Source organism: Pteropus medius, unplaced genomic scaffold (genome assembly GCF_902729225.1).
Source record: "Pteropus medius unplaced genomic scaffold, Ma_sr-lr_union100, whole genome shotgun sequence".
Taxonomy (NCBI): Eukaryota; Metazoa; Chordata; class Mammalia; order Chiroptera; family Pteropodidae; genus Pteropus; species Pteropus medius.
Genome location: NW_024352784.1, coordinates 264,759 through 336,847, shown reverse-complemented (window position 1 = coordinate 336,847; position 72,089 = coordinate 264,759). Strand labels below are relative to the sequence as shown.

At 41.9% G+C, this 72,089-nt stretch overlaps 2 protein-coding genes and 1 pseudogene across 2 annotated transcripts in view; 1 reads left to right on the top strand and 2 right to left on the bottom strand.

Annotated features, from left to right (window-relative positions):
• Window positions 1-6,118, top strand: part of CCKBR (cholecystokinin B receptor) — a 7,733-nt gene extending 1,615 nt beyond the window's left edge. Inside the window, exons 2-5 of the mRNA XM_039847869.1 lie at window positions 3,658-3,909; window positions 4,076-4,325; window positions 4,642-4,814; window positions 5,005-6,118. Of these exons, the coding sequence (XP_039703803.1) occupies window positions 3,658-3,909; window positions 4,076-4,325; window positions 4,642-4,814; window positions 5,005-5,543 (1,214 nt within the window). The 3' untranslated portion in view covers window positions 5,544-6,118. The remainder of the gene's footprint in view (window positions 1-3,657; window positions 3,910-4,075; window positions 4,326-4,641; window positions 4,815-5,004) is intronic.
• A 20,927-nt stretch (window positions 6,119-27,045) lies between these two features.
• On the bottom strand, window positions 27,046-30,930 carry LOC120590455 (TBC1 domain family member 12-like; annotated as a pseudogene).
• Window positions 30,931-42,320: 11,390 nt separating this feature from the next.
• CAVIN3 (caveolae associated protein 3) lies at window positions 42,321-46,550 on the bottom strand. The gene is made up of 2 exons (XM_039847868.1): window positions 46,029-46,550; window positions 42,321-45,502 (listed from the first exon to the last, which is right to left on the bottom strand). Exons 1-2 carry the CDS (start codon window positions 46,410-46,412, stop codon window positions 45,098-45,100), a joined length of 789 nt encoding a protein of 262 aa, XP_039703802.1. The 5' UTR covers window positions 46,413-46,550; the 3' UTR covers window positions 42,321-45,097.
• Window positions 46,551-72,089: the final 25,539 nt, after the last annotated feature.

The window sequence follows — 72,089 nt, the reverse complement described above, 5'->3', positions numbered from 1 at the left end:
AGAGACTGTGCTAGTCACCAAAACTAACTCAGTTCCTATTTTTTGGAGCTCACAGTTTAGTGGAAGAGACAGAAAAATAAGCAGGGAATTGCAGCACGGGGTGCCTTGAGAGGGCTGTGGGAACGCAGAGGAGGAACATCTATAGCCTAGCCTAACCTTTGTAAATCTAAGTTGGCCTCCTAAGGGGGTGAAGTATGAACTGAATAAAAATTTAAAAGATGAAGGAAAGCCAGCCAAGTGAATGAGCAGAAAAGGCAAAAAGCATTCCAAGCAAAAAGGAACAATATGTGTAAAAGCCCAACGTTTAAATCCATAGCACTTTTGTTCAGTGTGTCATAGTTTCTGGGTGCCTGAAATATATACTATAAGAGAGGAATAATGAACACTCAGAATGAAGACCAGCCTAAAGAGTTTATGAAGAGCCTTAGAGACCTGTTGATTTTATCTTGAGGGCAATGGGAACTACTGAAAGTTTCAATAGAACTGCCAGGATTCATTCTATGGTGTAGAGAATGGATTGGAGGACAAGACATGGAAGGAAGAGGGGTGGGATGGCGTTGGGTGAACACTTTAAAAGGCTATTATATTACACTGGTCCCAGTGAAAGATGATGCTAGCTTAGACTAAGGTACTGGCAGTGGGAATGGAGAGAAGTGGATGGATTTGAGAGGCACTTCTGGAAGTTGAATCAACAGAATTTAGCAATTTGTGAGAAATGGAGAGGGAAGAAGAGGTCAAGGGATGACATCCACGTATCTGGTTTGGATAATTGGATGGATATTGGTGTGATATAATGAAAAGGATAACAAAATAACAGAAACAGATTAGAAAGAGTTTATATATTCAATCTGGAACCCACTGAGTTTAAATGCTAGTGAGATACCAGGTGGGTTTGCCCAGTAAATTGCTGAACCCATGGGTCTGGAACCTAGGAGAGAGGTATGAGCTAGAAATAGACTTGAAAGGGCTTTGCCTAGAGGAGGTAATGAAAGTTATGAGAATAGATAAAATCATACAAAGATTGTCTAGGATGAAAAAGAAAAGAGGTCCTGGGACAGGACCCTGAAGACCAATATTTAAAAGCCAGAAAGAAGGTCCATAGGGTTGAAGGTGCAGAAGGTAGCAGAAATAGTCAATAGAGCAAAGGACCCTGAGAAAGGGGAATGTGAAGTTATTCAGAGCACAGGTGCAAGAATTGGCCTCTCATCCGGAATTTGTTACCCACATACAGTGGGATGTTATGCAGGCTGTCAGAAGTTATCCACAAAATCTCTGTTAGCCACACTCGCTCAGATATTACCCCCACAGATGCATGTTACCCAGGCTCATTCCAGTGTTACCAGTAGAAATTTGGATATTACCCACACTATTCTGATGTAATCCATAGACTTGAGTGTTACCCATGTTCACTCAGATGCTACCCACAGAAAACCAGATGTCACCCACACTCATATTAATATTGCCCACGTCATTTGGATGTCACTCATCCATCAAACACACTCACTTTCATTTTATTATCTGCACACAATCAGATATTAGACTGAGTGCACTTGAGTAATCTCCAGATACTACTCTCACACATACAGATATTACCCACAAAGACTCGAATATTACCTATGTTGACTCAGGTGCTCAGTTATTTCATTCAATCAGATTAACACCTCACTGAACCATCTTAATATGTTAACATCACACTTCCATACTCAAATATCATCCACACGCACTTGGATATTCTGTCCATCATAGAGGCAGAGAGGAGAACTCGTGCTCAAGTTTAGAGTCACAGAGGTAAAGGATGGATGAAGAAGGACAAAGCAGGTGCATCTGTGTGCAGTGTGATAGAGATTCATTCCAGATTCATCAACAAGCTTGTGTTAACACCTCCTATGTGCAGGACTTTATGCCAAGTGCTAGAGATATGCTGGAAAAGAAGACGATATTGCCCCTGTCCTCAAGAAGCTCATAGTCTAGTGGAGGAGACAGAGAATTAAATTAAACATATCATAATACAGTGAGAAATGCCATGATAGAGATCAGAGAGAGGAAGAAGGAGGCACTGAGATTAAGATTTAATTGAGACAAGGAAGCAGCATGACAGAGCAAGGAAGCAATAAGAGACAAAGCATTTTAGCGATCTGGAGCCTTGGCTTCTACTCTGATTCTGTCCTTTACTTGCTATATGCTCTGAGTAAGTAATGCCACTGCTGGTTTCAGTTTGGGTATCTCTTGTAAATAGCATTTACTTGATGTCTACAACAGCTTCTGAATCAGTTGGTTATTATGAAAAACAGTTTAATTCGAGGCCTATGGCAAATGTCAGCCAATGTATAGGGGCTGCAGAAGAGAAAGTTGCAGCTCTGTGCTCTCCTCGCAACCTTGAAGGATCTGCCCCTGCCCTCTCTTCCTTCAAGCCCTTGTCTCCATCATGCAGAAGCCATGGGTTTGGGTGATTGGGCCAGTTTAATTCAATTCAGTTTTGTTTGGGTCTGCTTGGCCTGTGATATACAGGCCCAAAGATAAATCTGTCTCCCAGTATGAATGAGGTCAGCCCTCTGTCTGGCCCAGCAACCCCAGAGTCCCTCCTGTGAGTTCCTACAGCACTTTGTGTATTCTTCAACCACACTCCTCATCACACTGTGCGGCAATTATCTGTTTATATACCTGAGTTTCTTTCCTTCTCTTCATGTTCATCTCTGTTCTCTGGCATAAAGAGAGTCCTCTGTAAATCTTTGTTGAGTAAGAATGAATGTTTAAAGATCATTAAAATACAAGGCAGACAGTAAAAAAGGGTTCTAACAGATGAATAAAGAATATGCATGGGTCAGAAGAAGGGGAGATTAACTCCAAATGAGATGTCCAGAAAGGCGTTATAGAAAAGAAGGCACGTAATCTGAGTCTGAAGGACAATAGTAAATAAGAATTCACCAGATACAGAAAAGAAGTTTGTGTTTGGAAGTGGGAGTTGGTGAAGAGCATTCCAGGCTGAGAAACCAACATGAGCAAGGGAGACAGTCATGAGTGCACATAATGCCTTCAAGAAACTGAGTCGTCTAGTGGCTCAAGTGGTGGCATTGCAGAGAGGAGGTAGAAGGAGGAAAAGGGCAGCTCTCAGAATATCTGGATGACATGCTAAAGGGTTGAAGACAGTAAAGGATAGGTGAAGGTGAAGTTTTTTTAGACTGTAAGGTCATGATCTGACCTGTCAAATACAACAGAGAGGTTAAATAGAATAGACTAAGAAGTGACTTTTGGATTTACCAGTTAAAGCTTAGTGATCTTGGGAAGAAGTGCCCTAACAATGATAGGGGGACAGATGGGACACTGGATTGTAATGTGCTGAGGAGTGAATGGAAAGATGCAAATAATTCTCTCAAGAAGTTTGACTATAAAGAGAAGGAAAGAATTGGAGTAAAGCTTGAAAAGAGACAGGCTTTCTTAAGAAAGGGTAGTTAGGCCAATTTAACTAAGCCTCAAAGGGTTAGAAGGATAAAGGATTCAAGTTCACCGAGTGTGTGTGGGGGGGGTGGGGTGGGGAGCTGGTGTTCTTGGGAAGCAGGGGATGTGGCTGGATAGCGGGTGTTGCGGATAAGTGGGATAGGAGGGTCTGGCTGAGTGGGGGCCAGGCCTCTATTGTCACCTCTCCCTTTTTCTATCCAGAATTGGAGATAGCCATTAGGGTCACCCTTTATGCAGTGATCTTTCTGATGAGCGTTGGAGGAAATGCGCTCATCATCGTGGTCCTTGGACTGAGCCGCCGCCTGAGAACTGTCACCAACGCCTTCCTGCTCTCACTGGCAGTCAGCGACCTCCTGCTGGCTGTGGCTTGCATGCCCTTCACCCTCCTGCCTAATCTCATGGGTACATTCATCTTTGGCACAGTCGTCTGCAAGGCGGTTGCCTACCTCATGGGTACGTGAGACAACCACTCAGCCTCCCTTGCCCCTTCCCTCTTTTAAAGTCCTTGCCTGATGTCTGGATGTTTCCCGGTGGGGATGGGGATGGGGGGGCGGGGACTCACGCTGGCCAATGTGTAGTGCAGGTTTCCTAGGTGACCCCTTCCTCTTCCCTTGCTTAGGAGTGTCTGTGAGTGTGTCCACGCTAAGCCTAGTGGCCATCGCCCTGGAGCGGTACAGCGCCATCTGCCGACCACTGCAGGCTCGCGTGTGGCAGACGCGCTCCCACGCGGCTCGTGTGATAGTTGCTACATGGATGCTCTCCGGACTGCTCATGGTGCCTTACCCCGTGTACACCGTCGTGCAGCCAGCGGGGCCCCGTGTGCTACAGTGCGTGCATCGCTGGCCCAGTGCGCGGGTTCGCCAAACCTGGTGAGGGTACCCCTTACCTATACCTGGAAATTCCCTTCTCCATCTCCTTCGGATGCTTAGAACCATTCCCCCAGAATCTTCCTCCAGTTGCTCCAAGAATAACCACTCCAATTCCCTTTCCGCACCCAGCACCCTGGGATTCCCATTTGCCCCCACCCCACCCCCGCAGTTTTCTAGCCCTTCCCAGCAGCACCCCCAAATCCTACTTCTACCTCTAGGGCCTGATCACCAGCCCTAGAAACATCAATCCCTGGCTCTTCATCAGTGATTATAGCTGGACAGAGACCCGAGTGATTGGTCTGTGCTCTGCCTCCAGGTCGGTACTGCTGCTCCTGCTCTTGTTCTTCATCCCGGGTGTGGTTATGGCGGTGGCCTACGGGTTTATCTCCCGCGAGCTCTACTTAGGACTTCGCTTTGACGGTGACAGTGACAGCGAGAGCCAGAGCCGAGTTCGAAGCCAAGGAAGGCTGCCGGGTGGGGCGGGACCAGGTGGGTAAAATCTAGAAGGGGCAGGGCTTTGGAAAGGGGCAGGGGCAGGGGCAGGGGCCGGGGCCGGGGCCGGGGTGGGTGTGGCGGAAACGTGTAAGAAGAGAGGCTGGAAATGGGAGGTCGGTGGGGATTGGGCGGGAGATTAAGAAGACTCAGCCTTCTGCTCTGAGCGCCCACCGTCTATGCTCAGGTCCTGCCCATCCAAACGGGCGTTGCCGGCCGGAGACCGGACTGGCTGGCGAGGATGGCGATGGCTGTTACGTGCAGCTTCCGCGCTCCCGGACTGCACTAGAGCTGTCTGCGCTGACCGCGCCCACTCCCGGGCCAGGGTCCGGCCCCCGGCCCTCCCAGGCCAAGCTGTTGGCGAAGAAGCGTGTGGTTCGGATGTTGCTGGTGATCGTTGTGCTTTTTTTCCTGTGTTGGTTGCCAGTGTACAGCGCCAACACATGGCGTGCCTTCGATGGCCCTGGTGCCCACCGCGCACTTTCCGGCGCGCCCATCTCTTTCATCCACTTGCTGAGCTATGCCTCGGCCTGTGTCAACCCCCTGGTCTACTGCTTCATGCACCGTCGCTTTCGCCAGGCTTGTTTTGACACATGTGCCCGCTTCTGCCCCCGGCCTCCACGAGCGCGCCCCAGGCCTCTCCCGGATGAGGATCCTCCCACTCCCTCCATTGCTTCACTGTCCAGGCTGAGCTACACCACCATCAGCACACTGGGGCCTGGCTGAGGGGTGGGGATGCAGTGGAGGCTGACGCAGGACAGACCCCTTCCTAGAAGCAAGGACCCATCCAGATGCACAAGAGACACAGACCAAAACTGACACAAGATTCTGACATCCAACAGCACTGACTAAACCCAATGCACAGGAAAAGGTGGCTTACCTGACAAACCGGACCACTGACAAACCACACAGGAAAGAAGACACACTCTTGATATGACACATAGAAACATGGCACTGACCTTGGACATACCCAGACGAAGTGTCCCTAGTAAAGAACTATCCCTCCACAGTGGGAACTACGATGGGGTGACCTACCTCTCACACACATATAGTAATGACACTGATTCTTTTAGGGCTCTGGACCCTGGCATGAGGCTGACTCCTGAGATGCCAGGATGCCCCCAGTTTGACCTCGCAGTGCCCTTCCCCAATCAGCACTGGAAACACCAACCTAATCTCGCTCATCCCTGATCAACAGGCTGTTTTACACTGAAAAGTCCCTTCATTCCTTTCCAATTATATATGTTCCTGCCCCCTCCTTCCTCACTCGACCTCTTAAAGAAACAATAAATAACTTGGCTTCCTCCTAAACTTCCTTTCTGGACTTTTTTGGGGCAAGTGAAAAGGCATGGGGTTTTGTGGTCTTCCCTGTCAGGTCACACACTATATGACCCCCTACCAAAAAGCCCATAGTTTGAGGCTAGATGAGGCTATGTGTATTCTCTCTGGGTTTTCATCCTGGACCCACCTGCACACCCGTGTTGTTGGTAGTAGCTGGGAATGTGGATGAGGGTGGGAAGTGGGATACCGATGACACGTCATGAATCCAGAGCACATTCTCCTAAAGTGGTGCTGTTGTTAATACCATCTAATAGATGCTTATAAAATTTTAATGAAAAGATAAAAAGAAGAAGCACTATATAATGAGACTCAGTTTATTCAACATGTGTTTGAAACACCAGGGTCAGACCACGACAGGTATACAGAAGTTAATTAAAGAGTAGGGCCTTTTTAATGCACTCTTCTCTGGCCAAGTTTCTGCCCCCGCAGAAGAACCCTATTGTCCAGCAATGACAAAGTGGAGATGGGGAAACCTGGACATGAATAGGAGTCCCAGAGTCCCAGTGCCCAGCCTTCCTTTTGACTATATGACTAATCCAGCCCCAGAGAGAGGCAGAGACAGCAACATCACCCTTCTAGATACAAAATGATAAACAGGGAAAAACAGATGACCTCACCAAGGGGACATATGTGGATAATCAGTGGTATGGTATGTTGTAACAGATGGGCAAACTGAGACCCAGAACAGAAAAAAAAAAAAAAACTGCTCAAAGTCATACAATAAATTAGAACAAGACAGAAATAAACTTATCGAAACAGACACTGAGCTGGAGATGAGAAAGACGCCATACTCGTCCAAGGACAAACCCAAGTTTTTTAGGCCTGGAGCTTATAAAATTGGGAACACTTTTTAAGAAAAAGAATACAAAATTACAGATGCAAAATTGCTAAGACACTGACCAGGGCCTTGGAAGAGGCCCGTGCAAGTGAGGAGCCCTGAAATGTAAGCCTCATTAGCTTCACAGTTGACAATGCCTCTAAAGTCCACCCACTAACGACACTGGACAAAGGCTGGATGGAGTGAAGAACAGTGAGAGAAGAGAGTAGGTCTTCTGTTTATCAGCACTGAAGCAGCTCCTATTCATCCTTCCTACAGGGCTCTGGGCTGCAAGAGGCAGGAGGAAGGAGAAAAGGAGGGAGAAGGCGTTCCAAGCTGTCAACCACAACAGTGCTGGTTAAAAATAGAATCCCAGCTGGTCTGAGGAGCTGAAGGCAAGATATTGGGCCTTTCTCTCTCATACCAATTTTTCCAGGAGATGGAAGTAGGGTTGCCTATAGGCTTCACAGCCCTTCCTGCCCCCCATCCCCACTATCTCACCATTCCCCAAGCCCCTCATCGAGGCTGTCCCACTGTCAGCCCCTCCATCTGGGGCCTGGGCTCGTAATGACCACCAAACAGCAGTGGGGAGCACAGTGGGGGAGGGATCCATCCTATCTCAGCCTGGAGAGTGAGTTTATGTACTATGGCTGAGGGCTACTCTAGAACCTAGCATGTAGGCATAGCCTGAATAACCCCATTTCACACATTGTGCAGCCTTTTACTCATTTCTCCCTATCTAGTCACTGGAGGGGGAATCTCAGCAGTCTCCCCTCTATTTTCTATCTCTTGAAATGTGACAAAATATTTCAGGTCCAAATTTAATATAGTTACTTCCATGAAGTCCTGCTCAGGCATCCTAGCGAAGCTCATGTGCTTGTACAGTACTTAACTGTTTTCTCTCTTCTATCGTGTCTCTGCCTAATTTCCCATATTGGGCTGGGAACAGCATGATGTAGTGTGAAGATTTACTGAGCCCAGGCCTAGATGGTGGGGTGATGGAGGGGGTGGTGGTAAAATCTAATGCTTCTTGGTGCTATGTGACAGGTGTTTTATATATACCAATTCATTTCACTCTTAGAACTCTTCTACAGAACATTTCTCTTCATTTGACAGGAGGAGAAAGTGAAGCTGAAAATTTTAGTTCCTGCTGCTAGAATGGAAGCAGAAACTAAGCTCAGGTATCTGCCTCCAAAGCATTTTCTCTTTCCATTATGCAATGTTACCTTCTTTCAAGCCTTGAAGACCTGGGTGCCAGTGGTCTCGCCTTTTAAAAGTTTCACGATTTTGTGCAAGTTTTCTCAGTGAGTCTCAGTCTCAGCTGTAAAACAGGAATAATTACAGTAACTTCTGTGATATTGTGATTTTTTATATAAGAAATATATATTCAGTTGTCACTCCTGTCTCATTCTTGGCACAGAGCTCGTAAACCCTTGGAATTTCCTAAGTGTGGAAGGCATACATGTGTCTTTCAGTCCATTAATAAGGTGTCTCTTGGAAAGTCCCTAGGTCACCTAAGGCTGGGAGCTAGTTGCCAAAGGAACCAGCCTTGTGATTAGAGTGTTGGAACTTTCAATCCCACTCCCCAACCTCCAAGGGGAATGAGGTTTGAAGAGCTTCCTTGTTGGGGAACACATGGAGATTTAGGGGAAAGTAGTGCGCCTGAAGAGGGCATGGAAGTTCCACACCCTTTCCCCATACTTAAGAAATACATCGATCCTTCCTGTTCCTCAGTTATATTCTTCTATAATAAACCAGTAATCTAGTAACTAAAATATTGCCCTGAATTCTGTGACCCGCTATTGCAAATTAATCAAACCCTGTATAGGGGTTGTGGGAAACTCCAATCTATAGCTGGTCAATTGAAAGCATGGGTGACAACTTGGATTTGTGATTTGTATCTAAGGAAAAGGGCAGTCTTGCAGGACTGCCATTAAACTGTGGGATCTGACACTGTCTCTAGGTAGACAGTGTCAGATTGAGTTGAATAATTTTAGAACACCCAGCTGGCATCAGCAAATTGCTTGGTAGTGTACACAAAAACAAAAAAAAAACAAACAAAAAAAAAACATTATAATTGGTTTCAGAATGGTAACCGCACACTGCCATTTTGAGAATTAAGTAAAGCAAAGTTCAAAAGTGCTTATCATTGTACCAGGCACAGAGCATAAGCGATGTTGGTTAGAGTTGAGATTGCCTCAAGACTAACATAAAGGAGCAGCACCAGGAAACAAAGCCCTCTGCAGACAGAAGACCAAGGGGGGCAGAACTCTGGGTCCAAGGGGAGCCTTGGGGCCTGTGAGGATATGGTGTTAGAAAGTAGTGGCATCAGAATTTGAACCTAGGTCTGTTACCAAACCAAAGTTCTGGTGCCTGATGCTTCAGAGAGGTCAAAACGCAAAACAGAGTCTGGAGTAAGGAAAGGTTTATTGATTGAAAAGGCACCAACCAAGAAGATGGGAGACCTAATGGTGCTTCAAATCCATCTTGCTCACTGGATTAGATTGAGGGTTTTAAAAGGGTTTTCAAGGGGTTATGCAGAAGTGATGGTGGGGCAAATTTTAATTGGAGGACCTTAGAACTTAGCCATTTATAGTAAAGGGGCATCAACACCAGATATTCCTGGACAGCGAACCCTTGGCTTCTGAAAGGGTTCCAGTGTTCAAGTTCTGGTTATGTTCTGGTCCTTTAGTTGCATGGGATGGGGTGAGGGGGTGAGACTTTGGTTTCGGGGGGCAGCTGGAGGTCAAAGTTCTCTCTGTGCATTCTCCAACTACATAACTTGCAGGTTTAGTCTGTTGTTTTTGAAAAGCAACTTGGTATCTGGTTAAACAGGATAGAACCATTTTGAGGTGGTTCTGTGGTTACAGGTCTGTCTGACTCCAAAGCTCATGTTCTTTTCATTGTATATCCTGAATCTGATTTCCCAGAGGAGTCATTCAGGGCTGGAAAGTTGGGAACAATTTGGGACAATTCAGGATTCCTCTTGGGGTTCAAAGTAGAAAAACAAGTAAGTCAGTAGCTCTGCAAGCTTGGATCATTCAGAAAACCCCAGTTCTATCACACCTATCCTTGGAGAGAAGCCTCTGGAGATTCACCTCCATAAAACAAGAGGAGGTAAGTCAGCTGTCCTGGGAAGCTCACCAACTCAAACCTTCTAGAAAAGCAAGTTTCCTGGCTAAGTCTCAGAAACTCTGGTGATAGAAGAACAAACCAGAAAAGGGGAGGTATCATAGTAAATATGCACAGTGGAGGACCTTGGGCCAGAAACTGGCCTTTTTCACAGACAACTCAAGCCAGAGTGTTAGATGACCATACAGTCTGGTTACTCGGGTCTGACTAGTGGGGAGGAAGGGAGGCTTTGTGGAAAGACTTTTTTCCCTTGAGTTATCTCTGGGAGAGGACAATGGGAGGGGAAGAAAACTTACAGAAAGGGTGGGGAAGAAAGCTGGACTCAGAGGTCAAAGCTTTGTTGCTGGTATATAATGCCCGGAGGTGGGGCCCTTTTGAAAATGGCAGTGCTTATTGCAGAGTCTAGCCATGGTCCTTGGCCTGCTTCCCATTCTCTGAGCCTCATTCACCATTCTCCAACCTTAGCACGCACTTGGTTAGCCAGACTCTTGGTCTATCACTAGCACCATGCACAAAGATTAGTACCTCCCTCTTGATAGGGCCAGGTCTTTTGGAAACGGAATTCTAGCCCAGCCATGTAGCCACATCATAAGGGAAGGAAATAGTTAACTAATTAGGCTCATTGAAGTAGCGCTTTGTCTTAATCAAATAGTTTTTGGCCCCAGAACCCTAACTGGGCATATAAGGAGTAAGAGATAAGACATGGAAGGGCTCCTGAGGAATGATATGGCAGGTTTGAGTGATAAGGCTGACCAATTTCCCAGGGTGAAACAAGCGGGCTTTGAGCAACATGGGAAAGGCAGATACGCAAGACATTTCTAGCCAGGATACATGACCCATTCTAACTTTCAGGAAACAGGGCTACAACACTGCACATGGGCTAAGAGAGGCATGTGCAAAGGCCCCACCTGGACAGGAGCAGAGCCTTCCAGGTGGAACTCTGTTTGTGGGCAGCGGCGAGAATCTCTTTCTTGCCTCAAACCAGAGACAATGTTATGATCCTTTCAAATTTAGCAGTGTTGGCCCTCCCTGAAGTAATGGGCAGCACTTCAGGGCATTTGAAGGTCAGTCTCCAGACTGACTAGATATGTAGGCCAATAGTTCAGCCCAGAAAAGGCAAATGTAAAAGCAATGGGGTGGTTAAGGCCAGAAGTCTGACTTTAAGCATAGAATTTGTAGCTATTGCAGCCAGAGAGATGGAGGGCCTTCACATGTGTCAGGAAATAGCTGCAGCCACCAACTTGGAATGGTGGTACACATCAAACCAGATCTAGACAGCAAAAGTGGAGATCTGACCAGAGGAGACCAATATGCAGCTACAGTGTAGGGAGCTAACACCAGTTTCCTGGTCTGAACACTGCTGTCATCAGCAGAAGGATCTCATATGCAGTCTACCCAAATGCCACGTACTAACTGTGAAGTGACTAGCTCTGACTGGTTACTTTCCCTTTCTGAGCCTCAGTTCCCCTCATCTGTCAATATCTCTCACCTGGGGATATGTCATGCCTCGCTGTGTAGTTGTGAGGATTATATGAGATGGAACAGCTATCTCCCCCAGAAAATGTACAAGCTCAGGAAGATTATTAGAGGCCCTAGCATTAAAAAAAAAGTTAGCACCAACCTCCATATATAATCCAAAGTAAAAATAATACTGAATCATAACATTGTATGAGAAGTCCAATAAACTTCTGCATTTCCCATGATAAGTACTTCAGAGTCATTTATTGAAATGTCAAACATTGACTTACTTATATGCACTTAGTTTGAAGAGTCAACTAGTTCTGCAACATTAAGACAAATAGCAGTCCCCAGCTCCCTGCCCTCTTCCTCTCCTTCCTTTTCCCCATCACTTTCAAATCTTTTACATATCCTTTTATTTTTAGTATTTATTCCATATCTTTTAATAGCATGCTAATATTACTTCTTAATTCTTCTGCTTGGTAATATTATCTATTGACTACCCACCATGGAAAATGAAGGTTTAACTGTTATTTCCACCACCAGCCTACCAGACAAACATGCTCCTATACCCCTTTCTGCCCCATAGAATCATAACGTAATTTTTGTTATTGTGATAACCAGACTTCAAAGTGATCTCCAATGATACTCACGTCTTTGTATTCATGTCCCTATGTAGTCCTGTCCCACTTTAAGTAGGGTCGATCTGTATAACCAACAAAATATTAAAGTGTCTAATAAAGACAGGATCTAACAGTACAGTTGCATGACTTGACCTCACTTTACCTTAATCCAGCCCTGTTGGGTCCTATCTTTATTTACCATTTCAATGTTTTGTTCATCATGAATTTTTTTCCATTACTTTTATTTTTAAAATAGTGCATTAAGGTATTTTTATCCTAATCACTAAATATTTTGATGCCCCTTCAAATTTTGCATTCAAGGCAAAAAAGTACTTCACCCACTTCCTCTTAGTCCCAGCCCTAACATTTTATAATCGCTTCTTAAGAAAGGATACATGGGAAATACATTTTAAATAACTTCATGTCTATATATGTTCAATTCAACCCTCACACTGGATTCATAGTTTGGCCAGGTATATAATTCTAGACTGGGAATTTTTTTAACCAATATTTTGAAGATATTATTCTTACAAAGTCCAGAGCCATTTGACTTCTGATCCTTTGTTTTACATAGTAAAGCTAACGATTTTGGAATTTTGTTAGTTATACAAATCAGTCCTATTCACAGTAAGGCAGGACTTAAAGTTTAACAATAGAAGACTGAACACTGATTGGGAATTCTGAACAGTGGGTGGAGCTCTTCGACTCGGAGCTTCGCTGTAGGGTGATCTGGTTAAACTGTTTGTTAGAGAACTAACTCCATGTGTCCGGACCTTCGAGTCTTTCCTCTTGGGCTGGTCAGATCTCTTAAAGAAAATTTTTCCAATTTCCTGAGTAGAGTACATCCCCCAGCATTTAGGGAGCCAGTGGGAGAGGAAGATGCGGGGTGGGGCGAGCTGGAAGGAGGGATAGGAGGATGGCTGACCAGGCATTTAGTGCGCATATGTGTACTTACGCTTCCGCGTTGTTTTACGGTATTCCTGCCTTCTATTGTCCCTGAAGGACCCTCAGTTTTACCTTCTCTAGACAGATCTCCTGCTTCTGCCTGGTGAGAAGAACAGTAGGGAGTTAGAAAAGGGATCTATAAATCTACCTTCTCGATAGCTTTCAACCAATTTTCTTTTATTTTCTCTCTTCCTCACTTTCAGAGATACCTTGAACCACCTGGCCTAGTTCTATCATTTAGCGGTGATGGTTCCTTGTTTACCCTGTAGTGCTAAGTTTCTGCTTACTTGGGTCCACGATGTCATTCAACATCTGTCCATCTGTTTTTCATTTGCCAAAATGTTGTCATCTCCTCTTTTTCTCGCCATTTCTGAAGATTTATGCCTTTAAAAAAATCTCTTGAAACTCAGTTAAAGGATCAGGGCAATCCTCGGCATGCTGCCAGAGGAGTAACAGAGCAAAGGAGGTGGGGACACATTACACATTTTTGCCTAGGATAGATGAGGAAAGCCTATACTCTGACTTCCTCTCACTTTTGCTGATATTGCAGATACTGCGTTAGGAAGGAGGGGAAATTCCTTTACTGAATTTTAGTGGGATTTAAAAAAACAGCAAAATGTTATGCCTGTGTTCACACTGTAATCTTTTCTGGGAAGTGCCCTAAGCCATTGCTTCATTTTTCTATCGAATTATCCAGCACCAAATGGGCTGCTTTGGGAAGTAAATTTAGGCCTTTAAGGGAGCAAATACTGCTGGTGCTTAAGGAAATACTATTTCACTATCAGCATATTCAGTGCATTCCTCAAATAATCACTTTAATTATGACAAATGTAATTTAACAATTATAAAAAGGATTATATAAAATCAATTATTTTGTATAGAGAGGATGGGCAAGGAGGACACTCCCAAGGATGGGTACTGAGTCCCACCTGTCTGATCTTTGCCTACCATCCTTCATCTCGAGGTCAGGGTGTGAAGAAGAGACCACCCCAAGCCGGCTCAGGAGGAGATGCAAAGATGCGAGGTGTGCCCAGAGAAGGTGGTTTAGCGCCAGACTCTTTCGTTGTGAGCCCCAGGGAAATCGGATCTGCATGCTTCTCAGGTACTGTGGGGCTGCCCTCGCTTTGTCCCACCCTCTGAGCCCCACCCATGGGTACATGTGAAGCCAGTGCACCTCTGAAAGCTTTGAACTTCCAACGTCTGATGGTGAGAATCCAAGCCACACACCGCTAGGAAAGGAACCAAAAGCACCAGCTTAGGCCAGGACCAGCTGAGAAGGAAGGAGGCTGAGCACAGAGGTGTCTGGCTGCAAGGGGCTTTCAGGACAGAGAGCAGGAGAGAAGGGAAGAAGAGATGCAAAGAAGATGGCTGGGGGAGGACGGTGAGCTGTGGGGCAACAAGAATGGGACATAGGAGGGGATGATGAAAGCAAGGGGCCAGGGACATGGGGAGAGATGGTTTGAGCAAGTGATCAATAGAGAGGGGAACAGATAGACAAGGAGAATAAAGAGGAAAGTGAAATAGAGGATGGAAAGTTACCTCCAGGGAAGAAAGGACTTAGGAGGAGAATCAGTGTGCTCTCTAACTCCAGTGGAGGGGGAGGGGTGTCCCTCACCAGGGACAGGAAAAACACATGTAGCTGTGGAGCCCAGAAGCAGCTGCCCAGATGAGCCTTGATTCTAATATATTTTGATGATCCTGCAAGCATCTCACTCAGCAGGACTTGGCAGACACACTGCAGTAACTGTTGGGTTAGGTTGCAACTCTTGTGATATGGCAAAATGCAAATAACTAATAAACCTACCTCTCAGTCATGTAACACTTAACCCTTTAAACTGCTTTCCTTTGTTCTAATCTGGTCCTTGCAAAAACACCAGTGATGTCTTTAGGTGATTGCAATTTGCAGGCAAAGAAGTTAAAACTCAGTTGAAATGACTTGCCCAGAGTCATAAATCAAGTAATACTGAGGTTGGTTGTGATCTCATTGAACCTAGTATTGGCCTACTCTGGAATGAAAATAATTACAGCAAAATGTGACTTAGTGACACAAAGCTGATGACTTGCTGAGCCCACAAAAAAAAAAAAAAAAAGTCCCCAGACTCAAAAATCATTCCCTGTTTATCCATGAAGTCCGGGAAGGCAGAAGCGCCTCACCCTATTCCTCAGGTCTCCAGGTCTCACTGTAGCATCTCTGAGAGTCTTCAGCATGGAGCTCTCTATCAGGCAGGTATGCCTTTACTCAGAGTAACAATCAGTTCAGAAATTGGGAGCCTGTCTTAGTTGGTTCAGGCTGTTATAACAGAATACCATAAACTAGGTGGCTTATAAACAACAGAAATATATTTCCTACAGTTCTGGAGGTTGGGAAGTCTAAGATCTAGGTGCTGGCAGGTAAGGATCTAGTGAGGACCTGCTTTCTAGATGGCCAGCCATCTTTTTGCTGTAAGGGGCAAGGGAGCTTTCTCTGGCCTCTTTTGTAAGGACACTAATCCCATTCCTAAGGGCTCCACCCTCCTCACCTAATCTCCTCCCAAAGGCCCCCACCCAATACCATCACGTAGGGGGTTAGTTTTCAGCATACGAACCTGGAGGTATACAAGCATTCAGACCATAGCAGAGCCCTAAAGGATTCACTGCTAAGGTGGTGTCAGATATCCTCAGGTAAAATGATTCATCCTTTGTTCTTTAGGAGGCAATGCTATAGCCTTCTCATCTCTTAGACTGGTTTGCCAGGCCTCTTTTATTATTTTAGAACATTTTTAACCTTTCTTCCTATCCGTATAACTTAGGTGTTTATTTACTCTGTTGATGCTGAACCCAAGGAATTCTTTGGAATGGTGAGTAGAAGCTAGCTACTGAAAGGTCTAGACGAAGAGCTTTCCAGGCAGATAGTATAGGAAGGGAAAGCTTCTAGAGCAGGAATGACCTTGGCAAGCTCAGGAAACAGAGGTCCCAGGAGGCTGGAGCACATAACCAGGAAGTAAAGTGGCATGAAATAAAGTCAGACAGGAAGGTAGGGGTCCAACCACAATTGGAGAGAGGAGGCTCTGCAGGTTAACGTATGAAATCTGGGCAGAGATGGGCTACCAGTAGGAATTTCCCCTTAGAGACTTCAATTTAATACCGTGGAGGTGAAACAAAATCTATGCCAACCTGGCATGAGCCTCCTAAATGAAGAAGCCTGGTAGAGATGATGTGGGGTGAATAGGAAGATACACAGAGACCACTAGTTTGCAATAAAGAGAGCCAGTGACCTATAAAAAGCCATACCAATGTCTCAAGCCCAGAAAAATGAGAGGTATTCAGGAGGATATTTGAGACCACAAACCCAATTCAAAGCTGCAGACTGTCTTAAGTGACTTTGCTCTGGAGGACTCTGTGAGGCATCCACCTCTGAGGATAGAAATGCACCTTCCCATTGTGAGTCTCTAAAAAAAATGGGAAACCTTATATATTGTCGATGGCAATACATGGAAGTTTATTACTCACTGGCTCAGAGCTTGTCCTCTAAAAATTTATAGTTCGAGTATATAAATAGGGTCTTTAACAGATTGTCTGATGGTGAGTATAGTTACAATAAAGGATAAAGACCTAAAGGATAAAAAATACTAGAACATAACACCACCCAGTAGATTTTAGAGTCCTAATGAGTTTCTATATAGCCTTAACAATTTCGCTTGAGAGAAAATGATAATGTAAAACTCTTAAATGTTTGTTTTTAAAGGACGTGTTTTTAATTATTCACCTCTTCTGTCTGGTGTTTCTGTACTGTTGCCAACTTACACTGAGCCACCATCATTTCTCACCTGGATTATTGCAATAAGTAACTAATTTATATTTGTACTTCCACACTTGTATCCTTACAGGCTGTTCCTTGAACAGCAATCTGAGTGAATCTTCTAAACACTAAATCAGGACTTCTTTTTCCCAGTAACGGTGGGCTAAGTTATTTGGATCAACCTCCAGTAGAAAACAACTTGAAAGAGAAAACTGAACAAAATATAAGAAGTCTTCATCCTAAAATCAATGAAGAGATGACAAAACAATAAAGAATTATCATGCAAAAAAGTGAAGGGAAGACTTAAGAAGGGTAAGAAGGCAAAGGAGTCGCTTTTACCCTGAAGGCACTTTATATTCCCCAAATTAGAATCTTTGCTTTGTCAAGGAATGGGGTCCCAATGTACAGAGATTAAAGCCAGAGGCTGGCAAAGTAAGGAGCCTAATAGGAGATTGTGGTGAACAGATTCTAAGGTACCCACTCCTCCCCACCCTAAGTGTAGTAGAAGGCACCTATGATTTTAATCTTACCAAGAAAATATGGCAAAGTGATGGAATATCATTCCCGAAATTGTTATGTTATAAAAGCCTCAGTCTTGTTAATAGACACAGGGCAAGGAGCTTAGGGCAGCTTCTAGCAAGAAATTAAAGCCACAGATTCAAGAAACTCTATGAATCCCAATAAATACAAAGGAATTCAACACCTAGAGTCATAAAAATGAAATTGTAGAACATCGAAGAAAAGGAGAAAAGCTTCAAAGCTGCTAGAGAACAGGATTAATTATGTTTAAGAAAGGTGAATGGCTCATGTAATAAACATTCGTTAAGTGAACAAACTATCACACTATATTTGGGAGCTTTTCGGCTTACTAGCTCTTTGACTTGTGTCACTTGACCTCTTTGAAACCCAGTCTCCTACTCTGCAAAATGTAGATAACAGAATCTACTTTGTATAAAGGTGTCAGAATTAACTTCTTATTGAGTTAGACATAAAAGACCTAACAGCTCCTAATGTGTAATAGGTGCTCCTGTTCTATGCAGATTCTTTCCCAAGTTTGGGTTTCTGATCTGTTCTATGCAAATTTACTCTCTCATCTAGGCCTCCACTCCAGACTTTCTTCCCATTTCCAAACATCCATCTTGAAATACTTCTGTATCTAAAACATATTTTCTCCCTTCCCTTTTAAATGGCTAGAGGCTTCAGAAAAACAAATCCTATTGCAATAACACCTGTTCAATCACAGGAGGAAGAAAAAGTGAGTGAACAAACATCTAGCACAGAGAGCACCTGATAATTCCCTGACCTAAATTACACTCAGCAGTATTTTCCTAATTTCCGTCATGATAAGAATTACCTGGGGCTGTTGTTAGTAATACAGTTTTTGGTTCTCTTCTCTTGAACAGTATGATTCTTTAGATTCAGAGTAAAACTCAGGAATCTGACTTTTTAGCAAGCATACAGGTGACTCTCACCTTCATGGAGCAGTGGGAATATGGCTAGGAGGTGAGAATGACAACACTGGCCAAGCCATTGATTAATCTGAGTGAACAGTATTTCCTGCTATAGGAAAGGAGCGTGAACCCTATTATGAACTGTGCATGCAAGGGATCTAGGTTGCGCGCTCCTTATGAGAATCTAATGCCTGATGATCTGAGATGGAGCTGAGGCGGTGATGCTACAGCCGGGGAGCAGCTGTGAATACAGATTAACATTGGCGGAGAGGTTTGACTGCACAGAGACCATAATAAATCAATTGCTCATAGGCTCATTTCAAAACCCTATAAGTAAGTGGCAAAAGGCAATTAACTTGTATCTGGTGGCAGGCTTTGTAGTTGTAGTAACTTGATATACTTCGATTGTACAGCTGTATCTGGTAGCATCTGATTCTGCATTATAGCGAGTTGTATAATTATTTCATTATATATTACAATGTAATAATAATAGAAATAAAGTGCACAATAAATGTAATGCACTTGAATCATCCTGAAACCATCCTCTCCTGCCTCTCTGGTCTGTGGAAAAACTGTTTCCACGAAACCGGTCCTTGGTGCCAAAAAGGTTGGGGAACGCTGGTCTACACTGCTTAAATCTGTTTCCTTTTCCTACAAAATTGAGATAATAGTTCCTACCTCATAGGGTTCTGAAGAAGGTTATGAAGGAATTCATGTAAAACATCCAACAGAGTACCTGGAAAATAGCGATTGATAAAGGTTAGCTGCCATTTTTATTGTTGCTAATAACTGAACACCTCGAAGATTCAAGCTGTTAGACTTTTTTCCCACAAGAAAGTCCTCACTCTATTAATATATATAAAGGGATCTTCTAAAGCAATAAGAAAATACAATAGAAAATAGCCAGTTGTTATAAACATGCAAATTCACAGAAAAAAAATATGTTCAAAATGTTTAATATATATTATCAGAGAGAAAAAAAGAAGCATAGTCTGGCTCTCAGATACTCCCACATCTTCCCTCTAGTGTTGGGGAAGAAAGAAAAGCAAAAAGGTAGGTGCCCCCAACCTTGACGGGGTGAGCTGGACCACCTTCTCTGCTGGTGGTTACTGCTCCTCTGGCTGACACAACCTGCAATGATGCCCTCCATGCCTGCTGGCTCTTATGGAGCTCACGTGTGATGGAGATCACATACTTTTCTATTCCTTCCCATGCCTCTTAAGCCCCTCTCATCAGAAATTTATTTCTAGAAATTGCCAGTGATGTCTCATGTATGCTGTCCCATGTGTCTGCCACAGTAGTTCTGCAGGAGTTCCTTTTAAGCACCTCACATCTGTTGATTGAAGATTCCTTAATCATTAAAAAAATAACCCAAGCCAGTGTAGATGGTAGATTTTGAAGGAACATGAAAATCATCTGTACTTGTAACTTCATAATACCTTCTTCTTCAGATATATTTCAGGATATTTCAATATATTTCAACATTTAGTAGTCAATTATATCTGAATAATTATGGGTGAGAAAATGGTTATGTAATGCACCTACATCATTAGCAGATGAACACATTCACTGTGCTTAGAAATAAATAGCATGGCTTACACTGAAATTGTATCTGCACATGATCCTTGAAGATAATTCTCTCCTCAGCCCATAACTTGTATAAAAGATTCCTCTGAGGACATTGCTGCTCTCAGCAAAGAGGATGAAAGGGCTCTAGCTAGTGTCCATTTGCCACTCCAAGGTGCAGAGTCTCAAGAATTCACCCAAAGGTTTTTTGGCATGCTTCCTGGGACATAAGTCTCACAAAGTACAAAGAACTGCCTTGTGAGTGAGTTTTTAGAGTTCACTGTGTCTTCTGTGTAGTATGATTTGACTATGGTTTTGACCAGCTGGATGAGTTTGCACTGATTTTTTTTCCTCTTCTAATAAATAAGCCCTTAGCTCTAGAACTTTCCATCTGACGGATCCCACGAACTACTCAAAATCCGAAGCCAATGCTAGAAGACCCTGAAAAAAAACATGAAATCTTGCTATTATTTTCCTGCTTGGCTGTCGTGTTCTTTGTGGCCAACAAGTTTCTCAGAGCCTACAGGATCTTTTTCTGGCTAGGATATCCTAGGAATGGAAATTTCTGAAGTCCTGCTGAACCATTTTAGGGAGACAGTGGTTGACTTACTAGAGGGTAAGGAAGAGGCTGTCTTATTTGGAGCAAACTTGTGGAGCCATTATGTTAAAAGGGTGGCATTTGACAGGGTGTGCTCATAAAGTAACTTAACTTTTTTCCTGTTCCTTCTGCTCAGGGGCTAGTTTCTTCCTTGCCCCCGGATGAAATCTCAGGTGGGTCCCTGTAGCTTTTCCAAACACTCTGAGAAAAATTAAAAGGTCTTCCAGTCTATTTTAGTCATAAAGTATCGCATTTCAATCGTTGAAATGCCCAGTCTCATGTACTAGTTAAAACTCTGAACTTTATTTAATGCAAATATTTCTCCTTTCTCTCCTTTCCCAGGCAAGGCTGATTCAGGCCAAAAGCCTGAAATGAGAAGAATGAGGTATGGGCCAATATGGGAGGTGCATGGCACAACTGACTTGTTTTCCCACATAATGCTTCTACCCCTCCTCCCCCACTCTCTCCAGGCTGTGGGTCCTACAGGGCTTGGAGTGGAGGTAGGAGGAGACAGGAGCAAGAGAAGGAAAGGCCTTCCTTTGGGGGAACTGTAGGGCTCGGTGGTGCTGATCCAGGATCTTGGTGGACATTCACCATGGACTCCTCTTCTTAAGGGGCACTTTTGAGAGGCCCTTGGAGTTGGCTTCACTGAGAACATTGGACTTTACCACCTCCGCTCCACTAGCCCCTACATTTGATCCCAAACCCCTGCTGCCTGCCAGCCTCTAGCAGGAAGCTACCTATGGGGGAGCTCCTTGGAAAGAACTCTCACATTCATTGTCTCCCTTCCCCGATCTGGTCCACAAGGAACACGCTCCTCTGTTCTGCATGCAGTGGTTTATGCCCTCATTTTTGTTCTACCACCTAACTATAGCCACAGCCTTTTGCCTTTCATCTTCTCCCACATGGGTCAAACACCAGTCACTTTGGCCCTCTCAGTTCCAAAGGGACCCCATTTTCTGATTGATCTTTCAATGCTTTTTCTCAAGAGACTTGAGGTGAGGAGAAGCACACCTCAAGAGAGAGAGAAGGAAAATGCCACAGTGCTTCCACCATTTTTTTCGAAGTCTTTCTTTTCAAGTTCTTTAACCCCAAACCTTGTGAGGTTGAGGCGTGAGTTAATCTAAGGGTCATAAAGCTGTCTTCAACTAGTTCCTTTGCCGCCCCTCACACATGGTCTCACGGCTCACCTTGAAGGAAGGGGACTTGCTACTTATTGTTTTTTCCTTTGCTTCTGGGCCTCAGCTGCAACCAAGACAGAGAGGGACCATTTTAACATTATGTTGTGCTTTCTAGCTCCACCTTGCAACCATGACATTTCATTTAAAAACCCTCAGAGTAGAAGGAAGCATCTCTACCTTTTTTGAACAGTATTTTAGACTTATGAGTGACAGACTGCCTTTTTTTTCTGTTCTTATTAACAGTTTATCATAGTACATTTTTGTGCGCATTCCTTTTTTCCTTTCTTTTTTAACAATTTAGAAATGAGACCAGGCAATTTACCATGACTCTGAGTCAAAAAGAATTATAGAAATCTCTGCCTTTTTTCTTGTTGAAAGCAGGTTAAGGCAAATACTTTTAGATTTATGAGTGTTTTCTTTTTACACTGGAAACTGAAGTCAGGGAAGTTTTAAATAAATTCAAGTAAAAATTTCTTTTTAGGATTGAGCTTTTCACATCTAAATTTTAGAAACATAGGAAGAACACTGATTTTTTTCCCCCTGTTGTGTGTGGCCTGGCCGATGATATTGTGAGTGTGGGGTGGGAGTGCCCGGCCTGATTGGGTGAAAGCTGTCGGGTGGATGGGTTTGGGGGAGGGTTGCAAACATAATCCTCGAGTAATTCCAACCCCTAGTTGGGGCCTAGGAGTGATTGAATTACAGACAAGTCTAGTAAGACTATGTCTTCTTGCATAGGCATCAGCATCTCAGCTTTAATGATAACCTTATGTAGGAAAAAAATTGAGATTTAATTACACTCTGCATTGTTGATGATAAACCCTTTTCATTACCTGATTCTGAGTCTATTAGATCTGTTTTACAACTTTAAGTCGTAGATAATAACAATTGAAAACACCTCCCTCACCCCACTCCCACCCCCCAAAATAACCAGTTTAAGCTCCATTTGCACATGCATTTCAATATTTCTAATCTATAAATGTGTCTGTTCTTTCAGTTCTCTTTTGACTTGGATATAACACCTCATCAGTTCTTTCATGAGTTAAATAAAATCTTTAATACATGTTTATATATGTACGAGGGTCATGTTTTTGTCTTCTTTCAAAAATGGCCTTTTAAGAGTTTTGAAGGTCTTTCACCAAAATGGCCGTGGATTCATCTGATAGAGGCTGGTCACCAGAGACGTGCATCTCCTCTGGCTGCTTAAGCCTGGGCACATCTCTTCTTGGCTCATCGCTTCTTGGCTCCCAGAGGTGAATCCAAAGTGACAAGGCATCTTTGCTATTTTTCTAATTTTGATTTGCCTCTCTACCAATTTTGTGTTTTATTTTTGGTTTCGGTTTTGGTTCATTTATAGCCAATACTCATTAGTGGCAGCAATGACTGAGAATTTGGCCTGACCATTTGGTGATCTCAACAAATGGATTAATGGATTATGGACATCTAGTCTGTGTTGGAAGAGAGACAATGGAAAATCTGGATTGTTAGTCCTTTTTGTATGTTTGTTTGTCTATTTTGAGCCCAAATCAATTGAGAATACTGTGCCCATTGGGAAGGAGAACAATCCTTTCATACCAGGACTGGTGAGATTTGGTGTTTCTATACTTACTCCTGACCTGTGACTGAAATTTTAGAATCGAAGCTATATACTCTCTGTCTGTCTCTGAGTGTCTACATGTCTGAAGTTTAGAAAGACCTTTATCTCTCATTGTGTGAGTGTGTAATATTTTCTTACTTTCAGAAGGTACTAATAAATTTGATTATAAAGTCTGGTGTTAAAGGAGTTTTCTGATTGGCTGATAGAGATAAATAAGCACTTAAATAAAAGGAATATTCCTAAAATTCCCAGAAATTAGAGAAACCAGACTTCTAATCTTTAAATGTGCTACATTAATAAAATATTCTTACAGAAACCAACTCAATAACATTTTAGAATTCAGGTTCACAAATTTAAGTATATCTCTGGAAAATAAGACTATTTTAATATTTGGGGTTTAATAAAATCAGCTATATTTTCTCTGATTTATCCATGTTATATATAATTCCTAACAATATTCTATGTGGTTATATTTTTTTCTAAACTTATACAGGTTTACTGAGCAAATAAATTAACATTACTCATAATGTTTAAGATTATGCAAAATGGAAACTTGCGTTTAACTAACTTGAATCATTATTCTTTAAAACTTATTACAATAGTAATTTTTTATAATATGTCAGCTCAGAAATAATTTCTAAGAGGTTTAGGTAACTTAAAATCTTGGACTGATATTAAAATTGAGTTAATTAATGGTTAATTGTCAGATACCAATATTATTCTTAAGTAAATAGAATACTGAAACATTGATTACTCAGCACAATTTTAAGTTTATATGTTTTTGCTTCCTATATTTATATGCTACAGAGGCCATATCCTTGAGCCTGTTAATAAATGTGTTCATCTTTGCCACTTTGGTAAGTTGTACTGTAAGAGATGTACATGGCCATGGAATGTTGTATTGTATATATTTATGAGCCCTGCTGATCTGTTAAAAAGCTGAAAAGCTAGTATGTGGCACAGAGTTCACAATTAACCACTCCCCACCCCTGCCCCAGTTTTCTCTGTGAAGTATAAGTTATTTTGGTTAAAACTTGTCATTTAGGTTCATAGTTGAGACCCTATTGAGGAGCAATAGAAAAAACTTGTGTTCATGCTTCAGTTTTTCAAGAAAAAAGAGTAGTTTTGTCTTAAAGCAATGGTTCTTGAAGGGGTTGTGTTTGTTTTGTTTTGTCTCCAAAGCCCCCTTTGCACTCTTCAAACATATTGGGAGCCTTAAAAAGCAGGTGGGGGGTGAGATTGGGGGGATGTTAAACTATCAACATTTACCATATTAATAATCGAGTTGAGAAATGTTTATATTTAGTTAGTGAATATGAAGATAACAATAATGAATGCATTGCATATTAGTAACATGTAACAATATTTTGAAATTAGTTGTAACATTACAGATGTCCTGAAATAGGTCCTGAAATAAAGTACTAGTTTGTTTCAGAATGTAGAAGAACACAGTGAATGACAAATCTTAGAAACAATTTACCATTTTAATCGTTTTTCAAATGTACAGGTCAGTAGCATTAAGTATATGCACATTGTTGTGCAACCAGAATTACCATTCATCCAGGAAATTTTTCATCTTCCCAAACTGAAACTCCTTTGTACCATTAAACAATAACTCCCCATCCCCCTGGCAAGACACAATTCTATTTTCTTTCTGGAAATAAATTTTATTTGCCTTGGTTTATAAAACCTGAGTCTGAAAAACTATAAAATGTGTTAAAATCTTAGCAAAACTTGCTCAGTTTTGATGGCTTAGTTTCCTTGGTTTACTGTTTATTGCTTTCACCTACAATGTGAAAATTTCTTTCTTCTTTGTAATCCATCTAAATTGCAAAAGATTTTTTCTTACTAGAATAATTTTCTATGCTTTATTATGTTCTTGATTATTTTTAAAAAGCAAAGCTTCCTCACTTATGAAAGAACTAAGGTTCTTTACAATCATATTACAGTCTATGCTTATTTTTAGATGTTTTACTATCACTTTCAAATGGAGCCGACTATTATTGTTTCTTAGGCAACCATGATCCTATCTTCAGTGTTCAAATTGCCTGAAAACTTTTGAATTTTGCCTTCCTAAAATCCAAAAATTTGTTCACTCACCTTATAAAAGAGAGGTGTTAGAAGTAATTTGGTTTTATTTATGTCACTATTGGTGAGTTTAATGGTAAGAGTCCTTGAATTACAAAAGATGCTCAGCCTTCTCTATGTTAAGTTTGTATAGGTAAAATATTATTAATGTCAATATTTTAGAACCCACAAAGGCTTCGTGGGAGGTCCCTGAAGATTTGTCAATGTTCCTATTTATCAGTGTCCTGATGGTGCTTTGCCTGATGTTAGGCAACAACAATATGGTGTTACCAGTCATAATGTTAATTATTATTTAAAATGTTTATGTGGATGAAATCTTTCTTTTTGATTTAAATCTCACATCTTCTAGGCTGGTAGTGTTCATCTGGGGAAAAACATTAGACTTACTGTAAAGTTTAATTAAAATAAAGATGTTTAAGACCTACTTTGAATCTCTTTATACATATTCTTGTATCTCTTTAGGATATTCTTGATACATCCCTGGTATATTCTTGTATATATATTATATATAGTGTATATGTATATTATGACTCAGAAATTTTGTACATCTCAAGAATTTTTCCTCTGTAAAATGTATGTTCATTCATTATTATAAATCAGATGTAATATTCACTGTTTTCTTTGAAAACAGCCTTAATCATTATCCATATAGACATTGTATCTGAAGATTGATTGATTGATTGATTGATTGATTGATTGATTTTGGAGTAGCTTTATTTTACATGACACAGAAACCACCAAATTTTGTCAGTAGCACCTTTCTTGTTATGAACCTTCCTCAGTAATTATTAGTCATTTTAGATCTCTGGATCTACAGATCATTTTAGTATTATTGGAAGCTTCTGTGAAGGCTCTGCAATCAGCTGCAGGGCAGAGTTCACACCTTTAACAAAGAAGCTTGGTCTCAGAGCCTGTGGAAAAGGACTGTACCAGGTACGTCAACCTACTGACACTTCAAAGAATAGACCTTCTGATGTCATCGCTTAAACAGCTTTCAGTGGATGCAGTCAGGATTTCCAGAACTCATTTGAGTGAAGAAGCCAAATGGTTTATGATACTGCTAATCCAAGATCCAGCAGAATAAGAATTGATTGCATAGGACTGAATGAACTCATGAGAGATGATCGTAGCTATTTGTTTGGAATATTGTTGATGTTTTAATGTTCTATTTCCTGGATATATAAGGAAGCCCTTTCTCTTATTAAGTTATCTATAACCCATAACAATTTAGTAAATTCTGGTTTGTGCACTAAAATGGAAAATTCTTAAATGATATCTTATTCTCCTTGCCTAACCCACCTTCCCCAATTCAGAAACTTTTATTAAATATTCTTACTTTTAAATAGTAAGATAGCTATTTGTGTATGTTCAATAAAATATTTACACACATTTTTACTAGATATAATTAGAAAAATTGTTTATGTAACCAAGGCCTTGTCTGGAATGTCACATTTGAGAATGACATTTATTTAATTGGGTACAACCAGCCACTTTTTTCCCCAAAAAACTGTTTTAAAATGGTATTACATACAACTGTTCACCCCAAATTATGGAGTATGAACTAGCCATTTATACTTTTTTTCTTTGTAAAAATGGTCCTCCCTACAAAATAATTTTTAAAACTTTTTAAAATAATATTGTCAATAGGTTATTTATTTTATTTCAGACACAAAATTCAAAATCAGCTGCTTTTCATGACTTGATTTTTTTGGATTTCTCCAACTTTCCTCCATGCTGCTTACATAGGAAACAAAACACTGTTACATTTTAATTCACCTGTTTATTACGAAGATTGGCTGTTCAAAGCAGTACTGTTATTCTTGTCTCCTCTCGAATGTCCTCCATTACAGACACAAAGGCCTAAGTCCATTTTCTAGTGCTCCTCTGCATCTGAGTGGCTGCAGTATAGCCGAACAGCTTCACTGGCATAATATCCTCTGCCCATTCAGTTAGAAACTGTGCCGTATGAGCAAAGCCTATCTGTAGGAAAATATCTTCATACATTTGGAAGATTCCTAGCCCACTTCTAAAAAAAAACTCCTCCCCATATCGGCAAAAGACACCTGGACGGGCCAGGTCAAGTGGAGTTGTACTTTGTGATACTGTGTGACTGTCCAGTCTATCAAGTATTTGTCTGGTACAAGACCATAAGACTCAATGTGAAGAAACATTTTGGAGAGATTGTCCTCAAAGAATTCTTCAAATGTTCTAAAATATTTCAAGGTCTCACTGCAATCAACTCAGAAAAGGCAAGCTGGCACAGATTCTTCATGAGATTTCCAAATGCAATGAAGGCACCTGCCTCTTCCAGATTGAGAATATGCACTGCCTCAGTGAAGGATATCCTTGGACAAAACCAGTATCAGATCCGTCGTAACATGAATATGCTCCCAAGATACTGTATAAAACATCATGATGTGAGTCATCCTTATCAAAGATCTAGAAAAATGGAAATGCACAGGACATGTCCAGCTTAATTCCAGACAGGCATCTGGATCATCAACAGCTACACCTCCTACATGTAGAGAATGCTATTTTTAGAGGCAATGTGTTTTGCCAAATCTTTTAAGCTATTCCTTTCCTTTGATGAGCAATATTTCATAAAGTTCAGGAGTGATATTAGTTCACTTCCTATAATAAGACTCCAAACTGCCATGAACACTGGGAGCAATTCCTGCACCTCAATTCTCCAAACTTTCTCCTACTGTGTTACTTCCAGTTGGGCAGTATTTCACTAGTACAAATTGCCATTGCATTTGCAATATTTTCTCCCTGCTTAATTTTTTTTTTTAATGTACTGCTTTAATTTCTCAATTTTGAAACTCAGTTCGAAGGAATAATGTTCTTGTTGATGAGATAAAGCTTCTTCCACAAATTCGATCAGAAGATTTATCTAAAGTGGGCAAAAGATTTCCTAAACAGGACAGAAAAGCAATTGTGAATCATATGATAGCCCATACTCAAGAATCAGAATTGTGATAGAAAGTGGCTCAAATTCAAAATTCTTATGTCTTGAAGACTAAAGTGGTGGTTTATAAGTCCTCCCTGTTCATGCTTCATATTCCTGCTGAATGATTTTTGGAAGCTAGATATCTACAGATTTTCTCTAGGAGAGAATTTACCAAATAATTTCTAACCAAGGAATACTATGGATAATTTTTTTTTTTTTTACAGGTAAGGAAGGCTTTATTAAAACTATCTTAATAGGTAAGAGAGATTGAACTCAACTTGCTATATAGCAGTAGCTGGGAACCTTTTATTTCAGACAACCAGGAACAGGTGAAGAGGCACTCTGGAAGCCGGGAGAGGGGATCAAACCCTCTGATTCTCTGCTGCTCTTAGTCCGAGGTCTTTGGTGTCTGCTACCAGCAAGCAGCTGCTTTGAGGAACACAGAATGCCCATGCCAGCAGCGATTTTATCACCAGTCCCCTCCAGGTAGACATGACCACAGGGGCAAGGAGGCTCCCTGCCAAACAGGGGAAGCTGTTGCTGGTGCCTGACCTGTTAGTTTTAGGGAATTAAGGCTGACTTTGTGGAGACAGTGCTGAGAAAGCCCTCCTGGTGCTTAGATTTCAGGATCCAGCCTCAGAGCTGATAAGGGAAGTCACTTCTATGGCAGGCCAAGAGCCTAGAGATGTTTAAAGAACTTTGAGAAGAGAGGAAGTCACCCAAAATGTATAGGTACTATAGGTGAATTCTGGTGAATACAGTGTCTTTGTCTCAAGACAGCAAGTAATAGAAGCTTTAAGAAATCTAACCTGAGATTCCTTACGGAAATCTCCCGCGGAGCGAACTTAAAGATTGTCTTTATGATACGATAACATTCTGCACCTCTGTAAATAATCAATCGGATCTAATGAGGCCAGATTCATTTTGTAATCAAGAATCTTTGAGATTCTTTTTGATTAAAGGTGGGGAAACTAGATGGGAAAATTCATGCTTACATGGAAGATTATATGTTGTCATTCTAAAGCACGCCTGGGTTGTCTGATTCTGACTCTGTAAACTGTAGGTGATTGACAACATCACCAAATAATTCTTGCCCATAGACACGCAAACAAATTCTGTCCAGGGAAGAAACAACCCAAAACCAGTTTGGACTCTATTTGCACGTTTATTTCAATATTCCTGACCTATACCTGTGTCTGTTCTTAGAAATCTCCTTGGACCTGATTATAACACTTCACTAGCTTCCTCATGAATGAGTTAAATAAAATCTTCAACACGTGTTTATTATATCAACATATATGAGAGTCATGATTTTACCTGCTTTTGAAAATTATCTTTTTTTGCCTACATGGAACTAAACCATCATTTAATGGCTGATCACATCTGCCTTTAGCCACAAAGGGCCTAGAGACTTTCCGAAAAAAGTGTCAAAGAGACTTTTGAGGTAGCCCAGTTTGGTGATCATTCAAGCAACTTAGCATAGGAACTTTCTAGAAGCTTTATGGTGGCAGCCCCGTTGAGAAGCCGCTGGTGTTTTTTTCTGCTCTAATGTTAAAGTGGCCTGGGATTTCTTAATAGACGTAGTCCTAATCATTTGGCTCCTCTTAAAATGCTGTATACACCCCAAAAATATAATTCAGGGGAGAAATATAAATTTAAGACCTTCATTTTCTACCTATCACAGACAAGAGCGAGACAGTGCTGAAAAATTGCCACATGGGACTTTATAAGCTTGTTTAAGTTAAAGACATGTAAAGCTTCATGCAGCTAGAAGGAAATCATCCTTTCCTCAAGGAAGACCTCACATTGTCAAGCAAGGTAAAAAGGCCCAGGAGGGCACATATTGTGGTAAAATCGGAGCATAAAGATGATATGAGTAGCACACATATCCTTTGCATTCTTCCATCAAGCCATTACCACATCATCACCCATGAACTGACATAAGACTTATTAGCCACCTCTAAAGTGGGATGCACACATCTCAAGTGTGACTCAAGACAGCCTTTCTTCATTTTTGTTTTTGTGTATGTGTTTAATATATTAGTGCAGTAGTACATGCATGTAATTTGTAAACATAGATAAATCGAGATTGCACGTCTAACTTTTTTCTCATAGCCTGTGAAATCAAGATTAGAAAATAGTACTATATATCATGAAAACATCTTGCTATTGTTTGCCAGGTATTCTCACCAAGTTGGTATTGGAAAGGGTTGACCACTATGCACATTTATCACAAAATTCATTCAGAAGAAGCATGCCAACCTGCCTCTGATTATAGCCCTAAAACTTTTTTCTCTGAAAAGCGAGAACTTTATTCTGCTCACTTCTCTATTTCTATTACTTAGAAAAGTGCTCGTCACATAGTAATTACTATATATTTGTTGAATAAATCACATAGTGTGTTTTAACTCAATACCCTATTTTTAATAATCATTCTTCGCTATATTGCATTTCGTGGTTTAGAAATTGGAAACTTCATTTTTATAGAGCAGATTGCTAATCAAAATGTCCACTAAGAGTTATGTGGAAGTTTCTTTAACATACTCAACCTCATCAATCTTGTTAGTCCCATACACTTTGACCAGAGCCATATTAAGTCCTATATAGGGAGCCCTCCCTGTTCCTTCACTTGGCTAAGCTGGGCAAACCAGCAAACCATGTACTATGACAGTGACTTGGCTGCCATGACAGGCCGAACATGTGGCCTTGACATGACAATTACAGTTGTGAGTCATGACCGTCTAATGGGCATGAGGCTTTGTCTTAAAATCCTCCTTGTTACTTTCAGACAAACAGCTGACAAGCTTGGTCAGCATACAGCAGCCTTAATGCCTTTTTCTACATCATTAAGTCTCCTTTTAACTTCCTGTTGTGATGATGACTCATATCTTCACTGGATGTATACCATGTCTCTTCCTGCTTTCTGTGTAATTACACCTAAAGCATAATTTTTAAAATACCTCTGAAAAAATGCAAACACATATATATATATATATATATACTCTTGTCCTTTTGTATCTTGCCCTAAAAATCACTTCTGGCAAATAATCTTGCATACTTTTATTCACTTTTATTTCACTTTGCTGGTGGCTCTGGTATTGTTTGTTTATTAGTATCTTTTTGTTGGCACCCCATCCTCAGAACACTGTTGCAATTATAATAAAGGCACTGGTAAGTGTCCCAATAACAGGCACTAGTACCTCTGAAAAAAAAGAAAATGTCCTCAAACCCTACGAGAATACTTCCACATATACCTGGGGTTATTTTTTTTCCAGAGATGGGGGGAGGATGATGGAATATCATTGATGGGACAAAAAAGTTGCCTTAAATTAGTTTTGCATCTTTTTCCAGCATGTATCATAGGTAGAGGCATGTATTATAGAATCTTCACAACTGAATTAGCTGAGTCTGTGTTACTGGATGCCAAACTGAGTAAAGGGTCCATTTTGACTGACAGTAAAAACTTCTCAGTTCAACAGTCTCATATATTGAGTGCTGTGGAGGAGCCATAGGGAACATTTATTATAAGCTAAGAAAAAAAAGTAGAGACAACTCTTTCCCTACCAAACAATTTATATGAATCACAACTTGTCTCATTATAGTGTTGTTATAAATTCTAGGCAATGTGTTCTTCTCTCTGACTCAAGAATAAATAAAACTTAAAACTCTCTATTCTCACCTTTCATCATATGCCAAGAGAATATTTTTCACCAAATTCTTAACTGCAGATATTTGAATAAGGAACAGTCTGGATAAGGCTCACACCAGGGATCAATCAACTGTGAGGTTTAGCAACTTCGGCACCAATTAACATTTTGGACAGGCTAATTCTTTGTTGAGGGGAGCTTTTCTGTGCTTTGTATGATATTTAGCAGCATCCCTGATTTCTACCTACTAGATGCTAGTCGTGACACTTGAAAATGCCTCCAGACACTACCAAGTGTCCCCCTAGGGACAAAATCACCTCCAGTTGAGAACCACTGGTCTAGAGAAAGGACTGTGATTGACCTACCTTGGATGGAATGTTTAGTCCTAGGCCAGTCAACTGTGACCAGTGAACAGGGGTCAGTAATTTAGAAGATAACTATAGCTGGACCTGTGTGGCTGCTCCTTTAAGGGGTGCTGGAAAATCCATCTGCTAAGCATTCAACACATTGCAGGGAGTTCCTGTAGGGTTTGACTTATGTAGCCTTACTCTTTGTTAATAGTATTAAACTCTTTAATTTATTATTATTATTTTTTTTTACTTTTGTCTGTAGGTATTGAGATGTATTGCCTCATTTTTGAAGGTTTTTTTTCCTGTTTTCAGGTGTTTTAGCTACAATTTTAATATTCTGTCATCTTCAAATAAGTCTTGAGTTGATTTATGTTTAATCTAGATCAGAGCTCCATTTTTCCTATCGATTCCATCTCATTAGCATAACCTGAAAAATACTAGGCAAACATATGGGTCTTATTGTGTCTGTCCTCCAGGAAGGAAAAAAGGGGTGTCATCATGACCAAATAGTCTATGTTCATTTGTTCATATACTCTGGAAGTCTAGAGCCATATTAGTAGCTAATAGCAAAGGCTCAACAGAACAAAAAACCCCACTATCATAAGGTTTAGTGTATTTAATGATCTGGCTGAGTAATATGCTTGAAAGTCAAAGAACCATAAGTCTGTTTGAGGTATTCCCTTGAGTTTCCCAACCCAATGACCTGGAAAAAAATCAAGATCCCATCCCTTCCCTTGAGAGATAGGTTACACTGAGTTTCTGGCAAACAAGCAGTTATGAAAAAGGGATGATAACCTCAGTCTATTTTGGATGGACTGTGCATTAATGTATTTCCATCACTGATTAGTGATATGTGGGGAAACAGGTGCTCAAGAAGGGGTCTTTATGGTTTAGAGAAGAAGCATCAGCTCTTTCTCTCTCTTAGAAGGAGCTTCTTGGCACTAGGGTAAGAAGAGAGGGAAGCTAAGTTAATAACTGTATACCAAAAGCCTACTGTTACATAAAACAGGCTACTAAATAAACATGTAGCATTGAGAAGAACTGAAAGATAAATTCAGTGTATCCCTGCCCCCTAGAAGTTTACAGTGTAGCAGGGAATGGAACAATTACATTAACTTTATATAATTACATTGTTATACAGAATATAACAAATGTCACACAAGAATAGCCTTTGGTGAAGAGGAACTCACAAGTTTTTGAGAAAATCAAAAATAGTGTTATGACCAACTGAGCATATCAAATAGATTTGAGTAGGGACATTTAAGAGATGATTTCAGGAGCCCATATGAGAAGCAATGAGATTCTAAATGAGGATTCTGGCAATGAAACAGAACGGAGGGACTAGATTTGTGAAATGTAGCGTATCTACTTTCTTCAAAGTTTGTCAAATAATTGTATGTGGGAGATGATTGAGAGGGAGGAGACAAATGTTTGAGCACTGAGAATTAGGACAATGGAGGAATGATTTACAGAAGTGTTAAAAGATAAACTGAAGCATGATGAAATTTTTAAGGATTTGATCATTTATCCATTCCAATGGGGCAGTACCCAATACGAATAGTTAAGAGCACTCGTCCCACAGTAACCAAGGGAAAGACTTATATAGAAAAAGTACAGAAGCAAAGTAAGGAAATTATTGATTGGCTATAGCTTCAAGCTTAATTAGCCATTTGCGATTGGTTGTCTTTAGTTTTCAATTTTGTAACCTTGAGACATCTACAGGCTTAGATTTTGGTTTGCTTACATAGGCCACCAAGGCATTAGAGCCACCTCAGTCTAATGGCCTTCTTGTTTAATTAATTTAACAGAATAAGGATAAAAATGAAATGAAGTAGAAGATAGCTAGCTTACTTTTTGAGGTTCTGCTTTAAATACTGTACACTGAGTATGTAAGAGATTGGTAATTATATAGGGTGTGGCTATCTTGTCTTAGTTTTCTCCAGTGGAGATACTTACCTTTGGATTCTGTCTTTTCACAGTTAACATCCCTGGTTCATAGATACTCTGTGCAGCCTAAGTATTTGTGCGTTGAAAGCCAGTACTTAGTATGCATACCATCACCGCCCACCTACCCCCTGTCACCCTTTTATTTACTTTTTGCTTCCAATAAGTAATTTGGATGCCAGCAGTTTTATTTTCCCATATGTGCTGACAAGATGGAGAGGAGCCTGCTCAGCTGGAATCTAAGAATACTCCATTATTAAAGATTTGTCAAGGGAGGAATGACTGCCTGTGGAAACTCGGGCTGAAATGGGAGGTCATCCATCTTAGGCTTTTTTTTCTCCTTCTCAGCACAGTCTGAAAATACCTGATTTGGATGCTGAAAAAATAAAGTCACATCTTAGGACACCATTCTCTATAATAATCAAATGAGGCACTTTTACTAAATTGAGTCTATTTAATTTTACACATGCCAGCATAGAATTGCCTTAATCTTCGTACCTCTACTTTACACTGATAAATTCCGCTTGACAACTTTTATTTACTTGGATTTATATATATTGTTGTTTAACATTTTTTAATATTTACTTTTTCCTATTTACAAAAGTAATATGCACTCATCACAAAAATAAGTTGATCTGGGAACTAAGAACAAAGTATAAAGAAGAAAATATATGAACTGTCCTCTCATCACTGTTAACATTTTGGGCTATTCTTTTTCCTTTTATGCACATTTTAATTTTAAAACATAGCTGGGATTATACTGTGTAAATGATTTGGTTTTCTGATATTTTTAACCATTTTACATTGAGAATTTTCTCATATAATTAAAATTATTTTAAGTCATCATTTTTGATAGCTGCATGAAATTTTATTACTTTGGATACTATATTTTGCTTTGTGATATTATCTTCTATGCTGATTGCTTAACTCTTTTTAATAAAATTTTTCTAAGCTATGCATATTCCTATAGTCACGAGAGAAAAAGAAGAGAATAAAAGTCAAAATTTATATTAAAAAATTATATAATTCTTAATTCAAGATTTCTGCTTATACTTCTGCTGTAAAAGATATATACAATTTGAGGGTGGCTCCATAGTGTAGTGGTTAGCAAGTCTACTTTACATGCAGAAGGTCCTGAGTGTGCCAGGCCCCGGGTATGCGCCACAAGCGTGTGGGAGGAGACGCCTCACCTTCAGAGATCCAGTTCTTAAAGAGAAACGGCAACATCCATAGGTCAGGGGTAGAAGCTGGGGGAGGTAGGGGAATCAAAGAGGGAAAAAAAAGATATATACACTTTGCTTAAAAAACAAATAATTTTTTTTGACAATAATTATGTGAAGTATTTATATATATTTAAGATTAGAGTGAAATAAAGAGCTATTTTACTTATAGCCTAAGGGCTCCTGAGGTAGGTAGTTTTCCCATTTTTATTAACAAAATTAGTACCTACTTTTAAGAGTAAATAATTGGAGGAGTATAGAAAATAAAAAATATAAGAGTATCTTTTCCCAATCCCGCTACCAAAAAGTAAATAGTTTTCTATTGCATATATATTATATACTTTATATACTTACATGTTTTTAATGGGATTATATAATTCATATTGTTCTACATTTGCTATCTAAATTAACAACATTAATGACACCTTTTCGCATATTGTTATATTTTTTTTCTTGCCTTGTTACATTGGGTAGAACTCTCAGAGTAAAACTGAATGGTAACAATAATCATAGTGTACATTCTTACCTAGACATGTAGCGGGCCCTTTCCATTAGTACACACTGTATATATATATATATATATCCTGTTCACTGAACTGATAGGAGGCTGCTTTGGTAGTGAAGGACAGTTTTATACTCCTCTATAAATGTATCTCATGCTGGCCACAGTTTTCACTATGGCCTTTATATTGTGTTGAGTCTATACCATGTTCTAGGTATCAGCAAGTTCCCAGTATCAAAACTTGTCCTCTCATGAGATTGCCAGGTAGTGACATGATCTTTTAAGGATTTCCTCTAAAGAATACCATTTAGTTTTGTTTGTTTGTTTTTTCCTTTGGCTAATGTCTCTATCCTCTAAACCCTTTGTGGATCCCTGAGCACATCAACTACCTAAGATCCACACAATGTTCTGAAAACTTTAAAGGCAAATTCTAACAAATCAAAGAAATAATAATCCCTGCTTTATGTAAAATGTCTCTCCATGTGTCAACTTTAAAATAGAGAGCATCTGAAACAATGAAGAACCTTAAATTTGCAAAGGATATTGGATAGAAGTCAAAGTTTTAGTTGTGAGAGAGAATACGTATATTCTCTAAATTCACTGGTCCTCTCTAAAGAAATGACAAAGAAAAGATCGGAAACAAGTTAAAACATTAAAAAATTGTAAGTACTTGTGCTTGTGCTGATTGTAAATTAATGCTTTTAACTGAATTATTCCTTTTGAAATGTGTATGTTTAATCTTTCTGTCCATGGAAGAAAAGAATGTCTTTCAGGAGTGAGGGGCAGGAGAGGATATTCTGACCTTGAAATCATGTGACATTTCCAAAATATATTTCCTTCTAAGCAAATGTTTAAAAATAGTTCATTGGGAACATAAAATTTCCATTCATAAATATAACAAAATCTTTTTTGAAACTTATTTTTTGAGAGGGAATTTTGGCCAGAATAAATGTGTGATTTATATGTTAAGAAGCTGAGTAACTGTAAATCTTATCAGCTCTGGTTTAATATGTGATTTGCCTGTGAAAATATTTTTTAAACTATTAGCCTTGTGTGTTCTAGAAGGATCTATGGTTCTCAACTATACCAAAGTAAGATGGACTCCATCAGAGGAAAGTAAAATGCCATGAAGAGTTAAATCATGAATAAAGTCATAACTTCTTTTCAGAATGGTTTTTCCATGAATTTTCTCTTTCAGGGATAAATATGATCTTGATAAGCAGTCAAGCAACATATCAGGGGGGAAAATAAAGCTAATTATAGTAAAATATACCCAGACAATTATTTTCATATATAAATTCTAGAAGGAGAAATAAGAGTGAAAGGACTCTTTTGGGCCAGTTAAAAAGTCTACCTTGAGACAACTGCTTCAGAATCAAGAGGAAAAGTGAATCAATCACAATTCTTATTTTAGTAAAATTCTTATATGAGGTTTCTTAAGTTAATCTGTACAACTTCAAGTCTGGTAACTTTTATTCTAAAAGTTCCATATATATGGACGTATATAGTATGTGTATGGAACTAGATGGAGAGGATTCCAAAGGTCTATCAAGAAACTGGAATTCAACCAAGGTAATTACTGACATGTTTTGAAATCTGTATGTGTGTGTATGAAAAAAAGTGAGTAGGTTCAAGTTATGACTCTAAGAAAAAGTTAAGTCTACATTTTAATCCCCTAGAATTGTAAGGGTTAGAAAATTCTAGATAAAATGCTTTGAATAAGTATTTGTCTGTATTATCTATTAATTACTATCCTCTATTAATTGTATGAGACTGCTATATGAAAATGTAGGTCCTCTGGCTTCATGTTCTCCAGTATTCCCTTGGATAGGTTATATTTTCCTTGAATTTTCAGAGATATTTGTATTATATTCAGGTGATTCTAACACCTGTTTGGATATATAGTCTATAAAATCAATTTTAAGTTTTTTTAAACTGAGGGGAAGGAAAATTTTACACATTTATACTATGCCCCATATTTGCTCTACAAGTGTATTTTTCTTGTCATCTTGGGGAAAAATCGTAAAGTCGTAAAGAGGAACAGAAATGCAAACTCTGTCCATCTCTGACAAACCTAGAAAACATCTGAAAGCCTCAGCCACAAACAGGGAGTGCTGCCAATAGCAGTGAAGATAAAAGCAAGAATGATCGCGGGCACAAATCTCAAAGACCAACACACACAGCGTCAGCAGAACACAACACCTTTCCAAGGTGTGCAAGCACATCCTGAAATGAAGAAGCAACAAAATTTAGTGTGTAGCAATGAGAATAGAGTCCATGGGCAGCTGGCGGGAGCTTCCTTAAAACTAGTTTGATTTGTATAGGAGCAGAGCTCACAGAGCTGAGCAAGGAATCGAGCAGTCAAACAGCCACTTATCTTGCAGCAAGTAATTTCAGGAAGAAGAGAAACTTTGTATTGTTAACTACTAAAGAAAAGATCAAATCTGTGTCATAAGGAGAATTCCTGCTAGTCTGGATCACCTCCCTGGCTCATTCTCCACAATGAACTTCCTTGAAATACAGATAATAGTTTAAAAAATTATACAGAACTTTAATTTTTTTAAAAAAGGAGGATAGGTACTAGAAAAAATAAATGACAAGTGAAAAACATTCATTAAAAAAAAAGTTGCTACAGAGAAGACGAAAATGGTGACCTAATACTTTATAAGGAATTTTAAAGACATAATAGTTCAAACTATAACCTAGAGATACAAAACATGCTGTGGAATATTGGGTCCTCCATCCATCGATATCAATTATAAATATTTAGAGATTTAGAGGCTCAGTCTGGCTACTATGCTGTATATCTGAAACTAATATAATATTGAATGTGAACTGTAATTGAAAATTTAAAAAAAGAAAAAGATTTACATGTTCTCAAACTGGGAATTATCTAAACCAAGAATCGAGTGCAGCGAATAATTAGCAACATTAGGCATGAGCTTCTTCCATAAAATGAGATGCTAACAATCTCTACTTCATAAAACTGACATGAGAATCCAACATAGAAGCTTAGGACAGTACTTGGCATAGAGATGGCCTTAATAAATGTAACCTACATGTGACCAATTCTTGGAGAATACAATCTCAAGGAAGCAAGAGTGAGAGGAAAGGGAGACTTGAGGTAAAAAATAGGGAGGGGGAAGGAGGAGGAGGAGGCGCAGGCAGGCAGGCAGGCAGGCAGGCAGGCAGGCATGCAGGCAAAGAAGAAAGGAAAACAAACATGAAGTGTTGTAATAAGTAAGCTGGCTACATCTTCTCAAGGAAACATTGATTGATGGGCCACATAGAACCACTTCATCTGGAGACAGTCCCTTTGGGCAGCTTCTTGGCCGGACCTGAGTACTAGAACTGCTGCAGGTTGCTCCTACAGTGGCTGGGGCAATGGAGCTCAAGCCGAAGCCTGGCCTTGCTGCCAGATGGTCAGCACAACAAGCAGTATTAGATGAGACAAATGTAGCAACTCTCAGGGCTTTGCTCCTGAGCCAGGAAACAGGGCCAGTGGCCAAGGGCCAAGGGCGGGGTAGGTAAGGCTAGGTGGATGGGGGAAAGGACATAAAGTGGATCTAGTGCATTTTTAATAAAAAAAAATCTGAGGTTAAGTCTAAATAATAACCAAAGAACATAGAAATAATGTGTCAGACCAGAGGAAATTAGCATCTAATTAAAGATCAAATATGTGAAGATGAGTGTGAGAGGAAAAAGTAAAACCAAGGAAACTCCACAGAGGAAGAAGACAAAAGGTAGACCAAGGAAGCAGGGCTGCATTATGACTTCTGTGGACCCTAAGTACTTTTGCCCTCATGAGCTCCTTCCTATCTAAAACAATAATAATAATAATTAATTATGTTTTACAACTGTGGTGGTATAAAGATGACTATATTAATATTATATATTAAAACATTTCTTTTACCTCAAATTTCTTTTTTTCCTTCTGATTTAAAAAAAGTTAAAACATTATCATGGTTTCAGAAAAGATTGTGGGTCCCTGGCACTGTCTCTACTATAACTTAGCCCTGAGAGGACACAACAGAACTCCAAAGAATGACAAACAGGTTTCACCTGTAAGACGGCTCCTCAGGGCAGCTCCTTGTTCATCCTTGTGTCCCTAGCACCTCACTGAAATAAATATGCTTAGTCTCCAAATATTCATTGAACATCTACTCTGTGCCAGGCACTGCACTAAGAAGACACTGCCCTTAACTTCCATGTGGGTTCCAGTGCCAATGGGGCAATGCCTATTAAGAATCTTTCAGCTGCAGGAGAAAATCGCATACATAAAATATGAAAACTAGGGTTAAGCTAAAAAGCATATTTATTAGCTCATATAAATGAAAATGTCTCTGATAAGAGCTGGTTTCCTGCCTGACGGAAGGCAGGGATCAAGTGATCATAACAAAACAACAATAAGCATTAAGCTTTCACTTTCCAGGCACAATTCTGAGCCTTTTATACGTTTCCACTCATAAGAGTCACAACAAACCAACAAGGTAGGCGGTATAATTAGCTCCATTTTAACCAGAAGAAAAAGTTCACACTCGGCTTCTCTCCACTTCTTGGTTCTGCCTTCAGGCATGTGGGGTTTCTTAAGTCCTCAGAGTGGTCCCAAATTTATTAGAGTTGTTTATAAAAGAAAATTTCACAATAGTTATTAATAAAAAAAATCTGTAGGTCTTGTTTACACATTGGATGTATGGGGGTGTAGGGGGGGTGAAGGGTCAAGTCTTCAGCTGTAACAGTTTCTAAGATGAATACAGAGGACAATCTTGACTTGAGAAAAGATGAATGAGGTTTTGGATATGTTGGATTTAGTGTGTCAACTGGAAACTCAGATAACAATCTTTTTATTATTTCAGGTCATCCTAAGAAGTCACTTGAGGAAAGATCATTTTTACTCCAGAGACCTCTTCCGTAATTACTATCACTCCTACTGAGTTAGAGGCTCCCGCTGAGTCCTCCTATAGCACCTTATATTTCTCTCATCATAGCCCTTATTTAAAAATTTATTACAATTGTTAGTTTAATGGAAGTTCCATGAAGGCAGCATCCCTGTTCGTGTAATACACCCTCCATCTCTATCACATAGCACAACAAATATCAAATGAATGAATGAATGAGTAAATGAAAATTCTTATGCAAATCTCATAACAGACCTAAAAAAAGAGAAAGAATTTTCATTCACCAGAAATGAAGCTCAGATGTCTTTGACTATAAAGGCCATGGTTTTTCCATGCACCTTGTCACCTTCCTTTCTAAAATGGATATGCGTAAATGAAAACAATTCACAAAAGAATGGCCAAGATTTAATAATATATCACAAGGGATAGCTGAATAGACCAGCAATGTTTGGCCTGAGATAGAGAAAGAAATCCTAAAATAAGTCAGCCCCGTGTGTCCTGCTGTAGCTAGACTCCAAAAATATATACATCACAGAAATAAAGGAATTTTGTTGTGCAGATGTTGTTGAAGGGAGGCCAACTGCCACATATTGGAAACCATAAAGACGGATTTTGATCTCAGTATAAAGAAAAGTTTCCTACCAAAGTTGTTACCAAAAATATGTTACCTGAGAGGTAGTGAGTGCCTTGTCACTGGCCTTTTTCAAGTATAGGCCAGCTAAGGGTAGCAGATAGCAGAGGACGTTTAAGTATTGGAAATGCAGGTTGATTCGATGGCTTTTGAGTTCCCTTCAGTGCTAAGGTTATATGATACAGTTCTCAATAAAGGAAAGTCGGGATTTCAGTACTTAACAGGAGAAGAAATTTCCTACCAGGAATGTATATATTCTTACCCATGTAAGGAGGAATATCACAGTGGAAAATGGGCATATAGGTTGGATAATCCTGCCCATTATCCTCTTCCTGCTTCCACTATTTCATACCCTTACACTTTAAGGTCTTGTTTTGGCCTCCCATGTTGCAGGACGGAAAATGTTCTAACTAGCTAACAGGATTATTCTAGTTCACTTAGCAGTTAGATTTCTCTGGGAAATTAATGAATCCAGTTCTCAAGTTAATCCATGTTTTCTGAGTTTGGCTATTGCAGATCAGTCCCTCTCAGCCTGATCATGCTGGAATGAATAATAAATCTGTGCTTCTGGTCTGAGGAACCGAGGACCAATTTCTGTATTTTGATTATCCACCAGTATGCCAAACCCTTGATTAAAGCAGCCATCTAAATGCCACCTATGCTGGATGACAAGTTGATACTCTGGTTCAGTGTCTCCACTCTCTTAGTTTATAATCGCATTAATAAAGGTAGCCATAGCAATGACAAAGGAGAATGTAATGTAACAAAGAGAATCATTAAGAAATTAAGTTACTTTTATTTTACGGTGGTTTTTATTATTTGCTGCTGAAGAAGTATCAGGAAGGAATAGAAAGTAGCATCCTTCCATCAAAGTTAGCTAAGACTTTAGGTTCCTAGGGGTCAGGGTCCAGACTCCCTGAGCCTTTATGTGCCTCCCAATGAGCTCTCAAGACATTTTACATGAGAAATGTGTAGCTGGGCTCTTAATTTTGTATGTTTGTTGAAAGAGAGTAATTGGCTGGATTTCTAAGGATTTGGGAAAAGATCGAGAATTTATTTTTCCCCGGGGATAGAAAACTGAGCCTGCTCAGATCAGCCCTCCATGACGGAGTGGCAGCTGGGCAGCCGATACAGTCTGAACACTAAGCGTTGGAAACCTGCAGGAAGAGAGCTGATTTCTCCAGAGGGAATGGAGCAACTGCAGAGCTGCCCTGCATGGAATAACCTCTGGTTCAGAGCACAGAACTGGGCGGGCCGACCCCAGGGTTGTCAGATGAGGCATCAGCCCGGACACTGGTGCCCCAACAGTGTCATCGTGTGGTCATAAGGAGCAATAACAGCAGGGACATCCAAAGCTGGAGAAGGTGGAACCCTCTTTTAAGTACACAGTCTAAGGATGAGGAGGAGCTCTAAAGTGACTAATAATACACTTCCCACAATTGTGGCAGGTGGAGGCTGAGACTCTTCAAAATTGAATCCACGAAAAAAAATTAAGTCATTATTGAACTCTGGTCCCATTTTAAATCCCCAATATCTTCATCTCAAAGTCCTCTCCCTTCCCAGTCATTATCTGTACCCTTCCTGTTTTCTTCAGAGCCCATAACCAGAAGACCCTTCTAGTTCATATTTACTTGTTTTTATCTGGCTTATAAATTTACTTACTTATTGCCTATCTCCCTCTACGAGACTTTAACTCCATGAAGGCAGAGCTCTTGTCTTTCTTATGTGTCATTGTATACCCAGCTCTTAAAATAATGCCAGGCAGACACTCGAAGTTAAGTAAATATTTACGGAATGAGTGTGGACAAATTACATAGCTGAATAAACTATGTTCCAAGCACTGTGCTAGGCCCTTACATCATTTAATCCTCACATAAGCCCAATAGGGTTATCATTATCCTGTTTTATAGATGAGGGAATGGAAAACTAACACTATTAACCACTGAGCCCTCCTGCCCATTCCTGTTTTCCATCTCATTATTTGCCTTTTCCTCCTTCAGGTTAGGTTGTGTTCTTCCCTCTTTCCTCTCAAAATAACCTACATCTAACTATCACTACACCTACATCCTTCATCATAATGATGTTTGTATTTCCCTAAACTCTGAGGTCCTTGAAGGCCTCAGAAGGGACTTGGTATTCACAAGGCCTAGTGAGGCCCTACTGTGTGCCAGGCATAGTATTTGGTTTGGAAAATATACAAATGAATAAAATGGTTGTACTGCAAAGGATCCACAGTCTAGTGGAGTGGGAACAAGGAGAGTTAATTGTAAATCATCACAATGAGTGCAGTTAGCACTGAGGTGTGCAGGTGGTGCTTTGGAAGCAACAAAGAGAAGCATTTGTCCCTGAAACAGGGGTAACTTGCTGAGTTTTGCACGACAGTAGAGATGAGAGTGAGAGCACATAGCTCAGTGCAACTTAATAGAATGGAGGGAATGGAGGACAAGAGGTGAGGCTACAAAACTGGGCAGGGACCAGATCATAAAGGATCTCGGAGGTTACAATAGCTGTTGAAAGTAATGTTAAAGAGCTTGGACTTTATTTTAAGGTGATGGGGGGCCAAGGTCTGAATCAGGAGAGTGATAGGATCAGATTGGCAGTTCCAATACTGTGAATATCAGGTGAAAGATAAGGCCTGAAATAGAACAGTGGCCATGGGCATTAAGGAAAGCGGACAGATCGCAGAGGTCAAAGCAACAAGATAACTGTTTCCATGCAGTGCAGGAGTGTGAAAAAGAATCAAGGACTGCCAGCGTTCTGTGTGGATGATGGTGCCATTCATTGGTAAAGAAAACAAAAGAGGAGCAATTTTGAATGTTACACAGTAAGTGTTCAATAAATAGCTGTAGAATTGAAATTGAACTTAATAAAAAGGTAGAAGATAGATTATTTATTTTCTTTGGACACCTTGAGTTTGCAGTACTTTTCAACTGCAGCTCAAGACAGTGGTCTGGGGTACATGTGGCTGGTAGAAGAGGCCTGGGAGTGAATGTTAACAGAGGAGTTCCCAGAATGAGAAGAAGGCTGAGAAGAACAGAATCCTGGAAAATTCAGCTTTTAGGAAGTGGTAGAGTAAGACGTGTGGAAGAGGAAAACCACTAGCTGACATTTATTGAGTACCTACAGCAAGGGACTGTACTGGACGCCTCCCTGTGAGGAAAGCACTTAGGGAGCAGGCAGCCAGCAGGATATTTCTAGGTGCCACTGGACTGGAGCCCAGGATTCAATCGAAATGGGAGAAATCATACAATGTTTGAAATTGAAGCCACATTCCTGGTTCCAACATTTGTCTTATTCCTTGCACTGCCTTCCCCCATCCCCCCTCCACCCCCCTTCACAGGGAGTCTGGATTAGGAGACACTACTTTTATTGATGGTGAGTGCAAGCAGGTGTTAAGTGGCTGCTCCTAGGACACAGGGCGCTAGGCTGAAAAAGCCGGAAAGGAGGGCCAGAGCTGAGCTGTGGATGCAGGATTCACTCCTTATTTGGGAGTGAATGCTGCATTCTGAGAGGAAGATTTATTTTGGGACAAGGCATAGGCGCGGGAAGGCAAGCAGCGCCAGCCATCAGGCCGCACTCTCTATTTGGAGCACAGCCAAGTCGGCAGCCCCAGGTTTTCCGGAATCTTCCTCGGTGGCCGGTGGAGGTTCTGGCTCCAGCTTGGACTCCACCGCAGGCCGGGCTTCTTCTGGCTGGCCATTAGCACTCCGGATAGGCCCTAAGCGAGGTGGCTTGACAGGCGTGGGCATTGGCGCTGCCGGGCCTTTGCGGCCCGAAAGGGCCCTTCGCAGGCTCTGTACTTTCTCCAACCCAGTGCGCCGCAGCCGCCGCGCCTTGGACTCCACCGGTTCCTCATCTGAGCTCTCTCCAACTTCGGCCTCCAGCTGCTCTGGGATAGGCTCGGATTGGTCCGCCGGGCCTAAGGGCTCCGGTGCCTTCTGGAAGGCTCTGGCCGGGATTTCAGCCTCCTCCTGCATGTGATGGACACAGCACTGACTCTGGCAGGCCCCTGTCACGCACCAGCCTGAGCCTCACTCCTGAATTACAGTAGGGGAACCCGCCCCACCTTAGCCTCCTCATACCGAGTGGGAAAGAAAAGGCAGGCATGGGAAAGTAGGGGGCGGGGAGAACTGCAGAAGTTGTTGTGAGACCAGCATGGTGGTCGCTGGGGGCAAGAACTAGAGGAGGCGACGCCCTGTCGCGGGATGCACTTCCACCACCGTTATTTTCGTTTGGGGATGGGCTGGGGCTTGGAGCAAATTCTGAGGACGTGGCTTGAGCTAGACCTGGCAGGTCTTTGATTGGCCAGGCTAGGTTCAGGCGTGGGAGGGAGGGATGGGCTGTGTGTGTGTGGGAGCGGGTGCAGCTCTGGGTGTCTGTTCCCCAGGGCAGGGTTAGGAATGTGGGTGTGGTAGGCGGCTGGGAGGAGGGAGCCCCCAGATGGTAGCCTGGAGGCAGGAGAAGCCCCAAGATTGGGGAACGCGTGAGATCACTGACCTTGAAGAGCAGGACGTGAAGCTTCCCGCGCGCCACCAACAGCCCGTGGTTAGCCTCCAGCCGCTGCACCTGGGCAGCGCGGCGCACGGCACGCTCCTGGGCGGCATCCGCGTGCGAGCCCACGCGCTCCGCCTTGGCCAGAAGCTGTGCTAGCGTGTTGCTCGTGGTGTCGTGGCTGCGACTCAACGCACCCAGGCCGCTCTGGATGCGGCTCACCGAGCCGGCCAGGCTGCCTTGCCTCTGCGCCAGGCCCCCTTGCCGCTCCCGCAGCCCCTCCAGCATGGTGGCCAGCTTCTCCAGCAAGGTCACTACGGTCACGGCGTGCACGGGGCCCCCAACCGGCGCTCCGGGCGCAGGCCCCGGCTCCAGTGCGCTCTCCCCCATGATCCCCGACCACCCGGCCTGCTCTCCCTGCTGCAGCCGGCTGCGCTCTGGGCTGAGGCCGCCTTTCCCCCGGCTCCTCCCCAGCCCCAGCCGTGACTCAGGCAGGCGGAGTTGGCCTTCTCGGGCCGCGGGAGGGAGGGAGGGAGGGAGGGTGGCGAGGTTCTTAGGAAGCGCTTCCCCTCTGCTGCCCCGCCCCGGGGGGCACTCTGGGAAGCAGGTTGGCCCAGCATCAGCCCCACCCCATCCCACAAACTCACTCTGAGTTACCCTCCTCCGTCCCAATGCCCTGTTGTGCCTCTTTCAGGAACTTACTCTCCACCAGAAAGGGCGAGCCATGGAAAATTTTGTTGTCTGCATCAAGTGGGCAGAGAAACTACAGTATTTATGTTAGTGCAGCAAAAGGATAACTAGAGGGGCCTCTGCAGCAGCCAGCGCTACGCCTCCCTGGCCTCTGAGGATTGTATTTGCACCCTCAGGCTGGATGCTGTAGACAGGATCTCGAATGTTCCGTTCTGCTACCAACCTAAGACTGTCTAAGCCCGAGGCCTCGCTCTGTGGGCGGGCTTCCCAACCTGGCCAGGCGGGGTATCCTCTGGTATTTTCCTAATAGTCATTGCCATGCCTCATTTAGCTGCAGGCCTCATTTCCTGCTTCTCTAGTTCTTACTGTTGGATAGCATTACCCTGTTTTCTTTCTTGAGTTTTCTTCCCTCCCTTTCTTTGGGCTTCATGGATAAAACCCAGAAGCGCCTAGTTCCTGCACCCCAAGCCTGGAGGGCAGACAGGACACTTCTTCCTTTGAAATCCTTACAAGGGTTAAAGTAGGTGCTGGTATGTCTTAGTTTTCATAGAGATAGATTGTGGCTCCTGACTGTTTTTTTGTTTGTTTGTTTTATTTCGTTTAATTTTATCTGGAAATAGGTGAAAATATCTACTGTGAGTGAAAAAGATTTTAAATTGCTGCTGTAGAGGGGGAGAGAGTGAGCGTTTGAGATCCAGTTAATGATGTGTCATGAATTTGTAATGTCATCAGTTTGGAAAATCCTACGCCTTGCCTTTAGCAATACTTGGTAAATAGAGTCTAGGTTCAGAAGTCCCATTAATCCAACCAAACTGATGCATGGGCATGCTGTCTCTCTCTCTCCCTCCCTCCTCCCTCCTTCTTCCTCGCTCTCTCTCTCTCTCTCCCTGCTCATTCTGTGAGGGCCACTTGATAACAACTGCTGAAGAAACTTTGTCACTCGGGAGTTTCATGGGCCTCGAAGGCTCTGAAGTCTGACTTAGAAGTACAGCAGAGGATGGGCAGCTGTTACCAGAAACCTGGTAATGCCAAGTTGATGACTGACCCCTACAAATAAAAGGTCATGGAGCCTGACCCCTCTCCTTAACACAAGGGAAAGTGGACTCCCTTGGGAGCTGGAGTGGAATCACTATCTCTTCCAGTGGATCTGTATTTGCCCAGAGAGACCCATCAGGATGAGCCAGTTAAAATAATTTCAAACTGAGAAAATAGAAAACCTAATTCAAACCGTTCTTAGAAATAAGAAATAAATCCAAACATTTTTATTTATTTATTCCTTTTTTTTTTTTTTTTTTTTTAGGCAAGGCAACCCTTGCTTGACCTAACAGATTACAAGGACCTTGTCAGCTTACAATCCCTTATTTCTTTTATTTTTTAAGCCTACAGCACCTGGTCTTCCTAGGCAAGTCCTAACCAGGCCCGACCCTGCTTAGCTTCTGAGATCAGATGAGATCTGGCTTGTTCAGGGTAGCATGGCCATAGACTAAACTCTAACAATTTTAAAAGACCATTGTAGATTGATGATTGAATGTAAGTCAGTCACAGCCCCAGTCTGGTTCCCTACACTTCTCTCAACTGTGCCCCCTACTGGTGTCAGCTTCGTTCCCAGGCTAGAAGCAAGGTGACTATAGCAGTTACAGGCCTCACATCTCTGCATGAAATCAATAGAACAGAGGAGATCACATTACAATTTAGGATATTTATTTCCCAGAAGGCCCCCAGAATTTTTCTGTTTGTCTTGATCATTCCAGAAACAAATTCTATGGCTAAGAGAGTGTCAAGCATGGGCTGGCTTTAGCCTGAGTTCCTTAACCCATCACCTTTTAACAAAGTAGGCCCACTTCTAGAGCAGTGTAAGGTCAACTTCCCCAGGAGCATGTGGGTATAAAAGGAAAAATGGAAATCTGTATTAAAAATCTGAGCACTGCTCGAAATAGATAGTCATTCAAAATACCTACTACAAGAAGCCTATGAAAGAATCACCAGCCTTGAGGAATGGTGCTAATGGAGCCCAAGGCATTTGGAAGCAAGGACTGTGTGGATAGATATTATTCAAAGACCTGCTAAATCCCTCTCTGGGTATGTAGAATAAGGAGGACCTTAAAACTTAGCAATAAAGCCATTGATGGTTCTACTGGTATCTTGGATTATCCAAAAGGCCACATACTTAGAGGGTTCGGAGGAGCCTCGGTGATTGACCCTGGCCAAATTACAAGCCACAGTCTGGCCAGGTCTACCCCTTGGGCCCCATAAGTCAGAAAGAAAATGAGACTTGAGGACACTGTGATTTTTGCTTCTCTCACCAAGACAATTTGAAGGGATGGGGAGGAATGGCAGATCCTAGAAGGAAAAATATAACAGAAGTATATAGGATGTTGGGGTAAGGCAACGCTTCCAGCAGCTGAAATGTATATTGTTTTTGAAAGGTAATTGCTGGCTTATCACTAGACACCAGTGGAGAGAGTCGCCAGAGGTTCCTGGGTTGTTTTGTAAATTGGAACCCTCTGTCTCACATAGCAATGAAGCCTAACAGTCTTTGATTATTAAATGGAAGGGAGAAAAAATAATCTAAGAAGGATAAGAGATGGCTATGTGAGTTAATTGTACAAGAAACATCCTTGACCCTGAGCCTCACTTTCAGCTGCCAGACAAACTGGGGCATCCTCCCGGGACTTAACCTTGAATCAAAAGTAACAATGGGCAGCAAAGCAGAACCACCTTTTAACAGGGAATGAGCCTCAGTGGACAGGCACTACCTTCCACCCTTTGTCATAGACATCCTGTCTACGGAAGGAATATGGCCATTCCACACAATGAGAGAGCTCTGTGCCACTGGTGATTAAAAGAGCTGTAAGTTTGGGGCGTCAGGCAGTGAAGGGCAGGAAAAAACAATTTTACCAACCAAGTAGATCTAGCAATATGCCATGCATGAATGTTTTGGCCGAGGTACACTATACACATCAGAGCACCATGCACTTGAGATGAGAGCAAGGTTGGCAGGATCCCAGACATATGGAGTATGTAATTGCTGCTGGAGCTGATTGTCAGGATGTGGGAGTTGGGATCCCCTGAAAAAATGTCCTGGAACATTCCAAAAGGCAAAAAGCCTAGAAGCAGTTACTGAATAGACTCTATTGAACCTCTTTCTGTAATCTGAAGAATTTAATGGGCTCTGACAGGGGGGCCTTGCCTGAATTTGAGCTTGCATTCTTAGACAAATCATTGAGGAGCCACCATCAAAACCACTGCAGCCCTCTACCTTAAGCTAAAATGGCATTTCTCAACTTCAGCCTCTGATCCAGGAACATGTTTTGCCACCCACATAATAAAGGGCAAGGCAGATCATTAGCTGTGCCCTACCTGTCATAGGCAGCCCTGTATACTGAGAGATAGAATGGAGCACTGAAGATGAGCTTGACCAAGATGCCATGGGTAGCAATTTCAGACCAGTAGTGACTTACAGGAAATTGTATATAGCTAGATTCCTGCAATGACTTTTATCTTAGTACAGACATGCCTCTGTGTATCTAGGGCTGGGCTCAAGGAAGGAGAATTCATTATAATCCACCCACTATCTACCACAACTGGGAAATAATATGACTTGTAAGATTTAGCACTACATTAGTTGGGTGGTATTTAGTTATGAGATTTTGTTTGAAAAATAACTATCATTTGTTTGGTGTCTAAAAAAGAGATAGTAGCTAATCAATTCAATAAGTGAGCCTGCTAGCATTGCCTCTTCCAATCCACCCCACTGTGAGGCAGCTGGCATGATTCAGTGACATTGCACAACACAAAGTACCCCACTGAATATTTCTTGTCCTGTTTAGATTCAGTGGATTTCAGAAACAGAAGAGAAGGCTCTCAAAACCAGACCATACATATAATGCATTCACTAAGCCAGCCAGGTCTGGCAGTTGAGAGGAAAAGGGAGAAATATTTTAATAGGTCTGCAAGCTTACCCATCTAATCCAAGGGTGAGAATGTGAACAAAAAAGAGGGGCTATGTAGTAAAACTGACAAGCTCGGGGGGCCACATGTCAGGATTGATAAGCTCAGTGACCAAAAGTAACCACACATGATGGTCTGATCACAAATTCCTAACTGAGCAGGTCATAGTGGGTAGGCACGACCCAGGCCCATAGCTTCCTTAGCAAAAGTCAATTTTTACCTTAATCGAGCCCTGTGCATTGTTTTTACACATCTAGAATAACATACCTTTGAAATATTAGAGTAATTTTCTTTTCTAGACCCCCTCAAAGGCACAACTGCAGGCACCAGAGCACAAGACCACCAGAGCATAAACCCACAGAACCCCTTATTGTTAGCCTGTTCCCCACATACCATCTCTATGTGCTGTAAATGTTAATTATTAACTATCTTATACCCAACAATGTAAAATAAGGACGTATTTCTCCATTTTGCTTTTTATCCAATCCTAGAGATTTCCCAGCTTTGCTTTCTCCCATCTCCTTAACCTACCGCCAATGGATTTCATGTACCGTCCTTACATTTCTCCTTTGAGTCTAAATACATAAAAGGAACTGCAAAACTGCTGTTCTTTGGAGCATTTTCTCAATTGGTTGAGATCTTGCTTCATGACATGTCCTTAAAACTTGGCTCAAATAAACGCTTATAAAACTTTTCTATAGGTTTGGACATTTGTTCATCAATGAGAATGGTCCCTGAGGCTGGTACCTCAGCTTTTTGGTATCAAAACTCCATCCACTTAAGTGTGATGGTATCACGGTAACCAACTGAGTCCCCTGGAGACTATGTACTATGCAAAGTCAGTACACCACTGGCTATTCTGCATGCCTGTTTGTAGGAGCTGCAGCTTAATCATGACTCCTCCTTATTGTGGGGAGTTGGATGACATAGCGCACAGGGTTTAAGATATTCTTCCTGTCACCAAGTTGCATTTAAGCCACACAATGGATGGGCCAGAGAGCAATGAGCAAAGCACTCCTGCCACGAAAATGAGCAAACAACTGCTTCAGGGCCTGCCCCAAGCAAAAGAGACCAGAAGAGATGTTAGTCTTGGAGTCGGGCTCCAGAAGAGTAGGTTCAGTCAAAGGTCAGTTTGTTTTGGGAAGCTAATGCAGGTAGGGGAAATGTAGGAGGGGGATGGAGTCATCCTACTGATATGAGCCAAAAGTTTATGTCAAAAAAAGAAAGAAAGGGAGAGAGAGAGAGAGAGAGAGAGAGAGAGAGAGAGAGAGAGAGAGAGAGAAGAGAAGAGAGAAGAGAGAAGAAGAGAAAAGAGAAGAGAGAAGGAAAGATAAATATCTACTCACTTCTATACTTCCACAACTGGAAAATTTTGTATAAGATATTGAGGAGACTGTAAAGCTACATGGCTCTAACTACAATGGGAAAATATATGAGGACAGAGCAATGTTATCTCTGGATACTGCAGTATGTATGAACTTTGTAGAATTACAAGGTGAATCCTCAAATAACGGAAACTGCTCTCTGCACTTAGTTAAGAGTTGAAGTATCCTCTAGAAAGCAGATTAGAGAAGCCACCTGGTAAAGCCTGATACAAGCGGTGTGACTCAAAACCCATTTTTCTAAATTTATTTAAGGATTTCTCTAGCCTTGCTTCCAATATGATAGCCACTAGCCAAATGTGGCTGTTTAAATTTTAATTGTAGTTAATTAAAATTAAATAAAATTTAATATTCAGTAATCAGTCATACAACCCACATTTCAAGAGCTTAACAGCCACACGTGGCAAGTGGCTGTCACAATTGGACCTTACGCCTCAAGTAACTACTGCTCCATGGGGTGGGTGAGATGGCTCAAATGTTACTAATGACAACCCCACAGGTTTCTTTGAGAGATGAAACAAAGAAATCTTCTATCTCACCTGAAAGCCACATTTTGACAAGAAATGACGAATATGATTGAAATTACAGAGCATTTAATACAGAAATGATTTCTTCCATCAGCATCTGGGACTATTTAGAATTGGTAGATAAGGATACAGGAAAGCAGTTTCTGAAATGCTTCAGGACCTGTATCAGCACTCTCAAAAACACATAACTTCTAACATGGTTTACTTTTGTGGATTATCAGAATATTATTGTTATTGATTTTATCCTTTTGGGGAAGTATTATAAAAAATTGTGTCTGATGAAGTAATAAGATTCCCTTCTACCTATATAGTGAAAATGATTGTGATGTTCACTATAAGCCTACCTCACCCTGGAAAAGCAATGTGGGATTATGGGAAAGATGAGTATGTTTAGTTTGGAGCATGAAATTTTGAATTATAAAGTAAATGTAACCTTGCATTTATCCGTACCTGTTTACCACAGATATTTTAGTTCTTAGCTTTAATGATAAGTGTCTAGCACAGAAGAGCCTAGAACATGAAAGGGCCCAACACAATTTTGTTGATTGAAAACAACAACAACAACAACAGTTTTCTTTGCTAAGCAAGGTAGAGCATTAGTAAGAAGCAGATGATGCTTGTAATAACAGCCCTAGGAGTAACGTGTTAAAGAGAGTTAAGCCTCCGCTTCTGATGTAGCGACTTCAGGAGAGAGACCAGTGAGAATCAAGAACAGGAGTGGAATGTACTGAGCCTGGTCACAGGCCAGGGCTATGGTGTTTGGAGTATTGAACTCTGCTTGTTTAATTGATGCTCCTTGGCTTTCTTTGCACAACTATCACATTCATTTCTGGACCTATCAATCCTGAAGGAGAGTCTTCAGACCATGGTGATATCCTGACAACAAAGGTTGAGAAATGAGAGGAATTAATGCACTGCTTTGCTTTGTGTCCGTTTCATCCTCTGTAAATAACTCTCTGCTTTTGAATTCTCACAGGCCTTGATTTATTTACACAAGTGAATGAGGGGCAGCAACAAGAAGCTTTTTCCAAGGCTGAACTATTAAAGCCTGCTCAGGATCCCAGGCTAGATCCAGGGCTTATGCCTCTGTAAGACACCTCAAGAGGCCAAAGCCATAGTGTCTTGGTTGAAACTAAAAGCATCGACCAAAGGGAAACCCTGAGGCTTACCTACATGGTACACAAACATTGCTGGACCTGAATCTTTGGGAGAGGGTGTGCAGAAAGACTCCCCCTGACTGTCTCACGTGGTCTATCTCTCAGAAATTAGCCTGTGCTGCCTAGTTCTTAACCAAAGCTCGTGTTCTCTGAGTCAGGGACTCTCTCTCACCCTTTAATCAATCTGGAATCATTAGAATAACAGAGGAAAATAAACAAGGAAGATTTTAAATGCCAAATATTATGAGAAAGAATAAGAGAGAGAGGAAGAGAAGTGGTTTAAAACTAGAGTTGAAATCTTAGAAAACAGATTAAGTTAAACATATACAAACTAAAACAAAAATAAGCTGAAGTTAAATTCAAATATGCCAATTAGATAAGAAATTGACAGTTGAGTTCAAGAAGTAAAGCTGGTCTTCATTTTGTCTGTACTCTATAACACATCTCATGTTGCCCAGGCTCTTAACCAGTATCAAAACTGAATAAGGGTTCTTTACCAAGTGAACTGACCCAAACCTTTATACCAGAAGAATCTGAACCTTTGATGAATTAGCCTAGAATTGTGCTAATGTTTTAATTAACATTAACCACCAGACAAGGCAGAATAAGAAGTGCCGGGGATACATTACAATCTCTCCATATTTATGCAGGCCTCTATTGTAGTGGATCCTACTCAGTATCGCTTTTTTGCAATGAACAGAAGCTGTTCATTACAAGCTGACTTGGCCTCATCAAACTACTCTTCCCATGATAGGAGAATCTTCCGCACTCTGCACCATGCAGTGATACTGGGAACAGCATCCACATTCTTTTGAGGCTCTGTTGCTGCAAACCTACTTGCCGGAATCCATTTCTCTTCCAGACAAGGATCAGCTGGTTGCAAAAGACAGAAACTATCTCAGTTGACTTAAGTGAAGGTGGATTTATTGTAAAAGAGTTGGCAGCCACCCCAGTCCCCAAAGCAGAGTGTTGAAGCAGTGTACTGAGTCTGGAGCCCTTCCTGAATTAACAAAAGGGAGGAGCCATTAAAGGATAATATAGCTTATTTATTATTTCAATAGCTTCCCAGGCGGATCAGGAAAGAAACCAGACCTCTTTTCTGCACAATAATGGGACCCACTAACTCTGGGAAAAATGCGAGACACCCTTCTAATTGAGGAAATATATCCTTTTTCAATATGGGTTTAAATTGCACTCTCTAAAATTTAATGTCTGATCCTAGGAGCGAAGAAGAGCTAATATAACAATTCTCTTAATCAAATGAACTGAGATGATTTTCATTCACACATGTAGGAATATTGAAAAGGAAATCTGGCCAGAAAGACCCAGAGGCTCTTCTTCTTCCTCCCCCACTCCCACCCCCACCCATATACACACAATTCTACAAGACTTGGATGACACTGAGCATTATTTTTAATTGGCTAAAGTCTTGGGGGCCCATCTCAAATTGGCACACTCAGATTTGGGATTTTTGAGTAGGAAACACGAGTGGTAAGTTTTGGAGAAAGAGGGCCAAGAGGTGGTATCCCTTCCTGTGATAGGTGTAGAAGTTGGTGAAGTTTCAAATGGAGCAAATTTTAAAGGGGAACCCATGAAGAAGGTAAGATTATACATATGTCCAAAAGGCAGGGAGCTTGTGAAGGATTTGCTCTGTAGGTACCACCCCTTTGAGAAATAAAGAGAAAGTCTAAATTAGGAGTGCTTTCTCCTTCCCTTTTTGATATTAAACTTCCCTTATAAAACTGCCTCAACTCTCAATGAAGAAACCTATGTATAACCACTTAGGTTGCTGGTAACTTTGGAAAGACTAGAGGGAGAGACTGTAAGGGGAAGAAAGATCTGCCCAGTCATCTCCTCCTTTGATTTATTGGAAAGAGACATTAGGGGACTATAATGTGGAAATCCTGGTGGTGACAGGCCACACTGAGAGCAGGGTGAAAATAACCATGATGAGGGGGACAGCACTGTAGAGATGACACATTTGAGAGGCAATAAGACTGAAGCTTTTCTGATCCTTTCTGATCTCAGAAGCTAAGCAGGGTCAGGCCTGGATAGTACTTGGATGGGAGACCACCTAGGAAGACCAGGTGCTGTAGGCGTAAAAATACATACATACATACATACATACATACATACATAAAAATAAAAAATAATATACTAAATCAAACCTATGCAATTTAAAAAAAAATAAAAAGACTGAAGCTTTTGAGTCTTCACATAGATTGGAGAACACTGTCCTTTGAAAGAGAAACTGAGGGAAACTAGGCATTCAAAGTCACCAGATTTCATCTGGTTACAATTAGTTCTAAGCCCCAGTTTCAAACCCAAAGTTCTGCATACTCCGATATACTCCTACCATAACACACACACACTCAGGGTTCCCATACTCCCTCTTGCTGCCTTGATTCTTCTGCATGAATCTAGTGTCAAGCACAACCCCTTCATCAATTTTCACCAAGAAAATTATCAAAATCTTATTTCAAGAGATAAGAACTCTGAGGTTTAGGAAGGTTGGTCATGGGACCTGTCACATCAATGTCACAGTCTACCCACCCACATACACTCTTACTCTTTCTTCCTTCCCTCTTCAGAATAATTCGCAAATGCTTTTCCTTTATCCTGTAGATGTTCTGCCCATATTCAGACTGCTTAGCATCTCAGCTTCTACCTCAAATGAGCCTGTCATAAAAGTTCTTCCAAAAAAACTACAGTGCTCTCTCTTCAGCAAGTCCGGTGAGTATAATTTCCTTCATCTCCTACACTTAGAGTCAAGAGACCATCTCACAGAACCTAAGAACAAAGAAAGCCTGAGGAACTAGAATAAGGAGGTCAGCCAGCCAATCTCCTCTCTCTCATTCTCAAAGGCCTCCTGATCTCTTAACTGTGCCCCTTTCCATGGCCCTGCTCCTTGCTGCTTCCCCCGAAGCTGGCTCTCTGTGCCTACTCACCTGCACTGCACATGGTGATAAAATGTCCATCCCAATCCAGCTCAAGTGCCTGCTGTCAAATGATTACAGTCACTGTGCCTTAGTTGAATTTCTTGAGAGATAAAGAGAGTGAACATATGACTGACAGCCTCTGGTCAGGTCCAATCAGCTGCTGCCCAGGGTGAGGGAATGAGAGGAACATGGTGAGCCTGGTGTCTCTTACAGGGTCTGTGGACAAGGCAGGCAGAAAAGTGGCTTAAAAAGTGTCTAAAAAGTAGCTAATCTACTTATCCTTGGTGATTGTTGGTGCTCCCTGTTCCTTGCCCAAGTTCTGAATCAACTGAGAAATAATGCAAAAGATTAAAGCAAATGAGAGGTGGAAATAAAAAAATATTACTGATAAAGTTGATATGGGCCAATGTAGCTATATTATTTAGTAAGTAGGCTTCTTAATACTGAACCCCATGATTAGGAAAACTAACCCACCCGCCCACATAACACGCAAGAAAGCTATAGCTCTCCTCCCCACACCCTGATCTCTACTCTTATCCAAGAAAGACCCCTTTAAATTTTACTTCATGGAGGAGGAGAGCTGAATGTGTATATCCTGGGGCAGTCTGGCTAAAGAGAAAGAATCAGAAAAGTTATGTTGAGCACACCCAATAATATCATAGTAACTATGCATGGTGGCAGATGGGTACTAGATTTACTGGGTGGCGGGGGAGACCACTTCGCAAAGTAAACCAATATGATATTATATGTCAACTGTAATTGAAAAATTAAAAATAATTTTTAAAAAATTTTTCAAGATAAATCATCCTAGTCAACATGAGGCCCTTTTTTTTCCCCTTTCTGCTGTGTGTCAGGAGAAACGTGAAGTAACCAGTTTCCACTGTCCAATTGAGTGGAATCATTATTACAACCCCCTAGTATAAATGTCCCTGACATGGGTAGCAACAGAATCTTGGTGTCAGGAAGACAACATTTTGAAAATGATTATTAAAGTATAATTATGAGCGATGACACGCCTGCCTTTTAGGCTGGGCGAATGGTGGGTTCTCCTTCCTCCTATCCACTTCTGCCTGGTGGCTGTGTCCTGTGCAGAGTTTTCTGCAAATCAGGCCTGAGTCTTCTCATCCTCTGTCAACAGGTCCTGGGTGAGATTTGAGAGAGTGTGGCACGAGCTCTGGTTCATCTTAATGACTGCATAGTATTTCATAATAAAGAATGCTTAATCACATTTTATTCAATCACTCCTCTTTTTGTGGCATGTTTGTTTTTACAAAAGAGTTGCCATGAATATCCTCAGGTAGGTCCCTCCTGTCAAGGAGCTTACAGTCCAGTGGAAGAGACTGATATTGTGACACTGAAGGGCCAGTATGTGAGAAGGTTCTGGGCAGGGTGTGCGTCACAGCACACCACACAGACAAGTGCGTGCAGGAAAGAGAGGGGAGCCCCTTTAAGGATTTGTCAGCAGCCCCGCCTGCCTGACCCTTAGAATGAGGTAGGGAAAGGCCGAGAGTGGCAGGGACTGGACAGCCAAGGTCTGTGTGTGCAACTGTGAAGTGCTGGGACTTTATTTTATCTTACACACAGTAGAGGGCCATTGGAGGATTATAAGGAAGGATTTTCTACAGCTCAGTCTGGTGGCAGTGTGAAGAATGGTCTGGAGAGGCATAAGGCTAAAGATAGGAAAACCAAGTTGGGTCAGAACTAGCCATGTGACTTTCGCCAAGTCACATAGCATTGCCGAAACTGAGCTCCAGTTCCTTCATCTGAAAATGAGGGTAATAATTCCTACCAGATAGAGTTCTGTTATGAGTAATGAGATAAAGTATTACAAATGTTAATTTATTGTTCTCCTAAATTCTTCATTCTTCCTTTCACATATGCTCCTGGTCACCTTTCACATATGCTTTGGCACAAATTCCTATTTTTCTTCTCTTAAATACCCATCAAATATCTTTTCCCCTCCCTATCTCCCTTCTTTACTTAACACTCATAAATTCTAAGTTGGTTGCCTACTTGGGTTCCTGCATGCAGTCTGTTTCTCCTCTAATCCATCCCACATCTTGGCTACCACAGTAATTAAACAGAAACCTGAATGTTTCATCTGCCTACTTACTGACTCTTCATCTGTGAAAGGACCATAACCAAATCCCTAAATTTGGGTTATAAGGTTCTCAGTGATCGTGCCCCATATGTATCTGTCATTCTTACCCCCCACCTACCCTCCCAGCCCATCCCACCCTGTTTTCTATACGCTAGACATTTGGGACTGCACAAAGATCCCTCAACATTGCTAGGCTCCTTCACACACCCTACATCTCTATTCACACTTTGCTTCCAGACCAGATTCTTTCCCTCATTTGTGCCACACAAACGAAATCTCTTTTTATACTTTGAGACCCTACGTCAATGCCATTCCTTTCTTCTCTCATGTTCACAATCTCCCCAGACTCTACAGTCATTCTTTTTCTGGACTCCCAGGGCATGTATACATCCTGTGTTACAGTCTTTATCACATTTATTGTAATTATTTTGTTTGTAATAATATTTCACCTCCAGGATTATGGACTTAACAACAGCAACCATGTTTAATCACCCCTATATCCTCGGTGCCTAGCACAAATTCTATCAGGTATTGGACATACAGTTGCTGAACAAAATGAATGTATGGATGAATCGAACATAAAAAGTCACACTGCATTTAGAAATAGTTTGTCTGGTGATAACAGGACTCAGCCTCTAGATGGCCTGTGTTTAGGGCCTCTGCTTTGACCATCATAACCTGGTTCCTCCCTGCCTCCAGGGAGTCTGGTCAAGGGGGCAACTAATTTCCTCTCTCTCCCATGTGTCGCTTGCTTGCACCTGGACCCACCTTGGAAACCAAGCCAGCAGCAGCCCCTTCCTGGTGTGAAGCTGCAGTGCCATCTACTGGTAACTAGAAAACCTGCAGGTCAGGCTGAAAGAAAAGGGAAGAAGGAATTAAGGGCCACTGTGGTCCAGTCTGGCCGTGGAATCTCAGCTGTTGGACCCCCACCCCGGACTATTTTCCCCACTTGTGTGAGGTCAGAGTTGATGGAAGGATCCCTTTATTTACATTTCCTGTTGACCAAAGACACTCAGGCATGTCCTTGTGGTCAAAGCCCTTTCTTCAAACCTCTCAAATGGCACCCTCTGTCCCCTCAGAAGTTAATGCCCCGAACACCATGACCCAAATTCCCTTCCTGGTCCTCTCAAGGAGTAGACCCTCTCTACTCCTTGACCATGACCCACTGACCACACTCAAGAATTTATGAGGGGAGCCTGTCCTTCAGCTTTGGTGACCAGGTGCCTCCGCCAAGCCTCTTAGTGAGCAGGGCCTCTGACTCCTATCCCTCAGTGATCAGGGACTTTTCTTCAGGTCCTCAGTGACCAAACCTCACTGACTAGAGCCCACCCTCAGTACTGTCAGTGACTAGGGACCCTCCCTCCAACATCTCAGCGGCTGTGTCCCATGTCTACCTCCTCAGGTATCAGGGATACATTCTTAGGCCCCTCAGTCACCAGGGCCCTCACATAGGTCCCCAGTTATCGGAGCTCATCCCTTCATTCCCTGAGTAGCCAGGGCCCCTCTTTCGGCTTCTCAATAAGCCAGGGACCCTCACTCAGATCTCTCCATTTCTCACTCAATTCTCAATGACAAGACCCTCCCTCAGACCCCTTCTCAGAGAGAGATTCTTTAATAGGCTGACGAGAAAGAACTTATGGCATTACTAAAGCCAAAACACTAAAACGAAACTGAAAAAAAGGGTTTTGGATTTTTTTACAAAATTCGATATTTGCAGAAAAGCAGTAATATGACCATCAGAGGATAAATCTGCCGGTATTGACCTTGTTTGCACCTATTTTATGATTTAACTATTTTACTTTGAATGACATATGGAGACGAACCATAATCTTTAACATGTTTAGATCTTTAACAAAGACCCGCTCCCTCAGGGTCTTGATGCCTGTCACTCAAGGCTCTAGGACCAAAGGTCCTTAATTAGGTCTAATAAGCATAACAAGAGCTCAGTGGGTCCCTCTTCAGAGGGTCGTCTATCTGCTTCCCTCTCTGTTCCCCAGAGAAGCTGCCAAAGCCTCTTGCCTCCAGGACTTCTACCTCCTGCTTTGTCCCAGGGCCCCTTGTCCAGCTAGGAGCCACAGCTGTGCCCAGGTCTCATGAGGAAGTGTGTGCCTACTGGCTAATTGGTACGATCCCAAGGAATGTCTCCCAAAAGGCCAGCTTTGGCCACCCTGCCCCAGCCCGCGTGCATCAGGAGTGATTAGCAATAACCCTCTTTGAAATGTTGCTGCTACACACTAATCCAATTGAACAGTATAGCAGATAAACAAACCAACTTCCACTTTTACCCCAAATCCTCTGGGAACAGTACAGGGTCCAAAGCAAATATGATTATGGGAGAACTGGTGAGTTGCATGTAGGAAATTGTGACTCGCCATCTCTACTCCCATTCCCAGCCCTCTTGGAGCCATTTGTTCTATTTTGGCACAAGATGGGCTGCCCATGGAGTCCCTTTAAGCTTTAACCACTGTCTTTAGTCACCAACTGCCCCAAGGCTTGTTATTCCCTTTCACAAACAGAGCCTTCAGCATTAAGGCTTCTTTTCAGAGAAATAAAACCATGCCCTGTTTATGAAAGTTATAATGGGTCGATCATTCAGTCCACTCATCTTCATTCATACACTCATTCATTCTTACCACACATCTTTATTAATTGCTACTGTTTATTAAACCCTGCGATAAATGCTGGGGATACAGCAGTGAGTAAAATAGTCAGAATCCCTGTCCTTGCAGAATTTACCTCCAAACGGGAGACACAGATGCTAGACAAACTACGTGGTTACTTACTTAATAATAAGTGTGATACAAAGGAAATGGGCCTATCATGTATCTAGGCCTGGACTACATGCTCTGGTGACATAAAAGAAGAGTATAAAGCATAAATATACTGTCAGAGTCAAAATCTAGGTGGAGAGCTATCTCAGAACTAACTCCTACTAAGGAAAAGAGAAGGTTGGAGAAATCTCATATTCTAAATAAAATTCTTGAGAATCTCTCAAAGACTCCTGATGACTGGAAGAGACGAAACATGGGAAAAGAGCCCAGAAAATGGGTCCAAGATGTCAGGGCAGCAGTGCTAGTCTAGCGCAAACAGGCCAAACGAGAAAAGACTGTAAGAAAGCAAACCAAGTTTAGAAAATATTGCAGCAGAGGGATGCTGGTAGCTCCAGCCAGGAAGAGAGAAATAGAAGAAAGGCAAGATTTCTTAGAATCAGAGCAAGAGACATACAGATTTCACAGTAAAATGGGTCTATTCACTCATTCGTTCCATCACTGTCCACAGATCAAGGCCAGGCACGGTGCTGGGCACTAGGGTTACAGCAACTAACAAAAAAGTTTAAGTGGAAAACTAGACATAGAACAAAATATGGTCGTTGCTATAAAAATATATGTGCATGAGACTTAGTGATGATCACTGTTAAGGTTATCCCTATAATTATGTCACTCTCACTAATTTGGGAGAAGTTCGGCGTCATAGCCAGTACATATTTGCTTCTCCAAAGCCTGTGCTACACGTGCAGCAGACAGGAGTGGGCAGATTTTTAACACACCAGTGGTCGTGCCAATTTCAGATCATCATATTGCATTGAGATGTACTAGTTATTTTTGCCATTGGCTTTCATTTCCTGCAAAAATCCTTCCTAGGTTTAGATAAAATTGGGTCTAACCTTTGAGAATGTATATGAATATGGATATCATCTATTGCACATGGTGGGAGGAGAAGAAACTGAGAATGGCTGCTGCACATGGCTGAGGATGAATCATGTTTCTTAGATCAGAAACAGAGTGATCAGGAGCTGCAAGTATGAAGTGGGGGAGAGGAGTTTGTGCCCTGGCGGCAACAGTGATATCAGAAAACCTCTCCAGTGTAAGAGGAATCCAGGTGCCCAGAAAAAGGCAGGTCTGGAGTTGAAGGAGAGGAAGCCAGCTCAGGTTTCCAGAAAGCCTAGTGTCAGGGCAGGGTCTCTATTGTGGGGTCTGCATGCTGTGCTTAGAAATTTGACTGTTGGTGAATTATTTATATTTTCTATTTTATCTTCCTCTCTTTTCTGCAGGAAAACTTTCAGAAATGCCAACTATATCTGGACTTTCTTCAATGAATATGTATTGTTTTCTTAATTTTTAAAAAGATGTTTATTAAAAGTTATATTTTTTAAAAAGATTCTAAATGAAAATGCCAGTTCTGAGCTGTGTTCAGAGGAATTAAAGGAAGTTTTGTCCACATTCCCAAGAGAAGTGAAAAAAAAAAAGCAGCAGCTCAACCCCAGTTAGGAATTGGGGGCAGGGGTGAGCAAGCAGCTAGTGTTTAAGTCAGAAAAATCCAAGGTTGCTTTTGGGGGAGGGGAGTGATGGGAAAACTCAGGGTCCTTGGCCAGCTCCCTGCCTCACTACCACTGAATGCTCCTTCCAGAACACCTCTCTGCTAGGCCTCACCGAGGTTCCGTGGTTGTTTGTTTCCATGAATAAAGTTGTTTCTATTATAGAAGGGTGATAGTGGCCAGAGAGACACTAAAGAGAATGTCTAGCTCTAGGCCTCAAACACCCTGCAAAGTCAGAGGGAAGACAGGAGAGGCTAGTGAGCAGGAAATGTCATCTCCTCCCTCCATCTCTGTAAAATCATACCTTCAAGAACAAATTTCACACTGGTGAAATTTTCCTGACTCTGGCAGGAAATGGGTGACATCTCCTCCCTCTATCTCTGTAAAATCATACCTTCAAGAACAAATTTCACACTGGTGAAATTTTCCTGACTCTTTGGCCACCAGGGGCCTCTCCTTCCAGGAGTTATCTTTAATTACTAAGATTAAGCACCGCTCCATGTCTTTCCTCTTTTGGAAATCATCCAATCATACACTTTGACTGTTTACTCCTCAGGGCCTCAATGTATTCTTCTAAAATCAGTTTATGGAAGTTCTTGCTGCAGCTGCCTGTGAATATTTCTCTGGTTTGTTTGCCTTTTTATTTAGGTTACCCTTTATTTTTAACATGCAAAAGTTTAAAATACTTCTATAGTCAAGTCAGCTAACCTTTCCCTTTGTGACTGCTTCTATTGCTTCTAAGATGGAAAATAACTTCCTTCTGGAAATTTGATAATTAGTGTCATGTTTCCAAGGTTTTTAAAGCTCTTCAATCCACATAGAAAGTTCATGGTATACAATTTGAGAAAAAGATCTAGATTATTTTTTCTTTGACGCTAGCCAGTTTTCCCAGACTGCGTACAGAATAAATTTCTTTGATTACCAATAATTTCTGATTCTACCTTTATGATATATTGAACTCCTGTACATCAAGGCCTCTTGTTTCCAGGCAACCATCAGTTCCAGACAATGATTATTTTAACACTTGACTATATATTCTGTATTACTCTCTGTTAACTACGCTTAAAATATTTAAAGGAAGAAATCACATATTCCCACACACACACAATTATTCATTCAACAAATATTTGTTAAATGTTGCTATGGGCCAGGCACTTGATGGGAGCTAGAAATAAAGTAGAGAATAAGACAGACACAGCTTCTGCCATGATTGTGCTCATAATTGAATAAGCAATGATTATAAAGTGTGGAATATGTTCAGCATCCATCCACCTGAGCACCTTAGAGGTGATGGAGGGAAGGCTTAGAGAAGGCTCTGAGGCTTCAGCCTAACACCTGAGGGATGAGTGAGCACAACTGCAAAGAGGAGAAGGCTGGCAGAATCTGGGATGTGATGGGACCTGAGCCAGGCAACTCCTACTAGAACCTCAATTTCAGGTCCTAGAGGTGAAGATGAGGAAACTGATGACTGGCTGTCCTGAGCAGGAAAGGGGATCTCCTGCTCTGTGCCAGGTGTCATGACAGGACTTCCATATGATTCTCTTTTCATTCTCAGAATCCTCCCTGAGGTAGCATTATTTACCCCTCATAGATGGGGAGAATAAGGCTCTGAGTGTTTGCTTTACCCATTTGCTGGGAGTCCAAATCACTACATGGTCAGGATGAAAGGAAGCCCTAAAGCCCAGGCACATCTGTCTTGCCCTGATTTCTTCTTCCTTGGGGGGTCTTTTCCATACTGGACCTGTGTGCAATCTTAGACCTGAGTCTTCCTGAGACTACATGAGCTCACCAGTATCTTTGAATTATCAGGAGCCTAGGTCAGACCTTGGAATCTCCAGGCACAATGTTGTCTTTTCAAGTCCTCAGTTCTCTACCCAGACACCTATATAGTTCAGTGAGCTCATCCATACTCATCAGAACCTGCTAGTGGATGCAGATATTTACACTGAAGTTCAGTACAATATGCACGAATGCAGTATCTCAGCCTCACTGGATAGCTTGTAAGACTTTTTTCCCAACAGCTTCCCATTCTCACCATATTGTTCCATAAAGGCCATGCCCAAGGTCCGCCCCTATGGCTACCTTCTTCCTCTGTACCCTGTGCTCTAGTTTCTCACTCCCCCTCTGCACCGCCATAAACATGGCAACTATTCATTACACCAGTGTTGCTCAAGGTGTGGCCTACAGACCACTGTCAGGCCATAAATCACTTGTTACCTATTCATGTTGTGATGAGTTCAGAAATTAAGTGCTTCGAAACTTTTATAGCGATTCAACAGAATACTTACACACCATTTGAATCTAATAATAAAAAATGCAGTAAATACAATGTGGTATCCTGGATTGGATCCTGAAACAAAAAAAGGACTTTAGCAGGAAAACTGCTGACATCCAAAGGGAGTCCATAGTTTAGCTAACAGTACTGTTCTGATGTTAATTCGTTAGACAAATGTACCTTGGTTATCTAAGATATTAACATTAGGGGAAGCTGAGTGAAGGCTATACAGCAACTCTCTCTCTCTTTGCAACTTATCTGTAAATCTAAAATTATTCCAAAATAAAACACCTATATTTTTTAACATAGGCTTATATTTTGTATGTCTTTTTTTCAATTTCATTATTCTAGCAATTTAATTGAATTTGACTAAAGTGTCAGTCTGCAATGGATCCAAAGTAGAAATTTAAGAAACAAAACTGGTCTTTCACCACAGATTGTTGGAGAAGCACTGCTTTGTACACTCTGTACCCCCCACAGCACTTGTCACCATGATCGTTACAGGTGCCTAAGCATTGATGAATAAGCATTAATGATGGTCAAACTTACTTACAGGTGCAAGTTTTAGGACCAGTTACTGCACACCGTGAATAAAGTCACAGCCCAGAGCCTTGTCATTGCTCATATCCAGGCACAATTTATGGTTTTGTCCTGTTCCCAATACTGTCACAGCCTAGTTGTCACATTGCCTACACTGTCACAACTCAGGACCAAGCATGGACTGTGACAGGACCCTGGGAAGTGCAGTAAATAAAAATCAACAGGACAGGCCCTGAATTGTTCTGTATATGAAGAGTGACAGGGTCCTAGGATATGCTTTTATTCAAGGGATAAGAGAGCCCGGCTCTGTGACTATGACAAGGCCCGAGAATGTGACCTGCTTCTGAAGCATGCCCAGGTCTTGGTTATGTGAGATATCAACGAGTTTAGAGCCGTGACAAGTTCTGCCTATTGACAAGGTAAAGAATCTAATTTTGTCTGGGTGTCACAGGACACAGAATGCTCTAGGAAACAGTTCTAATGCTCAGGGTGGATTGTTTGTCTTGGATCTGTGGACAGGGACAGCTGAACCAACCCAGAGGTGAAAGTGCATCTGGATGTGTTAGGCAAGATTTGGAATAGAGTTTGTCCTGAGCTCCACAGCTATTGACCAAGCCTGTCCTGGTGTCTAGGGTATGGAGCAGACCCAGGACTCCTGACCCCCAGCACCGTGTTATCTGCTTCCAGGGGATCTGCCTTTCATCACCCCAGGGAGTTTGGTCAGAGTCCTCCTAACTCCGCACCTCCCCCTCCCAACCCTGCAGTTCTAACAGCTAGTGGGGGCTGCACCTGAGCCTGTCTCCTGAGCTTTTCCACCTCAGGGACTGACAGCCTGCCAAGCAGCCCCTGTTTGAGTCCAGGCTGTTTACGAGGCCACAGTGCCATCTGCTGGCCAGTGGGAGTCATGCTGGTCAGGCCTTGAACATTCAGAAGCATGCTGGGCAGGTTGGGGGCACTGGGAAGCCTTCCCCCAGGTACTTCAGCTCAAGATTAATAGGGTAGCCTCTCGCTTAAGCACCCAGCAACCAGGGCCTCTCACTCAAGCTTCAGTAACCAGAGGCCCCTGCTCTAGTCCTTTAGTGACCGTGGCCCCCAGGTCAGGCTCCTCAGGGATCAGGCCCATCACTCAGCCCTTAATCCACTCTGCCCAGTGACCAGGGCCTCTCATTCAGGTTTCTCAGTGACCAGGGACCGTAGGTCATGCCCCCAGTGACCAAGCCTCTTTCTCAGGCCCCATAACGACCGGAAACCTTCACTCAGGCTTCAGTGACCAGAACTCCTCACTCAAGCCCCACAGTGACCAGGGCCTCTCACTCAGGCCCCCTCAGTGACCTGAAATCACACTCAGGCCACTGAATGACCAGAACCTCTAGCCCATGACTCCCAGAGATCAGGGTCCCTCAGTGACCCACAACCCCCCATTCAGGACCCTCTGTACCTCCAAACTAGAGACCCTTCTCAGAGCCCAGTGGGCATATGGAGTGGCATTCTGGGGGACTCTTGGCTCCCTCAGAGCCATGCATTTCCCATCTGGTTCCCCTATCTTCCACCCCCTCGTCTCCAGAGAAGCTAAGACAGAAGCCTCCAGTCACCAAGGCCATCCATCTTGTTTTGCCTTTGCTCCTGGGTCCCTGCTTCAGATGTGACCACAGCTGTGCCTGGGTCTCATGAGGAGAGTGTGCTCTGTTGGGACAATTAATCCCATCTCAGGAACTCTGGCCTGAGAAGACCAGATCCCACAGCAAGGCAGCCCACCTACCACTCCTAGGGCTCACATCTGCTGGCCCCCCAACACCAGGCCGCACAGGTCTATGTCATCTCACAGACAAGCCCCTCCATCATACCACAGTCCTGTTACACACAGGCCGAGTGCTCCTCAGACCCAGCATCCCACCAGGCCTGACACCCATGCCCAGGCCCTAGTGCTGACTCTCCCATTCTCCCTGACCCAGCACAATTTGGGCCCTTCCCTCCTCAGCCTTCATCCACTTATTCAAATAAACATTAAATGAGCTTCTACATGAAATCACCTGAATAAGGAGTTGTGGGGGTGGCATGCAGGGGACAGCAGCACAGAAGAGGCATTTGGGCTGAGATTTGAAGAATGAGTAGAAGTTTGCCAGAAGGTCAAAGGGTAGGAAGATATTTGAAGCAGGAACTGCATGTACAAACACACGGAGGGCCAGACTGTTCAGAGAACCCCACGCCCGTGGCTGAGCACAAAGTGAAGAGTGGGCAGGGGGGCAAGGAGGAGAGAAATTCAAGCAGAGCAGGTATAGTAAATAGGTATAGACCTAAGCAGGTATAGACCACAAGGCTGGGGGCAATGGGGAAAGCAGGGACACCAGTGAGGCTCACTCAAAGCAATTTAAGAGAGAGACGATAGTAGTGACTTCGGCTGAGATGGCACTTGTAGAGGCATTAGCAGTGGAAGGCTTTAGGGTAGATTTCGGAGGAGGAAAAGACATGACTTGGTAATGAATAAAATTTAAAGATAAAGGGAGACGAGATGTCAAAGGCAACTCCGAGTTTCTGGTAAAAAGAATTGTATAGATTGAGGCACCTAATTCCCCAATGTAGAAGGCTGGAGCAGTGCCAAATTCAGGAAGAAAGATCAAAAGTTCCATTTTTGACATAGTTAAGTTAGAGACATCTGAGCCCAGAGATGGGACTGGAAATATAAAACTAGAATTTATCACCATATAAAAAGTATATGGAAAAAAAGTATATGAGGCTGTGGGTGTGATTGAGGTCACCTGGCCTTCACAGGATGCAGGGATGCCTGGTCTGGGTCAGGCTGACCAAAAAAAGATCCCACAATAGGCAGTAGATCTTTATTATCACTCTATGGGCAGCTAGAGTCCCCTTATCCTATATATATACACATATATACACATATATACACATATATACACATATATATGTATATGTGTATATATATATGTATATGTGTATATATATTTCTTTTTTTATTTTTTTTTTTTATTTTTTTTTTGGTCAGGAGAGAATCTCCTATTATGGCCTTTTGATTCCTACAAGTAAGTTCCTTGCCCAAACCCTGGACTCAGGGAATCTCTGCTTTGGAATACTTTCCTCAAATTTTTCTGTCTCCTCTGGTGCCTAGGACTGGCTGGGGTCAGCAGTGCTGCCCAGTGAGTCACCCCAAGTATGCATCAAGATCCATGTGGGCCCCTGTCCCTGTTTCTTCCCTTTAGATGAAGAAAGCACAAGATTTTTCTAAAACTAACCTTGGAGTATGGAAGATCTTTTTAGGTATATCCCAATACTCATAACCCATAAAAGAAAGATCACATTTTAACAATGCAAAATCAAAATTCTGTATTGTAAAAACCACCATAAGCAAAAGAGAAAAACAAAAAAAAACCAAACTGGAAAAAATTGTGACAAAGACCTAATTTCTCTAATATAGAAAAAGCTCCAATAAATTAATAATAATAATAATAATTAGAATAATAATGATAATTAAAATAATAGAATAATAGTAATAATCCAACAGAAAAAAATAGAAAGGGAAGCATTCAGATAAAAGAATCTACAGATGGCTTTAAATATGATAAGACACTCAACTTTAATCATAAAAAGTGAGGAATAGGGTGAAGAAATAAAATGGAGTCACTAGAGTCAAGCTGCTGAGTTATCAAAATTAAGTATGCTGAGGCAGGAGGAAATGATTCTATTCTTGCCTTAACTAGTCTGGGAGATTCGACTTCTGACTTTTCCCATCTGTGTCAATACCTGGATGCACATCAGGTCGGTGTGTGTCAATGCCTGGATGTACATCAAATCCTCAGATGACCATCTGAATGATCTCAAGAAGAAATTGAGATCATTGTCCAGACCACCGGATGGCTGAAGATTACCATCTTGGACCAATGGAGAGGCTAAGAATGCAAGACTAATAATAATGTGCTTCTTATGATAAGAACCCTCAGCTTTTCTTTCTCCTTCAGAACACTCTGGGTATTGCCTAGTTGTGTTTCCAGTTGCAAACTCTAAGACCCTTGAATAAATCTTTGTCATTTATTTCTAGCCAAAGCCTCCTGACTCTTTTTGAGTAAGTTCAACAAAAGAAAAACTGCAAACTAAAGCAACTCTAAAATGCCATTTTTTTATCCCATCTGATTAGCATAGATAATGCTTTGTTATAGTAAAATGTTTAAGTAACTGGCATTTCCAAGTATTTATTTTTATACTTAGTATATAAAGATCTCTGGAAAGATACCAAAGAAACTGATAATAATGTTTGCCTCTAAAAAAGGGAACTTGGGTGGAGGTGGAGGTAGGGGTAGAGGGACTAAAGATGAGAGAGATTTTTTTTTTCATTCTTTGTCATTTTGTACCTTTTGAATTTGTTACCTTTTTAAAAAATATATTTTAGTTAATAAAAGGGTATAAATTTAAGTAAGTAAGTATGTTCATTGCCTGAGTTTCCAAACTTGCCTGCAGTGTGCTGCCCTCTGCTTGGTGTATCCAAACCCTACACAACCTGTAGGGGCCGATTCGGGTACTGCTTTCCCCTGAAGCCTTTCTTAATCTCCTCAGCCGACCATGACCTCTTCCTCTTCTGAACACAGTGACTTCTTCTTTACAGTCTGAGTCAAGTAAATACAAGTAGTAAAAGAACACTAAAGTAAAAATGAGAAAACTTGAATGCTTATCTAAGATCTAGCACTTAAGTTAGTCAGAATTTCAGCATATTCTCTGAGCTTCTATGGACCAGACACTGCACCAGTGGGAGAATGCAGAGAAGAAATATCTAAATAAGTTTAATTAGACCTGGCATCAAGGAATTATGCATTATATATATATGCTGGTTTTTTAGAACAAAAGGCTGTGTTGCCCCCAGGTCTTTAGGGAAGGCAGGCCGTTCCAAGCACCTCCAACTTCCTGGAGGGTGGACACATGGGGTCCCAGAGCCACAATTAGACAGAGTCCCAGTTCATCTGAGAGGCCTTGGGGCTCCTTCCTGAGGACTCTGCTCCTTCCTGCTTTCTCAATTTGAAATGAAACTTCTGGACTAGAGCAGACACCTATCCCCGGTCACTTTTCTGCCTGGGATGGTCGTGGGGGTCCATGGATACTCACTCAAACTTAAGTAAACTAAGTCTCAGAGAGGTGATCACATGGCTAATAAGTGACAGAATCAGAGTGTGGACACAGGGGCTTCCAGAGCCACAATTCAACCTGGTCCCCTCTCATCCAAGAGGCCCAGGGGCTCCGTCCTGAGGCCTCTGTTCCTTCCTGCTTTTTCAATTTGATATCACACTTCTGGACTGGAGCAGACACCTCCCTCTCCTTCACCTTTCTGCCTGTGCTGGTCATGATGGTTCCTGTATACTCATTCAAAATTCAGAAACCTGAGTCTCATACAGGTGATCACACAGCTAATAAGTGACAGAGTCAGATACAGCACAACAGCTGTCTGAAGTTTCCCAAAGTGACCTCTTTGTACCAGGTGAAGGATGCCATTTTGGCTTCTTCCTCGACAAGGATGGAGGGGGACATGGGACGATAGAAGGGCGGGCCAAAGCATCCCTGGCCTCACTGTCTGTGGGAGGCCCTGATGTCTGCATGAGGATACAGAGAGGAATTAGACATATTTTCTGCCCCAAGGAGCTCAGTGGGACCCTGAGTGCTTGTCAGAATTATGTCCCCAACTACCCGCAGAAGATTGAACATACCCTACAAAGCCCCAGGGCCTGGAAGCCTGTGCATTTGCCGCAAGTGAGAAATTTCTCGGAAGTCTGCGCTTTGGCTCACAATGGACGTGAACTGAGTGTATAATGCCAGAGCTCCCATTTGAGAGGTTTATGTGGCATCTTGATATCTACAACTGTTTCCTAAGTTGGAAGAAATCTTAACATCTTCTAGGCCTGTGTGACTGGCAAGCTTTTCACAATGGAACAAGGACAGAGAGAGTCAATGCACTGGAATCACTGAGAACATGGCAGGGGTTTGGACAACCTGGAAGTAAATCCTGAGCTCTGATTCTACCACTCACTGGTTGTATGACTTTGGTCAAGTCATTTAATCTCTATGACTGTTTCTTGAATGCTGGGGATAATAATAGTACCTGTCTCAGGGTCATGTGTGATAATTTGATTAAATTTTCTGATCCTTCCAGGTTCTTCTCCCCATTCTTAGCTGCTAAGATACTAGAGCCCAGCTC

What these genes read in the sequence shown, in the direction of transcription:
- CAVIN3 (XM_039847868.1), bottom strand. Translation starts at nt 46,412, where the DNA reads ATGGGGGAGAGCGCACTGGAGCCGGGGCCTGCGCCCGGAGCGCCGGTT. An exon ending in TTCACGTCCTGCTCTTCAAG is followed by an intron (nt 45,503 to 46,028) that starts GTCAGTGATCTC and finishes CATCACATGCAG; the next exon opens with GAGGAGGCTGAAATCCCGGC.